Source organism: Amblyomma mixtum, chromosome 2, assembly GCF_055824585.1.
Source record: "Amblyomma mixtum isolate Tamu chromosome 2, ASM5582458v1, whole genome shotgun sequence".
Lineage (NCBI taxonomy): Eukaryota > Metazoa > Arthropoda > Arachnida > Ixodida > Ixodidae > Amblyomma > Amblyomma mixtum.
Window position 1 is genome coordinate 213,725,257 of NC_143013.1, and position 60,948 is coordinate 213,786,204.

Sequence of the window (60,948 nt, forward strand, 5' to 3'; positions counted from 1 at the left end):
CTATAGCCTAGCGCATTCACGCCTCCAATACTGCTTATCTGTCTGGGGTACCACGACGAAAACTAACATCGACAGCTTGCTAACTTTACAGAAACGTATGATACGTGTCGTTGAAAATGCGCCCTATAGAAGTCATTCTGCGCCTCTTTTCAAGAAGAATAGTATATTAACAATACAAAATCTTATTAACAAAAAAACAGCTATTGTAATATTTCGAGAGATCAACCATAATGAAAGCGCCTTTTTCAAAACATACCTTCCAAAAGAGCACACATATAATACAATACACACTACGTACAAACAGGCAAGATAAGGACAAACTACGGTATGCAAAAGCTATCTTTTATAATTCCAGATTTCCTAAATCATCATCCTACCATCCTCAGTATTGTAAACGAATCGTCATCTCTAGGAAACTTTAAAAAAAAAGTGAACTTGTACCTGTTATCTATTCAGATATGATTGTTTTCCTTGAAAGTGTAACATGCGTTCACTGTTTCTATTATTTATTGCATGTTACTTACCTTCCATTTTAAGTGTATGTATATACTTTATGTAGTTTTCTTACCCCGTGTTACTCGAGTGTTTTGTGTTTTCAGAAAGGGGACTTACACTTAGGCATTCGTTGCCTTTTTGTCAGCCTCCTCGACAGACTTTTTGTATTTCTGTCCAAATAAACAAACATTCATTCATTCATTCATTCATTCATTCATTCATTCATTCATTCATTCATGTGTGACGTCATCCAGTGGTGACGTCACCAGTGCCACAGAGGCAGTCAAAGTGGTGCGGAAAATGCTTTTGCCTCTACGCACTTTAGACAAAATGCCCCCTAACATGCTGCCGCCGCTGCGATTGCCGCGCCGTTATTCCGCAGAGAGATAGAAACAACTTTATTGCCATAGATTGGCGGGATTTAGGGCAGGTGAGCTTGGTGTGGCCCCCAGGTGGGGGCGACTTCTTGAGCCCACGAAATGAGTGCTAATTGGATACTCTTGTCTGGCCTTCTGAGGAGTTGGTTCCATCTCTCCTCGGAGGGAGCTGGCAGTAAGGTTCGAGGGGGCGGATTTCCCGCGCAACCCCAGAGGATGTCTGCCTGGGTGGCGATTTCTCCCTGGTAACAATTTTAGCAGACAGGGTCGTATTCCCCGTCTGTGATGAGTGAAAGTCTAGAATGGCTAAGGATGGAGTGTGTCTGCAACCTGTGGAGCAAGGTGGCTTGCGCTCAAGTCGGATTGCGGAGGCGGAAACGCGTCTCATCGCTCTGTGGAGGCTGGTAATTTCGGCAAAGGTCTGGGGAGCCTCGGCAAGAGGGTCTGGGTCCGTGGGGCCGGCCGCCCGGTTGGTTAGTCCTCGGGCTAGTCGGTCGACCCCTTCGTTTCCAGAGTTTCCCGCGTGGGCGGGTACCCAGACCAGGTTGATCTTATGGTCGGGAGTGCAGCCGCGAAGTATGCGCGCAGCGGGGTGGCAGATAAAACCTGCCGAGTAATTTTGGATCGCTCTTTTGGAGTCCCTTAGGACTGTGCGCGTACGTGGGTCAGCGATGGCCAGCGCGATGGCGGTTTCTTCTGCCGCTGTGGGAGAGTGAGCTCCTACTGTGGCGGCGATGACGAGAGTGGATTGTGGAATTCTCCTCGGGATGGCCATTGGTCAAACCACAACCAATTTTTTTTATTGCGAAAGCAATACTACGCCAGGTGTCGCCTCATCGCGGTCCCGCAGCCTACCCTTCACAGTCGGTGGCCGGTCATGTGACAACTGACGTCATACCAGAGCGAGAGATGGGGCACCAAGTCGGCTCTTCAGCGCGCCGCAGCTAGACTTCGCGGCCGAACGACAGTTGGTGATCGGTCATATGACTACTGACGTCATACCAGAGGGAAAGATGGGGCACCAAGTCGGCTCTTCAGCGCGCCGCAACTAGAACTTCGCGGCCGGTCGACCACCTGCGAACGGCGGCAAGCGATTGACGTCATACAAGTTGCAAGAGCTTGCAGGCCTTGCTGCGGTGATGGATGTGTGTTGCAGCGTGTGGTATGACGTCATCCAAAGACATCCGGGCGCTATCGGGTGTAAAGTAGCGCCTGCTCACCGGTTCTTCAGTATAGCTATGGAAGACTTCGGGTCTTTTAACTCTCCTCTATCTGCACGTGGCAGCGGTGGTGGCTTGTCTCGAGCCAGTAGGCAGGCCCGTGCAACTTCCTTTTCATCCATCTTTCAGTCACAACAGCAACAACAACGCGAGTCAAGATTCTTGGGTTGTGTTACCGTTTAACCTGATGGAGGCTATGGATATCGAAGATGCTACAAGTTAAACTACTTGCTTTCGCAATTACTTAGGCTTAACCAAAGCTAAGCCCCAGCAATTTTTTCTGTGCATCAGCTGATTGGGTCATTACCTTAAATGTTTCCATAACAGTATCTTGCAATATTCCAATATACAAAATTTTTGGCCAAGGAAGCTGGGCTTGTAGTGCGGCAAGAAATGATTCCGACAATGTGGGAGCTGTAGGCTGGATTTAGACTCAGTTTATTCCATAAGTGGGTGTTACGGAACTATATTTTAACGAATAGTCAAGGGTGAGAAAAATGACGGCGTGAAGCAAGTGACGGTAGGCGTAGGCTTTGTGTCCTGCTTGAGATATTAGCAGTCCGACTGTAGTTGTGAAGAATGCAGCGAGTGGAATTGTTCTGAACTTCAAATGGTTTGTTAATTTGGCAGAGGTCGGGTCCCACGCAGAAAAGGCGTAGTCAGCTTTGGCTGGTACTCTTTTTTAAAGCAACTTTAGTAACATGGGAGCAGAATAAAAGTTACATAGTATGCATCCGAGCTGCCGATTACTGTTTAGTTATGTGGTTAATTATGAAGGGGCCACGTACCGTTTGACGTAATTGAAACGGAAAAATGTGCAGCGAAAAAACGCACGGCCGACAAAAGAAAGACTAACACGTCTGCTCGTCGTCGCTGCATTGAACGCAAGACTACATTCTTTTTTCCATCAAGCAGTGCTATACGCCACCTGCAATCGCCTTCATGGCGGGGCCTGTTCCTCCGTCGCATGCCTCTGGAATGAAGCTTTGCCGCGTCCTTCATGCGGAAGTCTGGAGACAAGTTCGTCTCTTAAAGGATCATCTCTTATCAAACACTTTTTCATCAAGAACGCCGTTATGACTCAGGGGTCACAGAATTCCTATGACGTGGCATCAACTAGAACCTTCCGAGGAAAAAATGTGTCACCTTCAGGCGTTCCTGTGACTTTTCTAGTGTATCCGATAGTCCCAAGTACCGTCAAACATGTCGTGAAACTCGGCTCCAAGTTCCGTGTGCATCCCAGGATGGACAAGACGGATCTCTTGGCACTTGTTAGGAAGGCAGCCACCAGGGCAGAGGAACCAGAGTCGGACAGGGGCATTTTAGAAGCTGTCGAAACCTTCCCCCGTGAGGCGAAACGCTGGCCAAACACTGGCACGGAAGAAAAAATTGTTGCATGTCTTCGGCACGCTCACTTGTAGTTGATCTTTTCACACAAAAAAGGCTGTTTCATTGTGGTTCCAAATGGAATTTCAAATGAGAAGGCCATGACTGCCATAAGTAAGAGCTTCCAGAAATCAGTTCTAAAAGTCAGCGCTTGTGTTTGTCTTTCTTCTGTCATCCGGGTGTGTTTATTGTTTTTTTGCGCTGCATATTTTTCGCCTTCTGTGGTGAACCAACTAGCCCGAATTGCCACTCTTCATCAGTTTGACGTGATATGTGCTCAAAAATAGCAGTAAGATGTTACTGATCTAAACGCGATAATATGAAGATCGCAGGCAGCTAGACTTTAAGCAACACGTGACACATGTAAAATTTTGTATTTGATCGTGTCACGTGTCATAAACCGATGACGGCACCAGTCAAGGTTAGCATAAAGGTCAGCCTGTAATGTGCTAACATCCTGGTCATTATAGTTATCTCTCGGAGTGTCGCACAGCCATCAGCGAATAGATATATGATAGAAGTCCTGCCGTTACTGTAGATCACGCAAACGAACCCAAACCGCGCCTTCAGGCGCTCCGTAGTGTACTGGGCTGCGACTTAAGTGCGATTGTTACAGGTTACGAACTGAGAACGGTGACAAAGGAAATGCTCCAAGCACGTTCGAATTTTAGCATCAAGGTTAAGGTGACTTTTTTTCAAGAGCAGCAGCTCCGTGGCAAACTTTGTCAAGTGCCTTAAATGCCGTTAAATGCACCGTTAAATGCCTTAAAAATTAGAAAGCCGTTCGAAGAATTCTTGCGCATGCGCACGTTCGACTCTCGAGCTGGCATGTCATCCTGCCCACTGCCTACGGCTTGTAGTGTTACGGACTACGACCAAGACCCCTGCTATGACCCTTTCATTGAGCATGCTGGTCCTCAATATTCTATGAGTGGCGCTGTTTTTTCTGCATTGAGTGGGATTTTGAATTATGCTACTCACTGACCCCCATTCACTCTTGGGTGAAGGCGTATGACTCCACTATTTGGTTGTTTAGTGCTCGCTTGTTTGCTTTTTCTTCGAGCACAAAAGGCAAGGATAATGCATGAATTTGCAGCATATCATCCAGATCACTACAAGAAGCGTACAAGCAGTGCACTTACTTTATTGCAGCGTATTGTCATATTTCAATTTACATTCGCTTCACGCTTTAACATAAAACTGTATTCTGCAGTGAATCAATAACTTTATTTGAACGTACACCGTCGCGGTAAGCGCAGCGATCCGACTGCGTCTATCTTTTTACTGGAGTGGCGCTGTTCAACTTCCGATCATTCGATTAGCTTTGTGTAGCACTCAGAAGCAAATGCATTGTGCAAGCGACGCACCTCGTGCTGCATCGCTAAGTTTTATCGGCAACGTTTGCTGTCAGATAAATAGATCTCTTTATCAGCTCAGTAGGGTGCATTCGAGTTCTATTGAAAAGGAACGTGACAGATCTGCAGCAAACGATTGCCCTCTGAAAACAAAGGATCTGCGTGCCATGAACGATTGGCACGCTTTCAACACGCATGCAAATGAAAATCCAACGCTGGCGCTTCCGAAGTCGTCGTATCATGCTTTCAAGGTTAGAGATGTTCGTGCACTGGTGTTTGTGAATGTCTGCAACGAGAGTACATTTTTCTCCTGGCGCTGTCCCTCCAGAGCACTTTGCAGTGTCTTTACAGCGCAGCACGCTTGTGAACTCATATTTGGAAGTACTTAACCACAACCAAATATGCGTTCTCGTGTATAGAAGATTTTCAAACGCTTAAGGGGGTGACTCAATTGACAGAATATTGCGGAGGACTACGTTACGTTACGGGTGACTGCTGCCTTGGTAGAATCACGCATGATTTAGAATGGTGTGATCAACAGGCGTCTGTTTGTCGATGGTGGTGATTTCGTGTGAGCCAAACAGTTTCCTATCCCTGAGGTGTAAATGAAAACGAAAGGAAAGGAAACCAATCGCTCTCCGGCGTCTGACAACGGCGGGCATTAAAGCAGAGCGGTGCGCGATCGACGCGCGTTTAGGAGAGAATTTAAAATCTACCGAAACAACGACGAAGCCTGTCGTACAAGGGGGTGTGGAAGTAAAGATCACGTGAGCAAAAGTTTGAGTGGGACTAGTTTTTTCAATTCAATTCAATTTATTTCACATTTCTTTTACAGAAAATACAAAACACTTTTTGGACTTTTCAGGCGGACACAGGGGCGCAATAAAAGACACGGACATGGAAATAGGACATAGAAAGTGCTCGTCCCTGTCTACTTCCATGTCCGTGTCTTTTATTGCGCCCCTGTGTCCTCCTGAAAAGTTATGAACCAACACGCCCAAATACAAGTACTTTTTGGACCCATAACCAACGGCTAGCTCGGGTACAAGTACACAAGATATGTAAAAGCAAATTCAATAACGGCGGACTTTTACAGAATAGCGTAAGCGTAGTACAAGATTAAAAGCAAAGCAGTCTAAATTACACTGGTAGATAACATTCGGCGGGACAAAAAAAGAAAGAAAATGGCTTTGAAAGCATGACATGGAAAGAGTACTTTCAGACATCGAGTGTTAGTACCAACTATCGTGTTACATACAAAGTACATAATAGCAGAAAACTATGACTAAAAAAGAATTTCAGGTTAAATCAATTATTTCGGTTAAGTGCTTTTTGAAAATCAATTATTTCTGTTAAGTGCTTTTTAAACATACCTGCAAAATTGTGTGAGTTTTTCAGAGAAATGGGTATCGCGTTCCAAATGTTTACTCCTGGAGACTGCACTAAACTTGGTATAGGTTCACTGTAAAGCAGCCCAAAAGACGAGGAACCAGAGTAAGAAAGACACAGAACATTGGGTGAGTATGTCACAGATACGGCGTAATTGCTTTTACCGGTGTTCATCACCGCCATCCTTCAAAGACGCCTTTGTTAGGCCACGCGGCAGTGCGGGCGGCTGGGGATACATCGGGCGCTTATACTACGGTAGCCAAACTAAGAGGTTTGGTTTGGTTGGTTTATTGGGGTTTAACGTCCCAAAGCAACTCAGGCTATGAGAGACGCCGTAGTGAAGGGCTCCGGAAATTTCGACCACCTGGGGTTCTTTAACGTGCACTGACATCGCACAGCACACGGGCCTCTAGAATTTCGCCTTCATCGAAATTCAGCCGCCGCGACCGGGATCGAACCCGCGTCTTTCGGGTCAGCAGCCGAGCGCCGTAACCACAGAGGGTCGCGCAAAGTCGGCGGCGGTGCGTCAAAAGACCCTCTCCTATTCCTCTCTGCACTGTCCTTGCGGGGGCTCTCATTTACGATGGAAAGCCGCATCCGCGGGTGCAGGCGTCTTACAAAGGGGCGCAGCGGGAAATGAGCTGCGGCGTTACACAGGATTTCAGAGAAACGTGCTAAAAAGTGAATCAAAATACTAAGGGCAAACTATGCACAGCCCGTTCCCCGCAACGCATATCAGAGATTTACTACTCCCGTAAGAGCATCCTTGTAACTCTGCAAATGTATGTGAAAACTAAAAAAAAAAACTTTTTTTCTGAAAATCGGGAAAAAAAACTTAGACGCCCTAGAGCTTTTCAGCATAGTAAGTGTGCATGATCGCCAAGTCTACATCTTTGTAGCTGTGGCCAAGTTTACATCGGTCAGAAGGGTCGCTCTCTAAATGACCGATTAAGGGAACGTGACAATTTCCTACGTAACGGCTACAGCTCGAATCTACCTCCTCCCCACCCTCATTGTAGGAACTTTAAATGCCCTCCACTGCTGAGAGACATTTCTGTAATCGAACGGCATGAAGGAAGGCTAGAACGTGAGTTAGTTGAAGCGGCAAAGATCGCTCACAGCCACCGATGTATTAGCACGCCCTTGGTACAGTCACCCAAAAGAGCAGCGTTTTCTGATATCTTAAGAAAAGAAAAAAAATTATTGCCTTTACTTATTCCTTGTCTTCCCCCCGCCCCCCTCGCCATCACTCTTGTCCTTTAGTTTTCAGTGCGGTTACGAATGAGAAGGCTTTGCGCATGCACGAGTGCTCCCTTTAGGAAATGTGAACTTCAACAAAGTTGAAAGTTAACCCTCGTCCCGTCCACTTCTCTGCTCTGTCAATGTATTTTTGCGCTTCTCCACCTCTTCGTGACGTATACCAACAGGCCCAAATTGTTACCCTTCTGGAGGTGTGTATGTTTACTTTGACAGAGTAGCCTGACCCTGAGCGCACTATTTGGTGCATAAATGAAATGTTCAGGAGCGAAAAGCCGAATCTATTCACAGAACTCGTATCTTCATTCTGTTTGTGTGCATAACGCTCAGGGACTTGACGCCCGCTTTCTGATAAGATATATTTGTTCGTCCAACTTATCAGCGATAAGTGAGATCCTCTCGTCCGCGACCAGGAGACTGACCGTACGAGAAAGTATATGCTTATGTGCACTTCCGGCAGTTGGACGTAGTGCAGATCGACATGGTAACGCCAACGGCCTCGCTCCAGGTAAGAGGTTTTAATTCAAATTCCACATTACTGAATCAACATTTTGCACTCCTCCCGACTCCGGTTTAACCTTCTGGAATCTGCGTACGTTAAGGGTGCCTTCTTCTGTGTTTTACTTTCTTTTGACTAGTGTCACGTCTACTCGCATTGTTGCAACGCAACGGTTTAAAAATGCAGCAAGTCTAATGACCATTTCTATCAGTTCGGGAAATGTTCAGTGGGTGCTTGCGAACAAAGTATAAGTTATTGAGTTAGCTAAGTTGATCTGTTTCGGTTTGCCTTGAGTGTGCATCATCAAAGTCTGCACAATACCATGAATGCGACACCTCCACGTCTGATAATAAAAGTCAACTAACTGAATATGACAGAACCCATAAAATCTGTCCTCACGTCCGTTGACAAGCTTTCCAAATTTAGGTTGCGAGAATACTAGCTCGATAAAGCGATACAGACACCGACTTTACAAAGTAACTCAGTGTTTGAGTACACTGGAAAGCAAGGAAAATCTATTGAGAGCATTGTGACTCGATGGACCTCCCGTCATTAATATACGAACAAATGAAAGCGTCGCTCTTAATCCCCACGCATTTGCCGGAAGTACGTCCCTACTACAAAGAAGTGCTAAGAATACTTGGTGGGCTCTCTAACTGAGAAAAGTGAAAAGTTGTCTCGGTATCGCTTTGAATAAGCGCTGCTCATTCACAGTGAAACAATATACCAGCCTTGAATATCTGGTCGCACAATTCTGTTTGGCAGCCCCTCTGAAGCAGAGATTTCTGTCCAGCGAGGAATTTATCAGAAATGATTTCTTAACTTAGTAGTCCTTCAATTTAGTGGGAATAACTGAGTACAGAGAAGGAGCCTTACGTTGATATAATTGGCAGTTAAGATTCGAAGTTCATTCTTCGGGCTCTACCAAAGGTGCCCCACCATCCGAGACGGTATAACAGACGAGATCAGGCAACACTTGACTTGAGGGAAGGTAAATTGAAGCTTAGATATTTACAACAGGTGAGCAGCGAGCACAACAACATGAAACTAGCTAAAGGAAAATCTTCCCTCATTGACATCGCCGAAAATGCAAGGGATCTAAATCTAGCTCAGAACAATTTTCCAGGCTCCGGGGCCCGGTTTCAAAGACCCAGGAGCCCGGCCCACATTTTGCATCACCCAATCACAACAAACTAAACGCATGATTTGTTTACAAACTGCATGGCACGTCTTCCAATTCCCGCAAGGTTCAAAACCCTCTCCGCTACGAAGTAAAAAGTAAAACACGTGAAAAGATATCAGAAAACACTCCCGCGTGTCGCCGGCTTCCTGAAGACTCGTGACCCTGGCGGCCACGATTAGGGAATTACCCACCATTAGGGCAATTATCGGTCCCAAACGAGCCGTTAACGCCGCTAGTAACGAACGGAAGCGTTGAACCGTGTTCCTACGCAACTCGTCTTCACGACGACTGTTGGCAGGCGTCCCCAGGCATCCGGGAAGTGGCACAAACCCTGCCGTTGCTGTCCTTGAACGTGCGGCGGCATCCCTTTTGTGCGGCTGCGTTTCGTTATGCCAGCCCGTTTCCCAACAGCTGTTAGCATACAACATCACCGGGCGTTGGAGCCGTCACAGAGCCTGCTAACCGCGCCGTTGCTGACCGTACGCTCCGAGTCAAGAGCGAGCGCCCGGACCCGTCTCGTCCGGCGGTGTTCATCCTTCAAAGGCTCTGCCGACCTTCCAACCCAGACGATCTTTGTTATGTCAGACGAACGGGCGGTCGGCATATAACGGCATCGACGGTGCAACGGCTCCCACCACTCTTGACGCCTCTGGCGCGAAGCAACTCCGTGGAGGGCAATGAGCAAACCGCGCAATCCTAAACTGGCTGTGTGGGCTTGTTGGTCAGTGATCATGGTTAAAGAATGCAGCGCGAAAAGACAAGGACAAACGAAGACAAGCGCCAGTCCTGTCCACTGCTTCGTTTGTCCTTGTCTCTTCGCGCTGCATTCTTTAACCGTGCCACCCTACCCGCGTCTCCGCGCGCAGCCGCATCGTTCCCGCAAACGGGATCTCGGGCGGTGCTGGAAAAACGTGCTGCCATCCTTCCCGCTAACTCTTTCGCGGCCTTGACTGGTCAACGTCTGCCTGCATCGCCTTGTGCGCTTCTTGCCGACACACACGACGGGGGTTAACGAGGAGATCGCCGCTTCGGGGCGCTGGGACACCAACAAAAGGACGGATGGTCTTAACAACACCGTGGGCATCCACCGATCTCTTAGTTTGGCCGTAACTGGTAAACCGAACAAGGAGCATATAAACAAGGTGGTGTATGCTAATTGTTTTTTCGTATTCTTCCACCGCTTAAAACCGTAGCTTAGGCGGTTGCAGCTGTAGGCCAGCTGATAAAACTATAGAGCCCATAAGTACCGCGGAACACCGTCCTGCGTATGTGCAGTTCTACAGGCCTATCAAATCGAAACTAAACGAGCAAAACAGCGCCGATAACGCTTATCTCGAGCAATCCTTGCCCTTGCCGGATGATTACAAACTCCAAGGGTGAGCGGACTATGCACTGAAAGCGCCTAAGAGAAACGCTGAGAGAACTACTACACCCCCGCCGCTTCCAGCGAGTCTACTTTCATTGGTCAAGCAAAGCAGACATTTGGGCTAGTTGGTGTGAATTCATGGTGGAAAAAAACAGCGCAAACTAAGACAGAAAACACAGAAAAGAGGGGAGACACTACAAGCGTGTCTCCCCTCTTTTCTGTGTTTTCTGTCCTAGTTTGCGCTGTTTTTTCCACCATGAATCATTAGTCAAGCGCTGACAAATTCTCTACCACGTGGTCTGTACAGCCACCACATACTCAAAAGCTCTGGCCAGCCCCGCTGTCGGGAACGCGGCGCCTACCCTAACAACACACATACGTATACAGGGCCTTCCAGCATGCCACACAGTCGCCACACTACCTACAACGGCACTCCTCTTGTTGCAGTCCGCACAACTGTGTGGCCACAGCTCGTTTCTCATGTCCAACACGTGTTGGGCGATATGGGCTCAGACGCTCCGACTTGAGATGGCAACCCGGACCACGGTCGGAAAATAAATGTTTCTCTCTCTCTCTCTCTCTCTCTCTCTCTGCTCTCGCCCAAACGTCATGCCCCTCTCGTCACCCGCGAGTGGCTTCCGTTATCAGGCGCACTCCACACCCATATCGTGGGCACCTTCTCTGTCTTTTCAACCTGCTCGCAGGACTGCAGCTTGGCCTCTTGTGGGTAAGATAAAAGCTATGCCGCCCTGTCCCAGCTTAAAGGCGGTGTATCTCAATTCTGCCAGAATGACGTCGCTGAGAAAGGATGAAGATGATATGAACGTTGCTTGTTTTATCACGCTTATGCAGAAAACCAAAACCCAACAGCCCAGCTCCACTTCCCCCGACTACGTATTCGTGCGCGTTTTCAAGTCTGCTTCGACCGTGCATGTCTAGCGGAAAGCGCGAAGGCGGTTTTTTTTTTTCGTTCTTTTTTTTTGATGATGATGATCTCTAAAACAAAGTGCGCTCGCCTTTTTCAAGGTGCAACCTGCAGCCAACCGCCTGAAGTAGAGGATATTTTTTGAAGAGGACAGACTATAGTGCGTGGAAGGGGCTCAACAAGGACAACATGAAATATTTTCTCTGTTTAACGGGAACATAGCGGCTCACATTTCCAGCAGTTTGGTCGTAATACAAGTTGATAACGATGCTGATATCTTTGCGGAAGTAATGTGAACAGATAAAGAGGAATTTTGCCGCAGTTTCCAGTCAACCCAGCAATGCTCATTATTGGTTAGATGTGAACCATCGTTGGTCCCGAAGCGCGCGCATGAAGAGGTGTGGTCTATCAGTACATGTAGCGACGTGCTGGACAAGCAAACAGTTGGCCTGTAGTTCTTCAAGCAACCACACTGGGAGGCTGCCGTTGAGGGCTTCATGGATCAGCTCCCGTTGGCATGGTTTCAAGGATTTCACGGCTTTCGGGTGGTTGAATGACGGATTCACAAAGTTTTGGCGTAGCACATAATTTGCTCTGTCCCACAGCCTCTTCGATCTCTAAGCTTAAAAGTACGCTGATGACAAAGTGAAGTTGGCCTGTATTGGTTGATCACCGTGTTGTAGGGAAAAGACAGCGCGCTCTCTTTGGGGATCGCTGCGAATAGATAACGCAAGCTGCCAGCCAAGGGTTTTTCCAGGAATTGACTTTCTTTCTCTTTTTTTTTTTTTGGGGGGGGGGTTAAATTATTAGGGCGAGGGGGTGTGTATACAGTAAAGGAGAAGCGGTAGTCATTTTGAATGTTTGTGTCGTTAATGTGCCGCGTAGGACTAGAAATTTTTATGACTCCAACACTCATGAAAAAGATAAAAGATGGCATAAGATGAAAGATGGTCGTATGGTAGGCGGTTTGCAGAAACCTTGACACCAACTTGCTTGCAAAGCGAGAAGCCTCCACCATGGCGGCGGGGCTTCTCCTGTAGGCAGAAGTTTGGTGCAGCGCTGGCAATTTCTATTGCAAGCCTTACGCCCTGTATGCTGCGTTTCATTTCCTGTAGCGACGTCTGTGTTCTAAAGGTTTGCTACACTTTCCAAGCAATGGCTTGAGGGAGACTACGCTTACATCCTCTAATCGTGGCGGCAGCACAATACGCAAGTATCCAGCGTAGCACCGAATTTTGCCCTAAAACCGGTCCGGCGGCCATGGTGACTTCTGTTTTTTTTTTTTTATTCGAGCTGTTTGCTATCAGGCATAATGAAAAAGGAAAGAAAGTTATAAAAAGGAATGCAAACAAGCATCGCTTAAAAAGCGGCAAAAGTTCGTGATATAGCGATTATCTAGAGTCCACTTGGTATAGTCGTCTGCAACGTCCCATCGCAGGCCAACCTTTCTTAGTAAACGTCGTCGCACGGTAGCTGTAGCCGGGCAAGTCCACAGCAAGTGTTTTTCATCACACTGGTCGGGCGCAGCACCACAATGGGGACACTTGTCTGTCACTTCGTAACGTTTGTCACGCCACCGATGACGCACACAAGGAGTCAGAGCCGCTCCTGCCCGAATCCGGCGCACAGATACCTCCTCCTCCCGAGTGAGACTCCGGGGGAGACGGTACTAACACGGAGGAATTAGAGCGCGTGTTCGCTGACGCAAGGACTGTTTCTCGGAAACATGGGACAGGAACGGATCTGAGGGAAGAGGGGAAGGTGGCGGGATATCGGATGTGTCAAGATGTGTCATTGCATCCACATGGATATTATGCGGATCCTGGGCATGCCCGCGAATCCAGTGTATACGCACAGGACAGGGGTATTTTGTGCAAAGTCGGTGAATGGATTGTGTAACTTGGAATGTTCGCCGGACAGCCTTAAGCTGCTTAAGGGCGGCAAGGGAGTCGGTGTAAATGTGTACAATATCGAAAGTAGGTACGAGTGGAAGGGAAGCAATGGCATTGTGTATCGCCTGAAGCTCCAAGGCCAGGGGGGAGCAAGTATCCGTGCTATATGTAGCGCGGGAGTTGAGATGAGGATGTGAGGGACTGTAAACTGCAGTAACTCCCTGCACTGCTGTGTGTGATGCATCGGTGTATATTATGCACCCTGAAGGAAGATGGGCGGCTGATATCGGCGTCGAAGCAGAGGGGCGATTGTCTGTGAGCTGACAGTATGACCATGGAGGAAGAGTCTGTAAACGATGAAGCTGAAGCGACATCTTGCGTGCTCTGTTTGCCTCACGCTGGTCGATAAGTTCACTCAATGTATTAAGATGAGCGTACTCTTGCAGAATGGGTATGGGTGTGATACGCGGAAGATAAGTTATGGCGCGCATAGCCTCCCGATTGATTGATTCAAGGGAGTCCCACTGTCGGCGGGTGAGGCGATGAAATTGCGCTTGGTACACTATCCGCGGGTGAAGGATGGAGCGCACGAGCTGACGGGCAGTATCAAAACGCGCTCCGCCAGAGCGCATAGCTATGCGTCGAATCAGACCGAGAGTAGCGTGAGCCGATTTACGGGTCGCGTTTAGCCACGGAGTCCCAGTCCCAGATGTATGAAGTAGAAGACCTAGAACACGCACACTTTCAACTTGAGGGATTGGAGAATTATCTACCGTGAAGGTAAAAGGTGCTGCTTTCCGTAAGCCACTTCTGTTGCCAATGTGAATGAAACAAGATTTATTACACGAGAGGGTCAGACCCAAAGGGGGTAGTCGTGATGTTAAGGCATCCAGCGCTTGCTGAAGCGCCGACTGTTGCACAGACGCATCTGGATTACAGGACCACAAGGTTATGTCGTCGGCGTACGCAAGGACGCGCACAGAAGGAATTTTCTCTAGGGCTCGGACAAGAGGTATAAAAGTTACATTAAATAATGTGGGGGCGAGGACGGAGCCCTGCGGTACACCGCGGTTGGAGGTAAAGTGACCAAAAGGCTTCCCATGGACACGTACACTGAAGGTTCTGTTTGTTAAAAATGAGTGAATTGAAAGGAGAAAGCGATGCGGGAGACCGAGATCTTGAAGGGTGCCAAGAATAGAAGAGTGTAGGACGTTGTCATATGCTTTTGTGATGTCAGTAGCGATCACCGTACGAACAAGATGACTATGGGGAGAATGGTTTAGTACGTCCGCAGCCAAAACAGCCAGACCGTCTTCTGTTCCAATGTGAGGGCGGAACCCAATTTGAGATTCTGGATAACAATCATTCGATTCCAGCCACCACGACAAGCGAGCTGCTAGAATGCGTTCATAAAGCTTGCAGATAGTAGGCGTAAGTGAAATAGGGCGGAGGGCCGAAAGAGAAACCGGCGGCTGACCTGATTTGGGGATTGGGACAACGATGGAATGTTTCCACTCTGCAGGAATAACTCCAGAATGCCACACCTCATTGAATGTATCAAGGAGGGAATGTAGAGCAGGTCCTTCCAAGTTGCGAAACAACGAGTTAGGTCCACATTTCTGCAAACTGTCAATGCTATTTGTGGTCACTTCTTCGCAACGAAAAGGGTAGCAATTGTTGCTGCTTTTTCCTTTTTACTGCCATGGCTTACCACGAAAGTTTCCAGTCGTAGTCCAATGAGATCACGCTACAAAACAAATTTCACAATTTTCCCACCAGCTCACTGTCCCAAAGAAACAGGAAATACCACATAATTGGCACATAACGTGCTTTATAGCCCAAACTGAGTTCCTCACTTGTCTGCAAATAATGTATTTCATTTCCACTGTCATCTATCCGCCTCAAAAACCGAAACGAAAACAACAGTGGGTGGGGAAGCGAGCGGCCAATCACTAACGCAGCCGGTGTGGCCGCGGCGCCGCCACCCTCCAGGCCTCGCATCCAGTCCGGCTAAGTCACACGGACAACGCAGCGCTCTTCCTCGCACAAACGACGCACAATTTCTTTTCAGGGACTGGTTTAGCGCCGATAAAGCTTGTCAGAAGTGTCAAACGCGTCGTCGTGTTCCATAATTCGGCGGCGGCGGTGCGCCACCGTTTGTGCAGCGTCGATGTGTTTCTGTCCAAACATCATGCCAAACATGCGGGACGTCTACTCCGGCGGCCTACGTCACTGGGAGCAGCGACCAATGGCATAGGACCAAATGAATGGAAAGTGAAATGGATTGCAGCTTGAATGGTACGTCAAGGGCGCCATGATAGAGTACCATGCATAGCTTCGGCAGAGCAGGGCGGAGCAAGTGATGATAGAAAGGCCTCCTTTTCCCAGTGCTCCTGGTTGGCTACTTGGCGGCTGCTGTGACGTTATTAAGCTATCAATATATTTTGGTATGCTATAGCCCGCACTAAACAAAAAACGTTTTGGCTACTTTTTATGCCAGCTAACGTAGTCCCCTCCCCTTCACCTGGTAACTAATAAAATATAACCAACGAATACAGCGCAATCATGGACATGGAAAGGAACAGACACGTCAAACGCGCTTTCTTTGGCTTTGTTAAAACCTCGCTGCCACAAAAGACTGGGAAAACTAGGAAATCACATTACTGAAAGATAAAAATGTCAGTGTTCACCGACGCAGTACACCCGGCTGCAACATTGTCATTCGCTGATTAATATTCAATAAGAATTTACACGTCTAACATGAGAAGGCGAAATTGCTTCGAGAAATGTGTATAGAAATGCTGTGTATATACAGCGTGTTTCATGTCAGTACAACCAAGCATTCCACAAAACAAGAAAACCGCAGCTGGTGAAACCAACGACGTATTGTTTACCGACATAAGGCGCTCCTGATATTTTTTTATATTTTATAATTTATAATTTTTATAATATATTTTATAATTAATTTATTTATTTATATTATTTTATATTATTTATATTATATTATTTATTTATATTATTTTTATAATAAATTATATAATATATATTTTTATATTATTTATATATCCGCTTAATTATTCAACCAAGATGGATAATGCGACTTCTTTTATTTCGCATTAGAGTGAAGTGCATTTTTTTTTCAAGTTGTAAAGGGGGTTCAGAAACAAATCCAGTTTTTTTGTTTTTTCTGCAAAATGCCTCCTGGGTGGTTATTTTACCGGCATTTAAAGAAATTCTGCGAAATTTAAAAAGAAAATGTCGGGACTGCGCTCATGCGCTCACTCTCAGCCGTGTTTTGAATGAACGGAACGTGACTGCCGAGCGTGCACCCAAGTGACCGGCCGCCGCTCACTTCGATGCGTGGGCTGCACAATGATATACAATTAGAGTGGACAGGGTGTGTACATTGAACTACGCGACTGGGCTGCTTTCCCTTCATTTACTGTTTTGTCTGTGTGATGGCTCACTAAAAGACTGCCGAGCGTGCACCCAAGTGACCGGCCGCCGCTCACTTCGATGCGTGGGCTGCACAATGATATACAATTAGAGTGGACAGGGTGTGTACATTGAACTACGCGACTGGGCTGCTTTCCCTTCATTTACTGTTTTGTCTGTGTGATGGCTCACTAAAAGCTCCGTCTGAAGTGCCTTTTGGTGGTAGGCGTATCACTTATATCGCAGATAAAGGCAAGTGCTTTCCATGTCCCGGAAGAATGCACTGACGCACTTTCAAGATAATAGAGACTTTTAGAATAGGGTGACGCTATTGGTTAGGGGCATAAGGTTATAGCTGGGGGCCAGTGCGCAGGCGCAGGAAAATAATCGTAGGGGGCGTTATTGTCCACCGCCTGCGCACTGATGTCCCGCTATTCCTATACATGCCCCTAACCGCGATACGGTCCCCCTATTCTAAAGGCCTGTAATGTATGTGATGTTTATAGCGGCGTCGGCCACTCACTTCTAGACGGTGAGAGGGCACGCATGGTTCACTCCAAAAACGTGTCTGGCAACGCTACAATCGCAAGAGCTCTAACACGTCTTTTTTTTTCCTCATATTTCGCGGGCATCCTTCAAAAGTTTGAAAGGAAGGAGGCCATAGGAAATACCTTGAGAAAAAAAAACTGGAGCGGTTGTTTTTAACCCACTCTGCAGTCCAAAGAAACGTACTTATAACACTAAAGTGAACACTAAAAATTCAACATAATTAATCTTAGCTAATTAATGAATTAAGCGGAATTTAAAAAATATACCCTTAGGAGCGTCACATGACGCGAAGCAATACGCCGTTTGTCTGCACGCCGCTCCTGTGCGCCACTTTTTTTTAGTTATTGGCTCAAGTTACGTGACCCTGCATATAATGGTGCACAGATTTATTAATATTCTGCGCGTAAAAATGTACAGGCGCGGACAGTACAAAGCAAAGTGCACTATCGCACTGTGATCCTAACTGTGCGTTGTTTAATGGAAATTGACATATGAAACATGCGCATGCTGGTATATAGTGGCCGCAGGTGGGACTTCCGATGGACCTACGAAGTTTCTACCCGTTAGGCATAGCACGTTTGCGCGAAGAATGAGAACAATGTGCCCTGTTCGCTTATGTCCGCAGCTGTACTTTAGCACGCACAGGTGGAAAAACGCCACTGCGTGACATGCGCTGGTAGGCGTGGCTCAGCGCTCTCTTCGGTCGCTCGATTTTTTTTTTTTTTTGCCTTTGTGCAGCCGCAAAGTTTCTTGCGTTACAGCGGCGACGAGAAAGTTGCTTTAGACCATTTAAAAACTGATGTGAATATGGGCTACAAGCCTCCTAAAAAAAAATGAGGAAAATTAACCTCTTCGTATTAGCTAACCAGCCTGCTAGTTAACGCGTCTTAGCTGTATTCGGATGCCCACCACCGCTGACAGGGCTATGCCGAAGAAAGAGCTTTTCTGATTCAAAAAGCCTCTTTCTGTTTAATTGCGAAGCACCCTCTATGTGTAATAAAGGAGTAATTAATCAATGGCATTAAGGGAGTAATTACTCATTGTCCCCTAAACATTTGACCTACCCTCTATGTGCAACACCGCCAGTTACTAGGACGCAAGGTATGGTCGCAGATATATTAGTGAGGCCGCAGTGGCAAAAAATCGTGCATCTATAGCTGTCAGTCGGAAGAGGACTTCCAGTAATTTGCATATCACGGTGCAGTCAGTTGCTGCTAAGTCCTAAACGCACTCACGGTCACCGCTGGTGCGCTGTGGCGTAATATGAACCAGATCGATGCCAGATTCAACGAGTGCACATTAAGAAAATGGGTACTATTGTAACAATGGAAAACAAGCATAATTTGACATAACATTCATGCCTCACCTAAAGTCTCCTTCATTCGGTTTTCGTCAAGAAGAACCTTCTGAGCAACTAAGTTTTTATAGAAGTTGCACGTACCAATTGAATTTACACTCAGCGCAGTGAGATTTACTAAAAGGCTGCCTCCTGTATATTTCACGTTACAAACAACGGAATGGAGAATTCCGTGGTACTTCTTGAGATGCATGCGTTACACCGCAAGTGCACCAGAAGCATATAATTCTATCCTCCACAGTTTTTCTTCTAGCGCATTGTGGGTGGACACCAGAGAGTACATTTTTCCTTTAGCTGTCGCTTCCATCAATCGCATGCCAACAGCTCGGGGCGTGTTCCACGCGCATAAGGAAACCCCGCCCCCAATACGTGAAATTAAACCACTGGGAAGTAAAGTTGGAAAAGGGAATTAATACCGCTGGCAACCCGAAGCGGCTTTTTCTCGAACTGAAATATAATTGTAATGTTGTTTTATATAATTTAAACATTATAATAATGTTCCCAGTTACATTGAAACAATGTTTATAAATTATAATAACATTTCAAATCGAGCATTAATAATGTTTATTTAGAATGTTAAACTAATGTTTTTGATATAATATATAACATTATTTGTTAATTTTAACATTGTAACATTCTAATGCAACATAATGTTAACATAGGTACTTACAAATTAGTATAACATTATTCCAATGCTCGGTGCTGCGTGAGGTGCATGGATCAGATAGGAACCTCCAGACAGCCCTGATCATTAGAATAGTGTTATAAAAATGTTATGCAAGTTGCAGTAACATGTTGCAAATTGTATTTTAAAAAATAACATATAATGTTGTAAGCTATATAAAAAACGCTATTCTGAGGCTATAAACAATCGTTGTTTTAATTAATATAGTCAAAAACGTTATTATATACTTAAGTCATAACCATAAAACAACATTGCAAATATATTTTGAGTGCTGATTTCCAGAACTTTCCCACTGTTCTTGTAGTAAAGTTGTTTTTCAACTAGCAGTACTTTGCAACCATACCTCTTAGATAGTACTCGCTGTAGATTGCATGCACAGCCGCATTGTTTTGTCAGAAAACTTTGGCTATTACCCAATCGCTACTATCAGATCCAATATTACGAAAACGTTAGAAAAAAATACACTAAGCACATTGAAATAACATCCCCAGCCCCAGAACCACCCCCTCTAACAGCTAGCATATATATCACATAAATCAGCCCCTGATATATGCATCTGTGGCGCTGGACACTCTGCAGCCGCGCGAGCTCCACGCATTCGCTTACTAGCGAGCGGCCGGGTTGCATTATGAGAAAGGGAGAGAGTGAAAAAAAAACAATTCGTCGCGAAGGGGATGCGCACGATACCTAAACCGCAACTATACCCACACTAGAAGATGGCGAAGGAGCAGACCTCCAAGTAAAACAAAACTGTAAAACACCAAAAAAGAAAGGAAACATGAGAGTTAAGAACAATATTAAAAGGAATAAAATTCAGTCGAAAAGATAAGTCAAACCCCGCGGGCAGAGTTATGTGCCTTGAACAGCGGCGGAGAGCACGCGCGCCGCGGCAAAGAAAACGGAGTAGGAGAAGCTGGAGTGTACAAATAGCAGGAAATAGAAATAGAAAAAACGCGCCCGCCGCACCCCGGCCAGACCGGCCAGACAATGAGCCCACGCATGCCGCGTTTAAAAGGAGGAGGAGCGGTTGCGGCCATATGAATGCGACACGTGATCGTACCAAGGTCCACGACCCAACAGCTATACACACAACAACAGACACAAGCGTCTGATAGTCCCCAACGGCGGCTAGCGTGGCCGATATAGCCTCGCGTCGGGAGCCGCATGAGAGAAAAGCTGCCAAAAATCTTGTTCTTCGCACCCCGCTAATGTAGTGGTCAGAGGACATACCGCACTTTTAATGAGCCAACGAGCGCGTTGAACCACCTTGTTTCAAAAGGGTGTTGTCGTTGAAAGTGCACGGGCATGCCCACTAGCTCGGGCTGAGCCATAATCGTTGCTGCGTACAGACAGAGGAGAGTTGAAAGATGTGAGAGAAAAGATTTAAAGAACATAAACCGTGTCCGCCGGCGTCGGACACGGCATCGGAACATAAACCGGCGTCGCATAAACCGTGTCCGCCGAAGCGCGACGACGCCGGTTGTACCAGATACCTCAAGCCCTCCGTTTGTTTAGCTTCTATTTGTATATCACGCCGTGCTTAGTTTTCGCGATGCGCCGCTACGCGGCTACGCCAGCTACGCATCACGGTACGTGCCTTCCCCCTATACCGCGCGGACAGTGCGCACGGAGGCTGCAGGAGGCAGCAGTGGTAGTGCTGTCGACTTTTCCGCCTAGTAACACCCGCCGGCGCACCATCTCCGCCCGAGGCGCGCGTCAGGTATGGCGTCAGGTGCGCATGCCGGTGGTTCCACGTAATGCAGCTGCGCTGCAACCCTTTCCGTCATCTGTTGCGTCTGCATATTGCCGTCGGCGCCGATCGCTGCGCGCGCTCTGCTGGGTCGCCGATTGCACGGGTAAGTCGACGGCAGCAATGGGCCCAACATAGAGCAGTGCCTCTCGACAGCCGAGGATATATGTATGTATGGATGTACACGTACGCCGAACTTCTAACAGTTGTATCGTTTCGGATACAAACCTGCCCGGCATTTGGGACGCAGTGCCGGCATAGTTTCGGATCTGTGTTCGTGTTGCTTATGGACTTGTGTTTGGAAGAATGCTCGGAGGACAGTCACACATGTGTAACCGTTTCATTGAATCCCGTTCCAATTCACATCAGTGACGAGTGCCAGCCTTCCTCTGCACAAAAAATTCGTAACTATACAATTTATACCAGTCCAGGAGTGGGTGTCAGATACGAGCGCTATTTGCATCGCACGTTTTTTTTTTTTTTTTAAGACAGCACCGTTCTAAACAAGTGAACCAACTCATTGCTGTTGAGAGTCATGTGGTTCCGCTCTGCAGTATTTTTTTAGTTCTGCGGCTACAAATATCTAAACTTTTTAAATATTGGCTTTGGGGAAAAAGTGTCAGTGCGAAAGTTGTAGACCATCTTAAAAAAAGGCCGGCTGAGGTGTTTGCAACAAGGTACCGTTTATGTAGATTTACTTAGTGGCCCTACAAAAGATAGCGTGCGAAGTTCAAAATCTACTTCTTTTTTTTAGTGCGCTACTTGGACGCCTCAGGACACACTGTCAGAAAAAAAATAAAAATCCGCGTATCTTCAGAACGCTGTTTGGGCAGGGCTTTGCGTTTACACTGGGTGCGGCATATGATATAGGCGGATTTTTCTTTCTGAGATCGCATCAGGGGTGCCCATGCAATTAATACCACTATCAAGTGGTAGCTAGACTTTAGAATTTCAGGCATTTTATTTCAGTGGCTCATCAAAAAGCTTCTTAAATGTTGCCTTGCTGCCTACATTTAGCCAGCTGTTTTTCAAGGTGATCTACAACTTTCAAGTTGACACTCCTTGCCCGAAGCCAATATTTAAAAAGCACGTTGGTGAGTCTTATCTAATTAACTAATAATTTTGCACGATCGAAAAAATTCTGCAGACTAGGCCACATGGCCCTCAGTAGCACTCGGTTGATTTCACTCTCTTAGGACACTATATATTTAGCTGGGACATATGCTAGAAGCTCGTTGAAAAGTCCTTGCAAAGGCAGCTGCATGCAACTCGGCAGCTTATTGCCTAATATCGATCAGTGCGGAGGTACGTACGTTGTTCATTGTGAAAAAGAGAACGTTATGGCGGCTATATTACTGGTACATTTTCATGCGCTTAACCTTATGCTTGTTTAATTCCGATATCGAAACACTGGCCTGAGAAGATGCTTGAAAATTCGGGTCACACAAACACTGCATTCTGTGGGGTGTGCACAGTGTTCTGGGGAGTTCAACATCTTGTGTGGTTCAGCCGTAGGCTGAAACCGGACCAGAGTGTGAGACCCTTTGTTATGTGGGTAGCTGATTTAGTTCAAGTTTTGTGTGCTGATTAGCTTTACTTACTTAAAGGAGCCTTCAGAAATATGCAACCTACAAGTACAACACTGCGATGGCACCACACATAAGCCAGCAGACGTCTTTAACTATTTCATTAGTGTGGGAAAAAGGGCCTTTTTTGGAGACTGATTAAGTTTATGATTAAAAATTTTGTTGGTTGCATAGTATGCAGCATATCAAAATGAAGCTATCAATGTACTATTTAATAGTATGTATTCAAAATTGAAATGTAAGGCATTAGTGTGAAATTTTATGTGTGATACAAGCCCTGGTGAAGATATGGATCTTTTCGTAAAGCTTAATATAAAACAGTTAAAATTCTGAAATATACCAGAAGTTGCTGTATTATTGCAAAAAGCATTTGGAAGTTTCAGTGCCCTGAGTGGCAAACACTTGTTTAAACTAAAAAAAAGGAAAAATTTATTGCCTCTCAAAAAATAGCTACTTTTTGGAAGTGTTACAAAAGAATTATTTCCACAAATAGTTTTTTTTTGCAACATGCTATAAAGTACGGCAGAGACATGTACTACACGAATGTTTTTCTGAATGATAGACAAGAGTAAATGCTTCCGGAAGTGTAATGCACAAAACAAGACTTGTAAAATACAAAAACTTAGTGGAAGTGACAGCAAAACACCGAAAGTTATGTGAACATCATAAAAGAAAAAATTGATAATATATATGTCTCAGGCGCACAAAATATTTCACATTAAAGTGACTAAAGATTATGGGTTATGTAAAAATAAGAGTTGTACGTAAGTAATGTTTTTCAGCTACAAAAGAAAGCCTTCAGTAACCAAGGCTCGTGGGATGCAACACGAAACAGCTTCTTAATTTGACAGTCTCCTACTGGCATTGCGCAAGCACAGAAGAGCAGTGTAATGTCTTGTGGACATAAATCCGGGAAGAAAGAAAAGAAAACAAGCATCATTGCAGTTCAGACGATGTCACTGTAGCTCGGTGACGTTCTCGTATATGAGGGAGGCGTCTAATGACATGCCCCTGCAATAGGGGATGTTCAAAATTCCGCAAGTGCGCTTTCCCGCATAACAATGTTGCCCCTAACAAGATGGCCGACTTCGCTATAAAGGAACTACATGGGCTTCAGGACAGGCGCTAAAGGTGTGGATAGAATGTAAGAAACGTATTTTGGAAGAATCAAACAAAAAAACCAATCTTTTTTGCTTTGTTTCAGCTGGAAACGCATAATCAGCCATCTTGTTTGGGGCAACATTGTTATGCGGGAAAGCGCACTTGCGGAATTTCACCGGCTTTAGCTTGAAGTTGCATGCTCAGGATGACCATCTATACATACTTATTTGGGTTGAATGAAATCGTATTACTCTACTAAAGAAGAGTACCATTGGCTTCACTGCGCAGTGCCCTGGGGAAAAGGTCCTTTTTTTCCATCAAAACGGATGTGTCTGTGGAGATGGTGGGACCAAATCTTTGGCGCATAATGTTGACATATGCCAAATAACAGCCGTATTATTGCAAACATTCCTTTTACTTGTGATGTGACACAAAATATTAGTGAACCAGCAGTGGGAAGAAAACATCCACTGCTACTAGAAGTGTTCAAGAAAATTTTCTCAGAAAGCAGAATGTTGACAAAGTCAGAGTCATTTGCAAGGCAATCTGAGTATGACAGAATTTGGCATGCTTATTTGCTAAGAAAGTTATGCACCATGCTCTTCAGTACTACATCAAAATCACTGCTTCATAGCAAATTTACAAGTTGCTTTAGAATTGAAAGCTGAATTCTTGGAATATATAACTGATATCATAACAAGTCAGAAAGTACAGTGGTAGCTTTGAAATAGGGCGCATTATCTATGGGTCACCGGTGACCCATGCTCAGTTAAGCACGGTTATGGAAGAGTGTACCTATCGCAGACAATGATTTTCAGTTAACTAACGATGGTCGAGAATCTCTTTTAACACCTGTCATTCAAGGTGTGGCCTTACTTTAGGGTTAGGTCCTAAAGTAGCTTTTGTAAGCAGCCTTGGTGGCATTATTGCATGAAGCTCAACCCATGCTAAATGATGCCTGTCTCAAATGCTGTTATGCATCAATGGCATTTGTGATGCTGAACTAACTAGTTTCTGTAAACTAACTAGTTTACAGAATGTATGTGCATAATTAAGAGGAGGGCTGGTCTAGCAATCAGTGACATGCTGTGCTTGGCAACAGTAGTATGCGAGGTAAAATGGTTTTGTTAAATGAGAACAAAAAAAGGAATATCTATCCACCAAGGGAAAGCATGGAGTGGCAGACAACACCCCAAAAAATTTTCCGGGTGCTTTCTTTTGTCTCTAAAGAGGAGTTTATTTTGTTCGCTAACAAGTAGTACATGAAATATATGTTTTCAGTCTATGCATTCAACAGCGGCTATTAAGTAATACATGGTCGCCCCATTGTGTTTTGTTTTTATTTTGTCATCCTGAGTTGTGACGTCATGGAGACATCACATCTACCCAAAATTTGACTCAGTTTTCCTCTTCCACCTGTGCACCACCCAACCAAAATTATTTATTGAATTTAATTTAATTGAATTTTATTTTCGGATTGTCAAAAATCCCAGAGCCCGGAGCTTAAGGCAGATAAATTCTGCCTGATGGGGCCCCGGGCCACAAGCAACGAAAACATAAGTACAGATATACGTTTACAGCAGCAATACTATGGTGCAATGTTTAATTAAAAAGAAACTTACATCAATACAAAATAGGAAATGAATGCATCCACTGAAGCATGAGGCACGCATTGCATGAAACACTACACAGTGGACAAGGCCTTAAACATAATGTATCGAGCAAATAGGGAATAAGAAAACCGCATTATATACAAGCAGATGAAAGAAGGTAAAGCTTAATAACACTTTTAAGTGAATGAGCAGTTTTGAAATCCTTAGACAAGTTGTAAATGAATGGGGAGTTTATTAATTAAGACCGAAAACAGTGTATGAGGTCATCTTCGTACCGTAATTAGTTCTAATGTGAGGAGTGACGTGTCGTGTATATCTGAGGGAGTGTGGGTCATGTTTCATCAATGTTGTATTGAAGGAATTCAGATTCAGTTTTATTTCTTTGTAAACATACACAGCAGTTTGAAGTGAAATAATGTCTTCTAAATGAAGTATTTTGAATTTCAGAAAATAAGGGAATGTGTGGTCTTGTGCTCCTAAACAATAAATAGCTCGAATTGCCTATTTTTGTACAGTGAACAACGAGGTAAGATTTTGTTTTGAAGTGGTACACCAGACTAGCAAACAATACTTTAGTCGAGATTCTATTAGGGAATAATACCGCATTGTTTTAAGCCAGATGGGCAAAAGATTCTGGCACTGTTCCTGTAGTGAACAGTTCTTTAGTGTAACCTGCTTTCTCTAAGAAGAATTGTCTCCTGATGCTGGTCTAGTTATGGGCCTCTAGGTGGGTCCTCTTCAGAGGAGAGGGTTTAGGTGTTGTCACGACCTCTTCTACTTTGAAGGTCAAGATCGATATCTGAAAGTTGGTCACACATGTTACGAAAAAGGATGCTTCTATCAAAGCAACAGGACAGTGGCGTTTACAAATTGCAACAAAGGCTACGCAACTGTTTTGTGAACATTGGTGGTATTCTGGCCCAGCCAAGGGAGATTTTAGAGCCAGATTTGCTGTATATATCCAGGTCTCTCTATGCAGATTTACTAGAGTACTAGTAATGACAGTCAAAATTAGAGTACACAGAAGTTTTTCTAATATGCATTCATTTTTTGCCTGAGTAACTGCGCTGCTTTTTGTGTGGTACGGCTCTCATCTCCTCTTGACACTGAGCGGTGCTAGGAAGGGGAGAGTACTATTTTTGCTAGTATTCACTTATCAGGCTAAGACTTGCAGGATTAGGAAGCTTGAAATAGATGTAGAGGTAGCATGATGAGCTACATGGAAAGTCAGATGATAGTGGTAACGTTAAGAGACAGACTGAGATCAGAGTAGGTAACCAATGCAGGTTAATTAATGCTTTCCTGGCTGTAATCAGACCAGTGGCAAGGCATGTGATGCGGAGAACAGATAACTGACGGTCCTTTAGGGTAATGGAGTGGATTCCAAGAGGTGGTAAAATATAGCAGCTACGGGACAGGCCTAGGTCAAACTGAGCAGTTGAGATTGGGAGCTGTGCAGGTATAATGTGGCTGCAGCTTGCACAGAGGTGGGTTACTAATTGGAGATCAGTGGTAGAGGCCTTTATTATATTGTGAACATCGCCTGGCTATTGCTGATGATGGTGATAATGTATTTCCTGCCAAAAAGAATTGTGATAACTGGTTTTCATACAGGAAATCGATCTATGGTATGCAGCTAGGTATCCTTGTGTCGTGCCTACATAGAAAATTGCTTGCTTTGTCCACAAATAAATTCTGTGATTGTGTTCAGCAGCATAATACCATAGCTGTTGAATCTCTGTCAGTTTTTTTGCTCCCTGCAGTCTTTTTTTTATTTAACATTTGCATTGGTAATCAACCATTACAGCAGGTCGATTATATTTTAAACATAACACCCCCTTGCCGTATATACAATACTGTGCAGTATATGCAATATATGGGGATGTGGTTTGTATAGCATAAGGCAGGATTAAGGTTGCAGGCCAACGCTGTTTGGAAAAAATGGAATATATACTACTTTAAACTCACACCTTCATAACAATTAAGCAAACAAAGTTCTTTGAGATTCGAAGGCCGATTTCTTATTCGAGATATATACTAAGAGAGTTTGTTTGTCTTGCAGTCAGTGCCCATTCTGGAATGATCAATACTATAACAGAAAATTTCTAGTTGCAGGTTTGCTGTATTAGTCTTCCAGTCCTGCCATTGAAGAGTAATGTGTTCAACTTCTTTCACACTCAGCTTTTCTATTATGGTTATACTCAGCCAAAGCCTGACAGCCCTGTTTTGTATATTTTTCAAGTTTTTTAACTAGTTCTATGGTATGAAGATTCCAGTGTATGTCTGCATACTCTAGTATTGATACTATGTGTGTGAAGTATAATTGTTGCTTCAGGTCGCTGGGTAGGGCACAAAAATTTTACCTCAGAAAACTTACAAGTGAGGTTGTTTTGTTTGTTATTTAATTTATGTGTCTTGTCTAAGTCAGAAGTGAAGAGAATAAATGTCTAAGTATTTGAATTCTTTACTTGCGACCAAATTAGCGTCACGGATTTTATATGTGTGCTGTTGGTAGGAGCGCTTTCTTGTAAACGCGACGTGCATACATTTGGCTGCATTTAATGACATCTAATATTGTGTACACGATGCAGTCACTATGTTGAAATCATTCTGCAAAGCTTCATAGTCACTGTGCTTATTAATGACTTAAAAGAGAACAACCAGTCATTTGAAACAATGATGCAATGTTATCTGTAGTGTCAGTAATATAGTAGGAACAAGAGTAGCCCTAACACTGTACCATAAAAGTGACTGAGACATTTCTTGAAGAAAAATAATTCAAAATCACCGACTGCTTACATAAAAAAAAAAATCTTCAGCTCTCTATTAGAGTTTATTGGTTTCAGAATATACGCTTGAACTTTTGAAGTAAGTAAGCCTGTTTACAAAATGCTTACAACAAAGTCCAAGAATACACAGTCACTTACTGGGTGCTGGTCAAGGGCTGATGCCAAGTGGTGTGATAAGTCTTTAAAGGGGCTGCGAAACACTGCCTGGGGGAATACCGGCTATACTTCAGGTGGGTTCTTTATGTCACACAGATGCTGACTTAAAAAGAATTACAGGAATCGATGCACAGGAACGGGAGTTATTCAGTGAAGAAATTTCAAAATACAAGCAAACAAAACGCTGCCCTCAACTCGATTTTGGCGGGGCTTCCCACTCCTATTTCGCTCTCCCAATGACGGCACGTGGCGCAACCAATCAAAACAGCCAGCCAGAGCACGTCGCGGAAGTTTGTACTCCATGGTTGCCTGCTCTCTGTGAGACTGGCAGCGTTGTTTCCGTGCCAGAGCGCCCCTGGTGGTGTATTTTTATTTTACTTGCCTTGCAGGGCTTTTATCTAAGACAAACAAATTGTCTTTGTTGATATAATATAAAACGCAGACAGGTGACAAAATGTTTCTCTATTTATTCACACAATTTGCAGTATATTTACTGTTTGTCCGGTCATCAAGCTCGCGCTAGGTGATGTCATATCCGCTGCTAAAAACCCGCCACTGTGTGGCGACACCATCAGAGCCATGAAGTTGTTTTTGGGGGGACATTAAAATATTAAAAAACGGAATATACGCGGTGTTACCGACGCTAATAGCACCATTATAACTCACTGTATGCAATCAACAGGCAAAACAGTTAACAAAGATTGTGTTTCTGGGCCCCTTTAAGCCGAGTGGTGCGAAAAATCTGTGTTTAAATCCGTGCTATCTGAAGTTTTGAAATATAATATTTTTCTAGATGCAACATAATGATAAGAGGTCCCCATTACAGTATCTATATACTTCAGGACCTCTTCCTTTATAATACTCCAACGTTTAATGTACAGCTACCACCAAAGATCACAAATCTTCACTCATTAAAGAAAATTAGGCCACATACTTTGTTGTTTTATGTGGAATACTTCCTAATGACACCTGTCTATATATAGTTCTTAATGTTGTTGCACGTTCCACTATTGTGTACATAGGCCTGACACGAGCCATCTTATAGTCTTGGAAATGTTATATTGCAGTTGTAAAGCTTAGTCTGTCAGTCTATGGATTCATCCTTCGTCAAAAGTTTTAGGGGAATCCCCCAAGGTGGAGGGGAATCCCCTTCTGTTCATACTTACCCTACAGTTCACCTATCCACTTATGCCTCCACGCCTTTGTGCCATCCACCCACCTACTGTTGGATCTGTACCTACGTATCTAGCCAAGCACATACTCATCCATGTGCACCCATTCATTCAACTGTGCATCATACGGACACATCTGTTAATCACACTTCGCTTTAGCAGTTTTGAGGGTTTTTTTACGTGCTTGTAGCTTTGTTATTCTCTTGGCACTTAATCTGGCTAAAGCCTTAATCTAGCTAAAGGAAGCGTGGTGTGCCCAGCCATTCACATCTGCCTTATTGCTGTTGCAGTAGCCCTCGGAGAGAGTCCCTGAGCTATGAGGGGCACCAGCCATGCACCGAAAGCTTCCCACCAGTCGAACCCCGCGCAGCGTGGTGGTGGCAGTGGTGGTGTCAACCGTGGTGGTGGAGGCCATCGTGGTGACAGTGCCAATCGTGGTGGTGGAGGCCATCGTGGTGACAGTGCCAATCGTGGTGGTGGAGGCCATCGTGGTGACAGTGCCAATCGTGGTAGTGGTGGCCATCATGGTAGTGGTGCCCATCGTGGTAGTGGTGGCAATCATGGTAGTGGTGGCCATCATGGTAGTGGTGCCCATCATGGTAGTGGTGCCCATCGTGGTAGTGGTGGCAATCATGGTAGTGGTGGCCATCATGGTAGTGGTGCCCATCATGGTAGCGGTGCTAATCATGGTGGTGCCCACCACGCTGGTAGTGTCCATTGTGGTGACAGTGCCAGTCGTGGTGCTGGTGCCAATCGTGGTGCTGGTGCCAACCGCGGTGCCCATCAAGGTGGTGGTTCTCATCGTGGTGGCGGAGCAACCAGGCCAGGTTCACATCTACCTGACAGAGGAAGGGGCGGCAACAGCAGCTACCAGAGCCAAAGGGGCACAACAAAGGGCAGTAATGGCAACAGGCACCCGAGGCAAGCACCAGATATGCTTTTGGCCATATTCAAATCAATGCAAATGGAAAGGAGGCAAATGCAGACATCTTCATCGCATATTTTTTTTAACACTGTTTGTTACACTTAGAAAAGAGCCATGATTTTGATTCCCCTGGCTGTGCACTCCACGGAATGCTTGCTGAAAAGGATTATTATAGTTAAGCATTCTGTCTCATTGCAGTTGAAGGTTTTTGCAAAAAGAATTGTGATAACTGGTTTTCATACAGGAAATCGATCTATGGTATGCAGCTAGGTATCCTTGTGTCGTGCCTACATAGAAAATTGCTTGCTTTGTCCACAAATAAATTCTGTGATTGTGTTCAGCAGCATAATACCATAGCTGTTGAATCTCTGTCAGTTTTTTTGCTCCCTGCAGTCTTTTTTTTATTTAACATTTGCATTGGTAATCAACCATTACAGCAGGTCGATTATATTTTAAACATAACACCCCCTTGCCGTATATACAATACTGTGCAGTATATGCAATATATGGGGATGTGGTTTGTATAGCATAAGGCAGGATTAAGGTTGCAGGCCAACGCTGTTTGGAAAAAATGGAATATATACTACTTTAAACTCACACCTTCATAACAATTAAGCAAACAAAGTTCTTTGAGATTCGAAGGCCGATTTCTTATTCGAGATATATACTAAGAGAGTTTGTTTGTCTTGCAGTCAGTGCCCATTCTGGAATGATCAATACTATAACAGAAAATTTCTAGTTGCAGGTTTGCTGTATTAGTCTTCCAGTCCTGCCATTGAAGAGTAATGTGTTCAACTTCTTTCACACTCAGCTTTTCTATTATGGTTATACTCAGCCAAAGCCTGACAGCCCTGTTTTGTATATTTTTCAAGTTTTTTAACTAGTTCTATGGTATGAAGATTCCAGTGTATGTCTGCATACTCTAGTATTGATACTATGTGTGTGAAGTATAATTGTTGCTTCAGGTCGCTGGGTAGGGCACAAAAATTTTACCTCAGAAAACTTACAAGTGAGGTTGTTTTGTTTGTTATTTAATTTATGTGTCTTGTCTAAGTCAGAAGTGAAGAGAATAAATGTCTAAGTATTTGAATTCTTTACTTGCGACCAAATTAGCGTCACGGATTTTATATGTGTGCTGTTGGTAGGAGCGCTTTCTTGTAAACGCGACGTGCATACATTTGGCTGCATTTAATGACATCTAATATTGTGTACACGATGCAGTCACTATGTTGAAATCATTCTGCAAAGCTTCATAGTCACTGTGCTTATTAATGACTTAAAAGAGAACAACCAGTCATTTGAAACAATGATGCAATGTTATCTGTAGTGTCAGTAATATAGTAGGAACAAGAGTAGCCCTAACACTGTACCATAAAAGTGACTGAGACATTTCTTGAAGAAAAATAATTCAAAATCACCGACTGCTTACATAAAAAAAAAAATCTTCAGCTCTCTATTAGAGTTTATTGGTTTCAGAATATACGCTTGAACTTTTGAAGTAAGTAAGCCTGTTTACAAAATGCTTACAACAAAGTCCAAGAATACACAGTCACTTACTGGGTGCTGGTCAAGGGCTGATGCCAAGTGGTGTGATAAGTCTTTAAAGGGGCTGCGAAACACTGCCTGGGGGAATACCGGCTATACTTCAGGTGGGTTCTTTATGTCACACAGATGCTGACTTAAAAAGAATTACAGGAATCGATGCACAGGAACGGGAGTTATTCAGTGAAGAAATTTCAAAATACAAGCAAACAAAACGCTGCCCTCAACTCGATTTTGGCGGGGCTTCCCACTCCTATTTCGCTCTCCCAATGACGGCACGTGGCGCAACCAATCAAAACAGCCAGCCAGAGCACGTCGCGGAAGTTTGTACTCCATGGTTGCCTGCTCTCTGTGAGACTGGCAGCGTTGTTTCCGTGCCAGAGCGCCCCTGGTGGTGTATTTTTATTTTACTTGCCTTGCAGGGCTTTTATCTAAGACAAACAAATTGTCTTTGTTGATATAATATAAAACGCAGACAGGTGACAAAATGTTTCTCTATTTATTCACACAATTTGCAGTATATTTACTGTTTGTCCGGTCATCAAGCTCGCGCTAGGTGATGTCATATCCGCTGCTAAAAACCCGCCACTGTGTGGCGACACCATCAGAGCCATGAAGTTGTTTTTGGGGGGACATTAAAATATTAAAAAACGGAATATACGCGGTGTTACCGACGCTAATAGCACCATTATAACTCACTGTATGCAATCAACAGGCAAAACAGTTAACAAAGATTGTGTTTCTGGGCCCCTTTAAGCCGAGTGGTGCGAAAAATCTGTGTTTAAATCCGTGCTATCTGAAGTTTTGAAATATAATATTTTTCTAGATGCAACATAATGATAAGAGGTCCCCATTACAGTATCTATATACTTCAGGACCTCTTCCTTTATAATACTCCAACGTTTAATGTACAGCTACCACCAAAGATCACAAATCTTCACTCATTAAAGAAAATTAGGCCACATACTTTGTTGTTTTATGTGGAATACTTCCTAATGACACCTGTCTATATATAGTTCTTAATGTTGTTGCACGTTCCACTATTGTGTACATAGGCCTGACACGAGCCATCTTATAGTCTTGGAAATGTTATATTGCAGTTGTAAAGCTTAGTCTGTCAGTCTATGGATTCATCCTTCGTCAAAAGTTTTAGGGGAATCCCCCAAGGTGGAGGGGAATCCCCTTCTGTTCATACTTACCCTACAGTTCACCTATCCACTTATGCCTCCACGCCTTTGTGCCATCCACCCACCTACTGTTGGATCTGTACCTACGTATCTAGCCAAGCACATACTCATCCATGTGCACCCATTCATTCAACTGTGCATCATACGGACACATCTGTTAATCACACTTCGCTTTAGCAGTTTTGAGGGTTTTTTTACGTGCTTGTAGCTTTGTTATTCTCTTGGCACTTAATCTGGCTAAAGCCTTAATCTAGCTAAAGGAAGCGTGGTGTGCCCAGCCATTCACATCTGCCTTATTGCTGTTGCAGTAGCCCTCGGAGAGAGTCCCTGAGCTATGAGGGGCACCAGCCATGCACCGAAAGCTTCCCACCAGTCGAACCCCGCGCAGCGTGGTGGTGGCAGTGGTGGTGTCAACCGTGGTGGTGGAGGCCATCGTGGTGACAGTGCCAATCGTGGTGGTGGAGGCCATCGTGGTGACAGTGCCAATCGTGGTGGTGGAGGCCATCGTGGTGACAGTGCCAATCGTGGTAGTGGTGGCCATCATGGTAGTGGTGCCCATCGTGGTAGTGGTGGCAATCATGGTAGTGGTGGCCATCATGGTAGTGGTGCCCATCATGGTAGTGGTGCCCATCGTGGTAGTGGTGGCAATCATGGTAGTGGTGGCCATCATGGTAGTGGTGCCCATCATGGTAGCGGTGCTAATCATGGTGGTGCCCACCACGCTGGTAGTGTCCATTGTGGTGACAGTGCCAGTCGTGGTGCTGGTGCCAATCGTGGTGCTGGTGCCAACCGCGGTGCCCATCAAGGTGGTGGTTCTCATCGTGGTGGCGGAGCAACCAGGCCAGGTTCACATCTACCTGACAGAGGAAGGGGCGGCAACAGCAGCTACCAGAGCCAAAGGGGCACAACAAAGGGCAGTAATGGCAACAGGCACCCGAGGCAAGCACCAGATATGCTTTTGGCCATATTCAAATCAATGCAAATGGAAAGGAGGCAAATGCAGACATCTTCATCGCATATTTTTTTTAACACTGTTTGTTACACTTAGAAAAGAGCCATGATTTTGATTCCCCTGGCTGTGCACTCCACGGAATGCTTGCTGAAAAGGATTATTATAGTTAAGCATTCTGTCTCATTGCAGTTGAAGGTTTTTGCTCTGCACCTGAGCAGTACACAAATTCATAAACTCATCACTTACTGTTGCTTTCTTTGAAGTTTTTATCAAAAGGGGGAGACATACAAGTGCTCAGACCTACCTAAATAAAGCTAGTCGCTGACTGCTGTGCAGACTTGGTGCCCTGTTTGTTGGACACTTGTTCACTATGCAATCTGTGTACTGCTAAGGCTGTCATATACACAACTATGCATCCACGTGTCACGGCATGTTTCCATGTTCACAGAGCTTATGCGTTGTCAGTTGCTCATGAGTGGTGAGTTGCGAACACCGCTCTTAATTGCAGCAAATACAGGGCCAGTGAAGGAAATCCCACAAGCACGTGTTGTAGAGACAGTACAAGCAGCCATGAAGTAAATGTGCTTCCCATAGGTGTGCACCAAGGGGGGAAGAGGAAAAGGGGGGGGGGGGGGGGGGGCAGGGGGCAGGTCAGTGACCCCCTGAATAGGCATGGGAGAGAGGTAGTGTGCATATTTTGTCCCGTATTATTCCCTGCCACCCAGAAGGCAGGAGCACGTGCTGCCATGAGCTTTGGCTCCCCCTCTCACAAAGAGGCCTTCCAGCAGGGACGGATTTTTAAGCTCCACGGTTATGTTCTGCTATGAACTCAAGTGTGACCTCACAGTTCAGAAACAGCATGGAAATTAACTCAGATTTTCTTGCTTTCTCTTCAGCAAAAGAGAATAGTTTGTGCTTACATTATCGACTAAACATCTGGAGGACACTTTGTGACAGCAGCAAACAAAAGTTACAGCAGAATCTCGATGATCTCGAACCTCGGTCACGAATCGCGATGAATCTCGAACCTCAAGAGGTTACAAAAAGTTCATAGCATCTGAAGTTTCACATCGTGGGGATTGCGTTAACACGGATGTGTTTACGGCTGACTGGATTTATTTATGGCCACACGGCCACAGCTTGCCACTCGTGGTGTGTACCGCACGACAAGCAATCGCAGCATCAGTGATGTACGGGCAGTGCTGATTTGTAGCTCTTGCGCAGAAGCGCAGGAGGGTGGTCGGAACATCCAAAATCCTACAGATTGTACACAACACATTTTGGCCGGGTAATATTACAAATTCGTATCATCCGGAAATTGGTGTCAACCGTGCTCGTATCATTGAGATTCTGCTAATCTCAATCTTAATCTTAAGTGTGCCTCTGATGTCAGAATGCTTCTAGCTGGTGCTGACATTGTTGGATCATGATGCAATTGTAATGTTCCAAAACTAGGGCAGCAATCAACACAAAAGCGACAAAGGTAAAAAGTCTAATCTACTTGGTAAAAATGTTGTGCTATAAGCGAATGCGATCAGTTCGACAGGCAACTGCTTACTGTCTCATTTCACTTCTGTAGAGTCATGTAAATGAATGTTCTCAGCATGCTGTTTGTACTCTGTTGCAAAATAGTAAGGTACTCTTATCAAATTGCAGTGCCGATGCCAGCAGTCACCAGAAACAACAGCAGCAGGGCCACGCCCGCGGTCGCCACGCAAGGGGGAGACGAGGGGGCTTTCCACGAGGTCGTTTTCACTCCAGGCGCCGAGGTGGTGCCTCGTGGAACCAGGGACAGGGGCTTAGCGCTGGGGAAAACCTGCTCTGTTTCAAGCGAGCTTTGCGCCATACTGCAGGGGATGACAAGATATCCGTGCTGTCTGACAGCTGTGCTCTCAGTGTCTCCGATTATTTCGATGCTACGAGTGAGCAAGGTGGTGGGGAAGACTATGGCCTGCTCTGTGATGAACCAGATGTTGAATGCAGCAGTCCTGTGGCCGACAATGACTATGACTTGTACTACGATGAACCAGATGTGGAAGAAGAACTGGACATCACTTTGAAGCCTGAAGACATTGAAGACCTGACGGATACCGTCTTGCCCACCGGCAATGATGGGGCTGCCGCAGGCATTGGAAACTCCCAGTCAGTTATGGCTCTTCCACCAGTATCGTCATCGATTGGCATGATCAGTGTTTTCTGGGACATTGAAAACTGTGCAGTGCCCAGCGGGGTTGCAGCATACAAGATTGTGCAGAAGGTGCGGCAGCAGTTCTACACAGGTCATCGCGAGGCGGACTTCATCGTCGCATGTGACATCATCCGCATGAAACCAGCGGTTGTAGTCGAGCTTAGCGAGGCACACGTTACAGTGATCCACGTTCCGGGAGACCAGAAGAATGCGGCTGATGAGAAACTGCGCACCGTTCTGCGGCGCTTCTCTGACGCCCACAAATTGACCAAATCACGCATTGTGCTCATCTCGGGCGATGTGGACTTTGCATCAGAGATTCACGAGATCCGGTACAGAGACCTCATTCACGTTGTGCTTATCCACAATGACCAGGCCAAAAGGGCACTTACCGATTCGGCCAGTGAAAGTATCCGCTACTCGGAGTTTGTCAGTGACCTCAGGAAAGCTGCATCGACAGTGGACAGCGATTCCAAAAACCAAAAAAAAAATGCTAAGGCAGCTGAAGGTACCGCTTCTTCCATGCAAAAAAAGCTAGCGGTAACAAAAATTTCAGCAGGCTGTCAAAAGGACAATGCTCAAGTACACCGTGGCATAGCTGCTGCGAAAAAGAACACTGCTTCTGCCAGTACTGCAGGTTGTCTCAATGAAGCCGACAAAAATAACCAGTTGACAAAGTCAAAAAAGGAAAGACTGTCCGAAGTGGGTTCGCAGGTACATGCAAAAGTTGGGTTGCTGGCTACCCAGCATAAAAAAAACGAGCTGTACTGGAAAAGCCTCCTGTCCAAAACGAGCGTTCCTCAAGACTTTGTTGTAGAATTTGACTCTGCTGGCCGCATTGTATGCCTGGTCTACCCAAGCACCAAAAAGGCTAAAAAAGCGGTTGCAGTTCTGAACAAGCTGGCTGCTAGTCGGAGTGACATGCCAGTTTGCTTAGGAATACTGTCCGAAAAGGTGGCGGTAGAGGAAAGTGCAATACCCGGGCCAGATGCAACCAGTCTTGTGAAGAAAATAAGAGCTGCGATGAATGCCCATCAGGCCAAGGTCGAAGCCATTAAGAAGCAGGCGGCTTGCTTCAAAGGCAATGACCAGAAGACAAAGGAAGAGCGCTTGGCCCTGCAGAAACTTGCGGAAGCCTATGAAGCCCAGTTGAGGGAGTTCAACAGCACCGTTTCTAAGCTTCCATCATCTCCACAACAAGCAGACACCATTACGGCGACTGAAGTGGCAAGGCTGCGCAGGTCTTCGGCTGTTTACAGCGTGAAGTCTAAGTTACTCGATGGCCTGAACAAGCGGCAGATTGTCTTCCTGGTGACTTCTCCAGGGTCTGGAGCAAGCCTTGAAGTGCCGTCGTACCTGCAAGACCTCGGCTGCCGGGTACTCAGCATTCAACCCAGTGACTTTGCCGCTGAGCAGTGCACAAAGTGCACCGCAAGTGTAACTGCCCTGGGACCATCGGAGTGCTGGACTGTTTCAGGAGAGCAGCCGGACCCAAAGTCCAAAGTTGTTTTCACCACCGCACGCCACTTCGTTCAGGAGTTTTTGCACTGTGGAACGGCATTAGCAGGCTTCCAGGCCATTGTCGTCGATGGATTGCAAGAGGACAGCGCTTACCAGCGTGTCACCTTGGCCGTGCTGCGCAAGCACTTTGTGTCTCAGGTTCGTCTAGTACTGTGCAGCACAGAGTCTGACGTATCCGTGGCCATCCAGGAGTCCTTTTGCCTTGGGGCCCAGGATATAGTAAGGTGTGTCCTCAATTTTCCTGTGGACGTCATCTGGAAAGAGCAGCCCACGAACACGGCTGCTGCATGCATCGCTGTTGCGCTTGAGTTCTGCCAGAAAGAAAGCCTTGGCGGAGACATCCTCGTATTCTTGCCTTCTCTGAGAGATTCATTCATGGCTGACGGGATGCTAGAGCACCGAAAGCATGTAGGGCAACTCCAGGATGGTGTTCGTCATGAGGTATTGTACCCAGGGAAGGCTTTGACGTCCAAAGTCGGTGCTATGCCAAGCGGACGTTGGAGGGTACTGTTTGCTGTGGAGTGCCCTGACGCGAGTGCCAGCATGCTGCAAGTGCGTTGTGTTGTCGACAGCGGCCTTGTGCAGACAATAGTTTCGCAAAATGGTGTCTTGGTTATGCAGCTAGCATGCATCTCTGAAGCTGAAGCCGAACAACGGAGATTCTTGGCTGGAATTCACCAGCACGGAACATGCTATCGACTCTACAGCCGGGAAGCTTTCGCCCTTGCTCTCCCCATGGAAGAAAAAAACTCCCGATTTATGGAGGACATTGTGTTTCGTGTTTCAGCTCGGCAGACTAGCACTACGACTTCCCTTTTGGAAAAGGTGCCCAAGGAAGTGTTGAAAAACGCCAACAAGGCACTTGCCGAGATTGGGGCACTGGACACGAATGGACAACTAACTGACTTGGGTGCAAAGCTGTGCAGTACCGGCCTGGAGCCCAGGCTAGGCAAGTTGATAGTGGGGTCATCTGGCCGAGCTTCATCGCTTCACGCTGTCCTCCTCGCAGTCTTGGCTCTCGAAGACTTGCGCGCTGCCTACAGGCTGCTGAACAAGGATGGCACTGAGCGGACTGTCCCATTGTCTGAGGGAGACGGCGGCTTTTCGAGAATCTTAGAAATGTATAAGAACTGGCTGGCTGTGCCAAAGAAAATGAAGAGCATGTGGTGTGAGGTAAACGGCATCAATGAGGCTTTCATTAATCACCTGCACAGAAGCGCGCAAGTGATTCAGTCGGAATTTGACATCTTGAAGGGCAAGAACCTCTGTGCATGTTCAGCCACCGAGGAGAAGAATGCTACAGTTACCACGGGTCAAATGCTTGCCGAGTCTTTCCCGGAAGGCCTGCTTCAGGCCACTGAATGGGGCTATTGTCACCCTACTCTCGGAAGCAGGCTGCAGGTATCACCACAGTCATTGTTTGACAAAAGGGCAAGCCAAGCAAAAAATGTTGTCTGCTGCTTGTTCTGTAAGCCAAGGGATGCAAAAAAGCTGCAAATCCTCAACTTCTCATCACTCGCTGATCAGGGTGAAATATCCCTAGGTGATCCTGCCACACCACTACAACTGGAAAAACCAGTGGAGCAGAATTTTCAGGAACGATTTGGTCCTATCGGAAATCTAATCTGGAACTACCAGTTTGTCCCTGCAAATGCACTGAAGCTGATAGAAGAAAAGCTGCGGAGTTTGAAGGATGGCGTGAAGGGGTCACTAACCTTGGACTCTGCAAGACAATGCATTGTGATCACAGGTCACAAGCAGTACTGCATTGAGGCTCGCCGATACCTTCAGAGCATAGTCGCAGATCAGGTGGCGAGACTTGCCAAGAAGGACAGGGAGGCGCTTCTGACGCAACATGACTCGGCTTACGCCACTCAGCCCGTGCTTGCCGTCATCGGCATTGGAGGTCAAGTGGATGAGTTGCTGTCACCTACAAATTTCCGCACTCTCGTTGTAGGCGACATAAAGATCCCGCTTCCCGAATTCCGGAAGAGGGTGAACGAACTTGGAGACATTGTCCAGTATTGGTTCCTCAAGAAGGACAATGCCTTCCAGGTCACCTACAAAACTGCAAAGGAAGCCAGTGCTGCTTACAGTGCCCTGTCCAAGCAGGACGATGAGCTGAGAGTTTCCGTGAAGGGACAGGCTCTGGAATATCGCGAAGAGCAGAGGAACCAAAGGCCAGCATTTCATGCACAGGTCTCCCTGCCACGCAGGCGCTGCACGGGCATCGCGTTTGCTGAATTCCCCGATCAGGCATCATTTGACAGGATTGCGGAATCACTTCCACTCTCTCTGCAGCTCGACGGTGCTGTGGTGACTTGTGAGCGCAACAAAAAGGTGCCGTGTCAGCTGTACATGAATGGCCTACCACCTACAGTTAGTCAGGTGTCCGTTGAAAAGGCTTTGCAAGCATTGCTAGCCCAACGGCTGAAGAGCGTTCGACTCATCCATGAACCAGCATTTGAGACGTCTCAGGAACAGCTTCAAGCGTTGGAAATCGCAATCGAAAAGGCCTTCGAAACGGAACCAGGTGCTGGCAGGCCTAAGGTAAACCTCAGGACTCCCAAGTCTGGAGACTACATATTCAAGGGCTGGATGTCCTTTGAAAATGCTGTCACGGCTCAGAGCGCTTGTGCTCTACTCAAGGGTGCGCCGGTTACCAGTGATGGCGACAGTGCCACACTGCCACTCACCATTCACTCTCTTGTGGAAGGGGTCTTTTTCTTTCCCTGCGCCTTCTTTGCTGCCGTGCAGAAGAGGGTTGAAGTGGAGCTAAGCCGTCAAGAAGGGCTGCGCCCCGAGGATAACCTCAAGTGTGATGCAACGCCATGCGGAGAGGTGGTTCGCATGAGCTTGCGAGCCAACAACCTGAACGACTTTCATAAGGTTGTGCAGCTTTTTAATGGCCTGCTCACCTTCGAGGCTGCACAGGTTGAGAGTTCGTTGAGCGCGGAGCTGGTGGCAAGCATTGTGAAGGCTGCCGCGCCAGGTGGGGGCATCTACGTGTACCGCAAGCCCGGCAACACCCGGCTTATCGGCGAGAAGGAACTTGTCAACACTGCTAGCGAGCTGCTGAGGAAGTGCAGCGGAGCGCAGGTGAGTTTTGAAAGCTAAGATGTGCTGCCTTTAGTGGAAACTAAGCACCCTTACTCGAGGTTACGCTTCCAAACTGTGCGGTTGGGTTGATATGGCACTCATGGAAGTCCCAAGTTTCAGAGCTGCATAACGAGCTGCATAGTGTGGCCTATTTGCAAACCCCCAGGATTTAAACTTTTAACACAGGCTGAACAGGGCCTGCTGATGCAGATGGTTCTGAAAACAAGTTCAGCCTGTATATGGAGCCACCTTGCTATCCTTTGAGCTTCTTGTAGACCTTTCAGTCTTTTGAAAGCTAAGCTGCAGAAAGCAAGCTACTTGGAGGAAAATGATTAATTTTGCTTTTTGTCTGCTTTACCACCACATATGACAGCATCAGTGTGGGAAGGCACAGAAAAATATGGTACTATATGATGAGGTTAGGTTTGTAAGCAGAGAACATACTAGCTGTCCCGGGCTAAAGCAACCGCGATTTCAAAAAATACAGAGTGTGCTAGCTAAGAGAAACCAGCTGAGCACTTTTGAGGGTCGCATGTCCTAGTCGGTGGTACTTTTTGTTGCTCTGGAACCTTCATTAATTAGCAAAGACTAACTAGCTAACTCTTTTAATAGTGGTGTCAGGAATGAAGTTTCAGTGCAAAAGTTGTGCATCACCTTGAAAAACAGCCGGCTGAAATATTTGCACCAAGGCATCATTTACATAGCATTTTTTTACCGGCCTTGAAAGAAAGCCTGCAAAATACTTTTAGCTGGATATAAATTTTTCTAACCATCAGGATTGCCTGGTCATGTGTGGATATACTGTTGTATCAAGGTGGAGCAATTGCGTCTCATATTAGAAAGAACAGTGCAAAACAAAGGACCAGAAAGAAGTAGACAACACAGTGGAGCTAAAAAGTGTATCGACTTGCCCAGATCTGCACCTTAACTCACATTAGTCAGAGAACTTTGTCATATGACACGCAGGTGTGTTGTGAATAATGCCTTAGATATCTTCCAGAGGCCTTTTTGGGTGATGCCTTTCTTGAAGAAAGCTATTTTTATTATGGGAAGTACAAATATCTGCAAAACAGGCACGTATGCATGAATACTGAATGTGTCAGTGGCCATTCAGGCTTGTACACTTAGAATGACTTCAAACTTTACTGGGTAGATGAGGGAAACTGCCAGAGGTGGAACCTCAGAGGAGTCAAGTCTTGCTTGTTGCTCGTACCCATCGCTGATACCCATAGCTGGTACCTCTTTCATGCTAGGCTTTTACTTTGTGGTTTCAGTTTTGCGTAGCTGACATTCAAGATGGCAGCTCTCAAGTCCAGCATATATCACTGTTCTTAAATGAAAAGCAGTTGTATGCTGCTTGATGAAATCAGCAACCCTGCTGTCACAAAGCAGCTGGGCGTTGTGTTACTTTTACATTCTTTCCTTCTCTTGTTCCACGTTGGCAAACGCATTCCTAGAGTCACAGTTGTGGTTGCATAAAGTGAGGGCAGACGCAGCATTCAGCAAAAAAGGGCGCATTGTGGCACAAGAGGATGCACTTATAACTGAAAAAAAAAAAGAACAATAAATTCGAGGGAAGGGAAAATAGATCTATTCAGAATTTGTGACATTCTCGTCAGAGTTAACCCTTTGAGGGTCGAATTATTTTGAAGAAAACTTTCCCAGGTGGTGAAATTACTTTATTGCGGATCTTGAATCTACAAAATGTATATAATCGAGAATGAATAGTAAAAAAAAATTATGAACAGTACTTTGGTGACAGCATCACTCACAACTGGAAAATGTTCAACAGAATAGAATAGCAACGGTGATAATGAAGCTAAGAGCAGCACCAATAAAGATAGAAATCAACTTTGGCTGCCTCTGCAAAACAGTGCCCACAAAGAGAAAACACGTTTCGCACGACTCCGTTGCGATCCCACGGCGGAATCGAAACCGCGTAGGCGCGTTGCCACAGAGGGCGAGAATACCTCGCGAGCAACGGTGATAAGCAAGCTAACAGCAGTGCCAATAAAGATAGAAATCAACTTCGGCAGCCCCTGCAAGATAGTGCTGACAAAAAAAAAACTCAAATTTCGCGCGACTCCGTTGCAATCACGTGGCGAAACCAAAACTACCAAAGGGATGTTGCTGCAGTCTGTACCGCCGCGCTAAAGCTAGACATAAGTTCTGCTTATCTCCGTAAGAAGGCAGCACAAAATTCAAACACTTCTTGTAAGTCCCAAGAGGTGGCAGCACCCCCAAGTGAGCACGCATCGTTCTTTTGGCGCAAAATTTCAAACGGAAGATCGAAACTGTACCCGTACAGCAAAGACCTTGCGGGACAGAAAATCGCCGCCGTACATATACGGCAAAAACCTTCAAAGGGTTAACAGATTGCCAAACGCTTTTGCTGCTTTTTGCAGGCAACGTACAGCAGGAAGACCTTGATGATCGTTGGTGGAGGGGTCAGCATGCTGAGGTCCTTTATTGCCAGGTTTGGAAACAGCGTCACAGACTTCATTAGAGAGAGTAAGCTGGACACGGCGAAGTTCCAAGATGGCTTCAAGTCAATCGAGGTGGTCGGCACAGATGCGGCTGTTGCACAAGTGAGTGTGGTACGGGGTATCTTGAATGAGAAGGGTGAACAGTCCATAGTAGGATACATTTAAAAAAAGGCTGAGGCTTAATTTGGTTAAGCCTGGAGAATGCGAAGCATCATCGTGTCGCGTAATTTGGAGGCGCACAACCACAGCTACAGCGCAAGGTGGGCCCCCGTTTCTCCACTGTCGTGACGTCATCGTGTCACGTGGTGTGACGTCATCGTGTCACGTGATTTGGAGGCGCACAACCACAGCGACGGCGCGAGGTGGGCCCTTGTTTCTCCACTGTCATGACGTCATCGTGTCACGTGGTGTGACGTCATGTATCACGTGATTTGGAGGCGCACAACCACGGTGAAGGGCTGAAGTGGTAGCTAAAGTAGTATGCTTCGCATAAAAAGCATGCAGCAGTCGGTAACAACGGGCCGCGGGCTACGGCATCCTCTACTGCTCCGCTCACCATTGAAAGCAGTAAACGAAATTAGCCTCTTCATGTGTCACTATATCAAACAAGCCAGAGACATCAAAATTCTTGCTTATGATTTCGTCCGATGGTTAGCTTCTTGTTTAGGTGCCAGGAAAAGCTAACAGCAGACTACTTTTCGTCATGGAGGAATTCAGTGTGGCAGTCAGTGCTTTCGTACGTCGTATTCGACTATAGCGCAGGTAACCATAGCAAGCTCATTTAGCCGAAGGGATAAATATACTTTGGGGTGCTATCGTCATGCTCCTAGCTGTGTTCTTGGTGTGCTTTTGATTGCTTAGATTATCAGTTCAGGCCTCATGTTGGCATGTGTGCAATGTGGCAGTTTGAGACCATGTTTCGGCCTCAAGGTGTCAATCACTCCAAGCCTTATCCTCCACAACTTTAGATGTTTCATGGCCGTGCACTTCTCTTGATGCAAGAATGAAAGTGTGTGATTTGAATATATTGTTACGGCTATAATCTTTATAGCCGGGGTGTTCTAGCTGGTTCAACAGGCCAGCGGCGAGAGGTTCGATCGGCGAGCGGGAATCAGCGTCCAGCGGGGCACAACACTCTCAACCTCTTCTTCCTTTGTTCTCCGGCCTTGCCCTTCCTGCGTTTCTCCAATCCCGTAACACTTCCCCCGTCGCAGGCGAAGCCCGCTGGGCGAGTCAGGCATCGGCACGTGGATGACAAAGTTTCAGCCGCGCGACATGGGTGAGTTCTGTGCGGGCAGAACGTCGGCCGCTTGCGGTGACGCGCGCAATCCTATAAGTGAGGTCACTGAGTCGCTCCAAGATGACATAGGGACCGGTATAGTTCGCGAGCAGTTTCTGGCTTAAGCCACGCTTCCTGAGTGGACGCCAAACCCAGACCAACTCGCCAGGGAGGTAGGTGACTCGGCGATGATGGTCGTCGTAGCGGGCTTTGGAGCGGTCCTGGGAGGCGAGAGTTCTCAGGCGGGCTAGTTGGCGGGCTTCTTCAGCATTGCAGAGGATCTCAGCGATGCCAGGGTCATCGTCGGTGGAGAACGGAAGTATAGTGTCCAGGGTGTGTCGTGGAGAGCGGGCATAGAGGAGGAAGAACGGACTGTAACCCGTAGTTTCGTGTTGAGCGGTGTTGTATGCGTATGTGATAAAAGGTAGGATGGAGTCCCAGTCTTTGTGGTCAGGAGCGACGTACATGGAAAGCATGTTGGTGAGTGTCCGGTTGGTTCGCTCCGTTAAACCATTGGTTTGTGGATGATAGGGGCTAGAATGTCTGAACTGCACTGTGCACAATCGAAGGAGTGCTTCAACAATATCGGCAGTGAACTGGCGGCCACGGTCGCTGATTACGACTCGCGGGGGTCCATGGCGCAGGATCACAGAATGCAGCAGAAAGACAGAGACGTTAAATGCAGTAGCCGAGGGGATGGACGGGCCGCTCGTATCGAGGGGCACATTGCTCGCTATTGCCGCCGCCGTCCACCACCTCGATACGAGCGGCCCGTCCATCCTCCTCCGCCGGTCAACAATTCGTACGACCCTCCTTTTCAACGGCCCTTGACCTCGAGCGGGAATCAGCGTCCAGCGGGGCACAACACTCTCAACCTCTTCTTCCTTTGTTCTCCGGCCTTGCCCTTCCTGCGTTTCTCCAATCCCGTAACACTATATAGAATATATTGCTATATAGTGGAATATATAGAAATATATATCTATGCAGTACATGCATGGGCATGATTGATGGCTGTGTGTTTTCATGCCAACATGGCTATGAGGCATTCCACAGTTGGGCCTTTAGATTAATTTCTATTAACCGAGGCAAAACTCGCAAAAACCATGAACAAAACCTGCACAAGTGTTTTTCACATGTCTTATGTGCCTGTGCATCACTATCTTAGCGCGTGGATGTCTTAAATTTTCTCTTTTTCAAAATGCAGCTTCTGTAGCCAGGATATTGAGCCCACAACCTCTGGTTCAGCAGTCAAGTGGCATGTGCTGTTAAGCAGTTCATCGTAACTAGTGGTTGGACTTTTCGGTTGAAATCGAACAAAAAAAAAAAACTGTAAAAGTGCGCCAAATTCAGTTTTCGAAATTTTTGCCATGCAAGGTGTAGCCAGCAGGCGTTTAGTTACTCAAAGTTGAAAAGCAACAAAGTAGGGAAGCCAGGAATGTGATGCGACTTGATATTGTTAGATGAGCAGTACAGTTGTGTGATTTGAGATATTGCTCTGCTAGCTCAGACGTCTCGGCAGACCAGGATGCACAACCTCCTTGCCGCCCACTAGCAAAGCACTAGTTATTCACTATCATCACCCGCTTAGAGCAGCTAGTTGGTAATGTAGATTTGTCAACTGCATGTGGGACATTGACTCAAAACCATGGATGGGTGTCATGAAAACGTATCATACTCTGACTGTCACAATGATCGAGTGGCAGTTCCATCGCTGCCATAAACGCAAAGTCCACGTGACACCTGCCCTCTCCCTCAGGCTAGTGCAACAACACAATGAAAACATATCAAATTTATGGAAGTAAACTTGAATTCTTGTCTGTCGGCTGTCTCACTTACCTTGCGTTACTTTTTTTAGTGACGATAGCAATTCCTTCTATAAGCACAGCTCCAAATACTACCATTTGCAGGTTAATTACCGGTAACTACTGTTTATGCTGACAAAAATGCATGAGATTGACTCCAAGTTACTTTTCACCACACAGGATTGCAACAGTAGATCACTGAAAAAAGTGAGTAATTCAGTAAATCTCCGAAAAAAAGCTGAGCGCCATAATCACTGAGCTACCGCGGTGGCTAACCAAAAAGTCCAACCCTTAGTCATATCTTATCAGGCCCAATTAAAACTGTGCAGGAGTTCACTCTGTATGTGCTGAAATGTTTATGCGATTATTTTCACATTCCGAAACACCTCCTGATGCAGTGTAGCTGGGCCATGTTCATCATCATCATCATCAGCCTGACTACACCCACTGAAGGGCAAAGGCCTCTCCCATGTCTCTCCAATTAACCCTGTCCTTCGCCAGCCGCGGCCACCGCATTCCCGCAAATTTCTTAATCTCATCCGCCCACCTAATTTTCTGCCGCCCCCTGCTACGTTTGCTTGCCTTCTCTTGGAATCTAGTCCGTTATCCTTAAGAGACCAGCGGTTATCTTGCCTTCACATTATATGCCCTGCCCAAGCCCACTTCTTCTTCTTGATTTCAACTAGGATGTCATTAGAGCGCGTTTGTTCTCTCACCTACTCTGCCCGCTTCTGATCTCTTAACGTTACACCTATCAATTTTCTTTCCATAGCTCGCTGCGTTAGTGGGTGTAGTCAGGCTGATGATGATGATGATGAGCTCGCTGCATTGTACTTAACTTAAGCTGAACCCTCTTTGTTAGCCTCCACATTTCTGCCCCATAGGTGAGTACCGGTTAGAGGTACTCACCTATGGTACCGGTACCTGGTACCGGTGGTAAGGTGGGCCATGTTGGGCATGTTTATATGTGATTGAGCACACATATGAAATAATTGAAATAAATTTTCTTATGCTTCAGGCTGAAGAGCTGGTGCACCAGCTAGGTGTACGCCACGTGCAAGCTGAGCTGGCGACCGATGCCACCGAAGACCGCTGCCCTGTCTGTCTCGAGCCCCCCGGCAAGGGTGAAGACCCAGTGGCAGGACACCGCCTGGAGCTGTGTGGCCACTGGCACTGCGAGTCGTGCCTGCTGCTGGTGCTCAGGAGCAGCCCCCTGCCCCTGGCATGCTTCGAGGAGGTGCGTTGTGCGAGGGTGTGGGCAGTCGTTCCCCAGGTAGCACCGAAACATTGCGATAATGTTACATTTTTGTTACGCTCAAATGTTATTTCAATGTCCTTAATGCCCTTTTTTTCTAATGCTTTTGTAATGTTACATTTAAACGTTCGAATAACCTTCCCCAAACATTCGTGAAACATGTAAACAACATAAATGCAACATTCTCGAAAATGGTGAAGCAGCCCCGCACAAGCATGCAGGCCTGCCAGTGGCGACGGCACACAACTTACAACACTTTGCAAGAACCAACAACAAGAGCGACACCTTCTCCACTACACTACAGCACAGCAACTCATGTTCACTCACCTCCAAACAGATGTCATGCCGCCGAGCTTATATACTCGCTACTGCGGGATGTCCCATGAGTGACAGTGGGGAATGGGTAATAACTAAAGTTTTGTCACAAAATAATGGGGCTCTTCATGTAATCTATGGCGAGTAGTATCTAAGAGATGTGGTCACAAGGTACTGTTAGTTGAAAAACATCTTTACTCTAAGAACAGTGAGAAAATGTCTGGAAATCCGTGCTCGAAATATATTTGCAATGTTGTTTTAGAGTTGTGACTCTAACATTATAATAAAATTTAGAAGATTACATTAAAACGCTTGTTTAGAATGTGAAAGTAACGTTTTCTATGTAACTTATAATGTTATATGTTAATTTTTAATGTTAATGTAAAGTTACTATGCAACATGTAACATTACTCCAACTTACATAACATTTTTATAACACTATTCTAATGTTCGGTGCTACCTGGGTCCTTCTTCCTCCATGTGATTTATTTTATAGCGGTAGGTGCTTAGCAAGGAGGAGGCACCCTTTAATAGTCACTGGACGTCCCTTTAAAGGCACTTTGTGCACATTTGTGTATGCGCTGAACTCGTAGCTTTTTCTGCGTGTGTGCTGCATGCAGCAGTGATTTATTGGCTTCAGGGAATTTTAGCATTCTTCGTGTTGCAAATAAGATAGCTTTTTTTTTGCCGTATAGCAAACGCAGTAAATAATATTTCATGAAACAGTGAATGGGGGAATGTGCTGTCCACCATTTTTATGCAGATAGATTTTTCCAGCAGTATTACCACCAGTTTTTTTTTTTTTCTATCACCATTTCATGCGTAATGTACATTCTTGATGCAGAAATTGATTCCATGATCCTTAGAGCGGTCACTTGACAATTCCTGGTGCTTCATGTTGCTATTCCCATCAATTATGTGTACAAAATTTTGCAAATCGCTGTAAAAAAAGTTAACCACAAGTATTTTGCGCTCGAAAACTAACAAATTACCTTTCTTGAGGTCTGAGTATGCTATTACGGCGGAGAAAATTTCGTTTTTGATGAAAACAGAAAATGGTGCCTGAAAGGGATGTGTTAGCCTGGTTATCGAACTGGCAGGCCACTTCAGATGAGTGTGAGAAAGATGGCGTGCAGCACAACCATACAAAACTCACACATATACATACACGCGCAGCATTTTCTCGTCATCATGGTATTTCCACCATACTGAACAGCATCCCTGTCACAGTTGGCATTGTGCACTGTAGCAGAAAGCCCTATATGTCCTCTTGCCAGCTAACGAGAATGTTGGCATGAGAAGCTTAAGCACTCACTCAAATGTGCTGTAGCAGAACGGCAGATTGGGCGAGTTGGTGTTTCATGGTGACAAGTAAATTCAAACAGCGCTAAACAACAGGACCAGAAAGAGGAGACAAACACGGCGCTGAACTTACAACTGAGTTTATTTGAAAGAAAAATTTCAATATATACATACAAAAATGGGCACACGTGCGCACAGTCATACATCAAAGTTGAGATAAAATCAACAACAAGCCACGACAATCGCACGTGTTGTACCTTCCTTCCAAGCTACCCTTTGTGCAGCAATGTCATTTCTTTCGCTGACAAAACTAAAGAAGTTTTGCTAACGCAACCATTCGATTTTCTGGTGATGTGGAATGCTTCGGCGACTTCTCTTGTAGTCTTGTCACTATGAAAAAATAACAATTCTGTATCGTCAAAGAATGGCACTGCAATGACTTGCCAGGTTCGTGTCTTTTTTTCTGCAATGAATTGGCACGCTCCATAAGCCTAACATTAATGCAACGGCCTGTCTGGTCTGTGTAAGTGAGACCACATGATAAAGGAATTTGGTGTACAACCCCCATCTTGCAATCAACGAACTTGTTCACATGGTTCACCTTGCAGCCAGACTTCCGTTTGGCACCATCCTGCTTTCTCTGAACTGCTGCTCCTAACTTACCCAGCTGATTAGGAACAGAAAAAACAACCCTCACGCCATAACTTGGCCCTTACCCTCTTAAAACGATGCGACAACGCATGCACATAAGGCATGACAACAATTTTTTTCCCCTCAACATTTTCTTTGGGCTGACCCAGACATTTCAGTGCTCTAAGAATCTTATTTGCACCAGCCACCAGTACGGAATCACGATACCCAGCCTCCCTACATCTCTGGGCTTGGACTGCAAGACTACCAAACATTTGATGCATACAAGATTTTTTGACAGCCATACCAATACATCCTATTACAATTCCGAATTTCACTAGCGTAGAATGGCAAGATGTGTAATTAACAAGAAGTTTTTCACTCCTGGGAGCGTATCGCCAGCATACATGGTTTGATAAGAAGGCCAAGCTCAGATCTAGGAACTGCAAGACGTTCCTCTGAGGGATCTCGTGTGTAAACCTCAGTACAGACCCATGCCGTGAAAAAATATCAAGTACCTCAGGCGCACATTCAGTACCCAAAGACCTAACTAAAACCAGGAAGTCATCCACATACCGAACAATTCTAATGCACTTTCCATTTAAGTCACTCTTTATTTTTCTGTCAACATAACTTAGAAAAATGCTGCTCAGAATTGGGGCAATTTTGGCACCAATACACACTGCCGACTTTTGCTTAAAAACTTTACCTTCCCGCATTACATAGGTATTCTCTAAATAAACGGATAAAAGTTCCAGGAACGACCCAACAGAAATGCCACAATCATTTTTAAATACTCACGCATCATTTTGTTCCGAGATGCAATTCTGAACACACTGCAGGAGTTGATTATGGGGAAGAGAATAAAATAAATAAATAAAGCAACAGAAAGTGATGACAAATGCTTATTAAGGTATGACGATACCTCTACTTTCCAAGTTTGACGCTCTGCAACTATTGCTCGAAACGGAACTCCAGGCTTATGCGTTTTAGCCGAAAGGAAGATTTCAAGCATATAGAACGCTCTGCAACCTTAACGTTATTTGCCAAATTTAGAAGCCCAAAGCCTTTCAATAATGAAACGGCATTTTTCTTATTATGTACCAGATCCTTTCTAGTCACTCTAAGATGTTTCCTTATGGCATCACATGCTTTACCTGAAAATTGCTTCTCGGAAAGTACAACAAAGAAACCTTCTTTGTCGGATTGGACGACACGCAAACGCCTCTCACACAATCAATACACCAACAATCGTAACCTATGGTCACGCTTCTTAAGGCACTTGCTACTGGCTACAGCGTCAGCACACTCCGATACACACCTTGGTCTGTCCTCAGGCTGAGCCTTAGATGACACATTATGGTTGAAGGCATCGTTTTAAGAGGGTAGGGGCCAAGTATGGCATGAGGGTTGTTTTTTCTGCTCCTAATCAGCTGGGTAAGTTAGGAGCAGCAGTTCAGAGAAAGCAGGATGGTGCCAAACGAAAGTCTGTCTGCAAGGTGAACCACGTGAACAAGTTCGTTGATTGCAAGATGGGGTTGTGTACCAAATTCCTTTATCATGTGGTCTCACTTACACAGACCAGACAGGCCGTTGCATTAATGTTAGGCTTATGGAGCATGCCAATTCATTGCAGAAAAAAGACACGAACCTGGAAAGTCATTGCAGTGCCATTCTTTGACGATACAGAATTGTTATTTTTTCATAGTGACAAGACTACAAGAGAAGTCGCCGAAGCACTCCACATCACCAGAAAATCGAATGGTTGCGTTAGCAAAACTTCTTTAGCTTTGTCAAAGAAAGAAATGACATTGCTGCACAAAGGGTAGTTTGGAAGGAAAGTACAACACGTGTGATTGTCGTGGCTTGTTGATTTTATCTCAACTTTGATGTGTGACTGTGTGTACATGGGCCCATTTTTGTATGTATATATTGTAATTTTTCCTTAAAATACACTCAGTTGTAAGTTCAGCGCCGTGTTTGTCTCAGCTCCTCTTTCTGGTCCTGTTGTTTAGTGCTGTTTGAATTTACTTGTCAAATGTGCTACCTGCATTCATGCGATCCGGATATTGACGTGCATTATATAGTTCTGACTATTGGAAGAAGCTCGGGAAGTGTGCCAGCAAATGCCTTTGAGACTGAACTGCATCCCAGGTCATGATGTAAAAATAGCGCACAGGGAACACAAGGGACGAAAAGTAAACGACGCAGACAAGCACTAACTCGCAACTGAGGTTTATTGCTGACGCGCGCACTAACTCGCAACTGAGGTTTATTGCTGACGCGCGCAATATGACGTAGTCACTTTAAAAAAACACATAAAACAAAAACAACCACGCACAGTCCCTCCTCGAAAGACCAAGTCAGAGGAAAAAAAAATTGAAATTGAAGCATCAGGCGCCACTCATCGCTGTGGAAGATCAGTTAAAAAAACCGTTATCAAAAAAAGGAATTCAATGCAACGCTGAGGCTAAAAAATCGATTTTACAGTCTGCCAAGTTAACAGAGGGCTCACTGATACACGGATTCCGACATTTCCTAATATGGTATGCCTCCATTATCTCACGTACACGCTGATCACGATGTCTGAAAAGTATGACAGTACTAGAAAAAATCGGTTTGCAAATTTTCCCCTTCTGCTCTTCTTTTTTGCTACATTCCCGGCAATGCTACCTTATATTGCGCGCGTCAGGAATAAACCTCAGTTGCGATTTAGCGCTTGTCTGCGTCGTTTACTTTTCGTCCCTTGTGTTCCCTGTGCGCTATTTTTACATCATGAACATTGTCCAACTTGCCCAACTTTCCGCTTTGCTTAATGCATCCCAGGTGCAGACTGTTGGCTGTTTACACGGTCAGCTCGTCCGTAAGCTGATGCCCGCGCTGTACCTTCCCTGCAGGACTGTGGCAGCCCCTGGGCCATCGCCGACATTGGCCACGTGACGAGTCATAACCCGGTGCTGCTGAGCGACCTCGCTCGCAGGTCATTTGAGTGCTCAGCCGCAGCGGACATGGGCGGCCGATGGTGGCCGTGTCCGACTCCCGAGTGCCACTTTGCTTTGGACACGAGCAGGGATGCCGAGGAGCAGGGCGTGTGCATCCTGGGGGACGTAAATGTCTGCCCCGGATGCACAAACGCAGTTTGCTTCCGGTGAGTGGTTCATCCGATGCGTGTCCGAATAGGAATCCTGGCTGGATCCATTCATTCGCGTTGCTGCACATGCAAACTCAACGCCAGCGTGGCTTAACCCTTTCGGTGTCGTTGATGTACCGGTACGTTTTTGTGCTTCCTGCCAGCACCTACATTCAGAATCTGTGCCAGAACGCAAAGCTGGCATGCGAGGGGTGGTGCTGCCGTTTGCCTTATCTTTCTTGAAGCTCATATTTTCATCTCGTGCTAGTTTTGCCAGTTGAAGGTCGTGGAGCAACCGCGCAAAGGGGCGTAATCAGTTGGCTCTAGCTCCGCGTGCGTATCTTGTGAACGGAGTAGAGCCTCGTCTGAGTGAAGACAACCCAACGCTTGCCATTCTCTGTTCAGCCGCCGCGGTGGCTCAGCGGTTATGTTGCTCGGCTGCTGACCCGAAAGACGCGGGTTCGATCCCGGCCGCGGCGGCTAGAATTTCTTTGGAGGAGAAATTCTAGAGGCCCGTGTACTGTGTGATGTCAGTGCACGTTAAAGAACCCCAGGTGGTCGAAATTTCCGGAGCCCTCCACTACGGCGTCGCTCATAGCCTCAGTCGCTTTGGGACGTTAAACCCCATAAACCAAACCAAACCAACCAAACCATTCTCTCTTCAAGCCTTCTCTAGCATGGGACTGCCCTGTGTTGTAACTTTGTAGAAGGTATTTTTTTTTTCTCTTTTCTTGTTCGTTACATGGCATCAAGTTTCGAAAGTGCATGCCCCTGCCTTTCCACAGCCTCGCTTGCAGCTATCGCTGCAAGCGAGGTTGATATGCATCTCGCCTCCATATCTCTTTTTCGTCTTCTATAAGGTTTCAGTTTCACCTTGTCTGGGCCAATGAAAATGCTCCCATCTTGTGCGCTATTGCTCCGCAGTCCAATAGCATGAGATTGTCTGCAGTAACACGATTATGCTTCATTGCAAACTGAGGTGACGGCTCTTTCAATTCTGAATTCTGATGGTAAAAGAAAAGACAATCGTGTTGCATGCACAAGTATATGACAAAGATTTGTACCTGGACAAATGTCCCAAGCTCTACTGCACTGTCCGGAAGTGCTGAAAACAGTTGTCTTTTTGCAGTATTCTTCATTTAATTAGCATTTTTTTTATTAGCAACCACTGGTACGCATTAAAATGTACATTTGCCATTATACAGGGTGTTTCAAATTGTTTGACACAGATTTTTCTTTAAAAAGCTGTGAAAGATACCTCTTGTGGTCAGTGCAGGTTGATTATATAGCATGGCAGACATTAATTATGTAGTAGGGTGCAACAAAAAAGACTAGTAATTAACTAAAATTAACTGATTAGCTTTTTAATTTTTGTTTTTAGGACACAAGATTATATTGAGGTATTGAAGGCCTTCGACATTGAAGGATAGCACAGTTTATAAAATTCCTGAATCAGCACTGTGCTTCAGGTTATTGAGCGTAGAAAATCAGCATTTGGCAGCTCGTTAAATCGGCTTTTCCACTTTACATGCTCATAAAATGGCATCGCTGCACATGGTGTCATCACAGGAATCACATCAACATCATCTGTGTCCCAAAAGACATTAACTGTGTCGGCGTTTGATTAAAAAAATGCACATTGTTTTCCATTTGCAATGTGGGAAAGCCAACTTGAAAAGACCTCAAAAGCGCTTTTTCCATGTTCGACATCTTGAATCATGATGCCAATTCTGAAATTTAAAAACCTGAGTTTGCCTTCAATTTTGACTTCCTTCAATTTCTCAATATAACCTCGTGCCCTAAAACAAAAAAAAGTGAAAAATTTAATTAGTTAATTATTAGCCTTTTCACTGCACTCTGTTACATAAATAACGTCCGCCTTCATATAGAAGCAAGCTACAGAGACTGCACCAAGGTATCTTTCACGGCTTTTAAAAGAAAAATCTGTATTGAATAATTTTAAACACCTTGTATATGTTGTCTTCCATGAGATGTATAAACAAAAATAAACGGCGCTGTTGGTTCCCCGAAATTCTAGGAAAAAAAAAACAGCTATGGAAAGGTGTCAAAAATGGTAGGTCAAAAACTGAACTTTTTCTGTTTGACTAAAACAGTGTTAAACTGTGGAATTTGTGGGTACTGGTCTTTATGATCAGATCATAGTTGTCCAGTCCTTTAGCTGTTGTGTGGCTATCCTTAAAGGGGCCCAGAAACACAATCTTAGTTGACTGTTTTGCCTGTTGATCGTATACAGTGAGTAACAATGGTGCTATTAGCGTCGGTAATACCGCATATATTCTGTTTTTTAATATTTCAATGTCCTCCCAAAAACAAATTCATGGCTCTGATGGTGTCCCCACACAGTGGCGGGTTTCAGCAGCGGATATGACATCACATGGCGCGAGCTTGATGACTGAACAAACAGTAAATATACTGCAAATTGTGTGAATAAATAGAGACACATTTTGTCACCTGTCTTCGTTTTATATTAGATCAACAAAAACAACTTGCTTGTCTTAGATAAAAGCCCTGCAAATCAAGTAAAATAAATATACACCACCAGGGGCTCTGGTATGGAAACGACGCTGCCAGTCTCAGCAAGAACGAGTTACAGAGAGCAGGCAACCGTGGAGTGCAAACTTCCGCGACGTGCTCTGGCAGGCTGTTTTGATTGGTTGTGCCAGGTGCCGTCATTGGGAGAGCGAAATAGGAGTGGGAAGCCCCGCCAAAATCGAGTTGAGGGCAGCGTTTTGTTTGCTTGTATTTTGAAATTTCTTCATTGAATAACTGCCGTTCCTGTGCATCGATTCCTGTAATTCTTTTTAAGTCAGCATCTGTGTGACATGAAGGATCCACCTGACGTATAGCCGGTATCCCCCCAAGCAGTGTTTCGCAGCCCCTTTAAGCCACTTCATGGGACTGAAAAATCGGGAACCATTGCCACAGCTTGTGAAACTTTTGCTGTGTCTCGGGAACCTTTCCCAGGTGAAAATCTTTCCCAGCTCAACTGGTTTATAGAACAATTTCCAGCTGGTTCCAGTTGGAACCAACAGGAACCCAGCTGGTTCCAACTGGAACCAACTGGAAATTGTTCCATAAACCATTTGGGCTGGGAAAGATTTTCGCCAGGGTTGTCACTGTTTCCACTGAACAGTGCCTCCAACGTGCTCATGCAGGTGCTGTTCTTTGTACCACTATGGGATGTCATGCGCTGCCTACAGATCCTCCATGTCACCGGGTGGCATCTCCGACAAGGTATATATGCTGTGGGGTTGAAACAGGGGATACATGTGCTTTTCCCACTTATGCGCGGCCGATCTTTCAAACTGCCGATCCCACACCATGATCATGTGCGCTACCGAGTGCATGTCGACCACGGCGGGCTTTGCTCTGTGGGAAGAAAGGAATACAAGATAAGCATTTATTGTTGCAACAACAATAATGCCAGCTAGCAACAAAGTACCTTAAGGAATCAAGGTTGTCTGACTCTCTAGCAAGGTTACGAGCAAATGTTGCCCACTCTAGGTCAGAGGAGAAGCTCCGAGGTTGGACGGGATGAGTTTGCAGGAAATGTTCCCAATAGGCCACGCCCCTCTGGTGGAGAGCGGAGTGCCACTCCGAAACGTCCACACCCAACAAGTTCCCAAGGCCGACAAGGATCCACCTGCTTTTTCCTGTGCCTGCAACAGTTACGCCGTCTCTGGCACTAGTGTCGCTAGTTGAGGTAACAGTTAAGGTAGCAGATGTTAGTTAAGGTTAGCAGTTGTTAGTTAAGGTAACAGAGTGGAGGCGAGACAGCGGGGAAGCAAACCCAAGGGCATGGAGAAGGGCGAGTCCTACAATGCATGTGATGGGTAAAGCTCAGTGGTAAAGTCTCTTTCCTTACACTAGGTTGAACATTAAGCACGAGAACTGAGCAAACAACTGGCACATATTCAAGCATGCAGCTTGTGGAACTGTCAGCATTAGGAGTGTGCGAATGTTCGATATTTTTGAAATATTCGGTCGAATAGTGAAGCATCCGCTATTCAGTTCAATCCGAATGTGTGGTATTCAAAATCTCCAAGTATTATTCCCAAGCGAATAGCATTTCTGGAACACTTGCTTTATGTGCTTTCAGTTTAGAACACCTTTTCCGGTATGGTGCCGTTGCGTGTGTGAAGCCAAAGCCCCGATTCAATGGACACTTCCTAGGTGTAAGCGTCATGTGCCTGCATATTTGCTGGAGTCTGTGTATGTAGGTGCGTAGCAGCAGAGGCAAGCAGGCACGAGCACAGCACCCAGATCCGTGCCTGTGAGATGTCTGCACCTGGGCTCCTGCAGGACGAGCTTGAGCTGACTGTAGCTGCAACAGCCACTTTTCTCTGCGTGAAATCCACTAATCCGGAGCAACAGCACAAGGGGAGCTGGCGATGAGTGCCTCTTTCAGAGACATGACGTGGGGTGGTGTGGGTGCACAGTGCATACGCCTAGTAGGTGTCCATGGAGTCACTGCTTCAAAGCAACAGCTGCGTAATAGCACAATTAAGGGGGCACACTGGTCTTAGACCTATTTTCCTCATTTTTAGTCCAGTCCTAATGAAACTGCATCAACTGGCTCAGTTTTTTATACTGATTTCAGCAATGAAACTACCTTTCTCATTAATTAGTTGGTTCCTAAGATAATGAATGTTAATTAGTCATTTATTAGTACCTCAGTGCAAAAAAAATGTGCTCAATAAAATATCCTTTTTAATGTATGGCTGCATAGTATGGTGAGCAAAGAGTGCAATAATCAAAACTGTTTTTCCATTTTACCCTCATTAGTAATTTTAAAGCATTTGGAATATCAATATTCAAGATGTGAACGTAACACATCGATAAACTTTGCGAAATTATTAATTTTTGAAGTGCGATTGAACAAATCTACTTCGATTACTGCACACACTGTGCCTTCAGCTTTCCTTAGCAAACAATGCGACATCTCTATATGTCCTAGATGTTGAGATATCCACGTACTAAGATAGCCAGATGTCCAAAATTTTCATGCCATTACATTGTCAGCTCCTGCATAAATTCAGCCCACGCCATGATCTGAATTTCATATTATGGTCAAAATGCTGATTTCTTGAAGGAAAAAATTGGTACAGTTGCAAAATATTAGCTGTAGATTCCACAAATGTCATTTTTTGAAAATCGATTTTTTGGTCATTTCTTGGTCTTAAAGACCAGTGTCCCCCTTAAGAGCAGCAGTTGGAGGCCCAACAGGTAGATCTCACACCCCGCAAATACGTCAGCACAGCATTGACTCCCCCAATTTCCGATGGCAAATTTTACAGAAAGTCAACCCAGGTTTGATGAGTTTGACAACGCTTCAATGCACGCTCTGCTTGTTTTTTAGCGCGAAAGCGCTACTTCACTAGCAAAGTTGAAAAACCCGAGGTCTGTGTGAAGTCTCAGCCTTTGACCTTTGATGGTCAAAGGTCAAAGGACGGACTAGCAGCGGAGGCCTTGTGCAGCTGCTCCATCAGTGCTTTGTCAGTGGACACTAGAGAGAGAGAGAGAGAGAGAGACTCTTTAATGAATAACAGAGAATTTAGCCGGCGTTTAAAAATCGCTGGCAGGCTACTCTGCGAAGGGAGGGGAATTTGAGAGATAAAGACTGAAGGAGAGCAGCGTGGAAGAGGTAAAAGAAAAAAAAACGAAGATAAAATGCGGCCATGAAATGGGTACTAAGGGTGCAAATGGCGAGTACTGATGTAACCTATGGAATGATGGAGTGCATAGTCCGACAAATGGGCTGACGAAGTACACTGCATGAAGAATGCATGAAGGTAATGTGCGAGTGAATTTAGAGCTTATCGAGATGTCGAATGTCTTTTAAATATGTAAAAAGAAAGTTCATGTTATGTAGAAAGAAAGAAGAAGAAAGAAGTCACAGTGGACACTGTGTTCTATTGTGCTGCAGTCGTGGCTGGCCGTGGACCCTGGCAAGCGGATGGTGTGCCCGGCGTGCAAGACTCGCCTCGAGCGTAGCACTTCTGGCAAGAGCAAGGTGGGCGCTTGCTGGGCTTGCCGGCGCCTCTTCTGCTGGCACTGCCACCAGTGCTTTGAGGACGACGCAGCAGCCGCGAGGGACCACCGAACGCATAAGTGCCGCCAGGTTTCACCACGATGTTACCTGCAGTAATGGTTGCGTCCACCATGCCTGTCTCCGCCACACCATGGTGCAAGAACTGGTGCTGTAGCTTGTGTTCTTGAAGAGAAAGGTATTTCTCTCTATAAGCAGAAACACAGCAACTCACAGGTTCACAAAGTTTGGAAGCCCTCGCACACATAAGTGGTTCTTGATTGGTCAGGGCCTTAGTGCTGGTCAGTCAGGACAACCAAGACAGTAGTTAAAGGTGCACTGAAGAGGAATCTGAACTTGTCTTTTTGCCGCGGGAGCTCGATCTACACGTTCCGAGCTTTCTTAGAAACTGCGATTTACTGCCCTGTGTGGCCGATTTCCCCAATTAAATCGAATTAACGTCCGGCTCCCACCTTTTTTTTTAATTATGCCTCGTACGGTGGGCGGAGTCGACCAACGCGTGGAGCGCCTTTCACCCAGTCCCGTGGTGGCTTGCCGCTCTGCCATCGACGGAGTAATACTTAGTAGTCCGTAGTAGCAAATAGTCCGCGCGTATTTTTATTTCTTCGGGCTTATTTTGCGGCTATATTATCTGCGAATGAAACTATTTATTCATGGAAACCTAAAAAACAAAATAAAGCAAAAGCAAAGCCTCCACGGAACTGGGTGAAAGGCGCTCCACGCGTTGGTCGACTCCGCCCACCGTACGAGGCAGAATTAAAAGAAAAAGGCGGGAGCCGGACGTTAATTCGTTTTAATTGGGGAAATCAGCCACACAGGGCAATAAGTCACTGTTTCTAAGAATGCTAGGAACGTGTGGATCGAGTTCCCGCGGCAAAAAGACATGTTCAGAATCCTCTTCAGTGCACCTTTAAGTAGTGGCCTGTTAACAAGATGCTTCGACCAAGACAGGCAAGAAGCTGCACTTGTGTGTCTTGTACATTTTCTGCCATGTTTTTCAGTGCTGTGTGTCTGTTATAGTGCCATTTTTCCTTGGTTCGCACTTGTGTTTGGCCCATGGAGGAGCCTTCGTTTATGACCAACTCAACTCTCCTCGATAAATGACTGAGTCTTGAGTACGAAGCGCCCATCAGGCAGTTTTCAATATGCACCTTTTTGCCAAGCAGTACGTAGCTGCAATGTATTCCTTTGTTAAGTTGCATATCATCCGTGGTCACCAGTTTGCATCCGCAGGTGTCAGCAGCATTCCGCACATATTGCCCTGTAGAACTTCGCACGGTTCAGCTTTTCTGAAAGACATCCCTAAGGATGCATGAAGGCTGCAGTTATACAAAGACGATGATACATTGTTTTTTACTGCGCGTAACTAATGAGCATCCATGCTGCTCTATTGCAGACGATGAGGAACCGGTATCGAACTGAGACATAGAAAGTATACAGTTTGGTGAGTGTCTTCGTCTAGCATCCGTAAGGTATTAAACACTAATCAAGACCCTGTAATAAGGGAGTAATTACTCATTGGCATTTGTAGCCATATGGCTGCACTCGGGTGGTTGCCAATGAGCAATTACTCCCTTATTACAAATATACTCCACCTTGGGGGATTCCCCTAAACTTTTGACCTAATCAAGACCCTCAATTGCCCTAGGCCTGCAGTTTTGACAGAGAAAATTGGTTTTGCTCGGAAGCCACTGAACTGATTTTTGATGAACCATGTGTTAACATTCA

At 45.6% G+C, this 60,948-nt stretch overlaps 1 protein-coding gene across 3 annotated transcripts; it reads left to right on the top strand.

Annotated features, from left to right (window-relative positions):
* The first annotated feature begins 29,331 nt into the window (after positions 1-29,331).
* LOC149362503 (uncharacterized) lies at positions 29,332-59,582 on the top strand. 3 transcript variants are annotated; one of them, XM_089573090.1, is made up of 9 exons: positions 29,332-29,914; positions 32,112-32,115; positions 33,723-34,130; positions 35,800-40,951; positions 43,357-43,539; positions 47,537-47,755; positions 52,918-53,168; positions 56,327-56,405; positions 59,098-59,582. In XM_089573090.1, exons 1-9 carry the CDS (start codon positions 29,854-29,856, stop codon positions 59,317-59,319), a joined length of 6,579 nt encoding a protein of 2,192 aa, XP_089429216.1. In that variant the 5' UTR covers positions 29,332-29,853; the 3' UTR covers positions 59,320-59,582. The 3 variants fall into 3 exon arrangements, with proteins under 3 accessions (XP_089429216.1, XP_089429215.1, XP_089429214.1); XM_089573088.1 differs by lacking the exons at positions 29,332-29,914; positions 32,112-32,115 and having other exon boundaries at positions 33,003-34,130; XM_089573089.1 differs by lacking the exons at positions 29,332-29,914; positions 32,112-32,115; positions 56,327-56,405; positions 59,098-59,582 and having other exon boundaries at positions 32,997-34,130; positions 52,847-53,094.
* The last annotated feature ends 1,366 nt before the right edge of the window (positions 59,583-60,948 follow it).

What these genes read in the sequence shown, in the direction of transcription:
- LOC149362503 (XM_089573088.1), top strand. Translation starts at nt 33,526, where the DNA reads ATGAGGGGCACCAGCCATGCACCGAAAGCTTCCCACCAGTCGAACCCC. An exon ending in AATGGCAACAGGCACCCGAG is followed by an intron (nt 34,131 to 35,799) that starts GCAAGCACCAGA and finishes ATCAAATTGCAG; the next exon opens with TGCCGATGCCAGCAGTCACC. An exon ending in CAGATGCGGCTGTTGCACAA is followed by an intron (nt 43,540 to 47,536) that starts GTGAGTGTGGTA and finishes CTTATGCTTCAG; the next exon opens with GCTGAAGAGCTGGTGCACCA.